This window comes from Cryptomeria japonica, chromosome 1 (genome assembly GCF_030272615.1).
Source record: "Cryptomeria japonica chromosome 1, Sugi_1.0, whole genome shotgun sequence".
NCBI lineage: Eukaryota > Viridiplantae > Streptophyta > Pinopsida > Cupressales > Cupressaceae > Cryptomeria > Cryptomeria japonica.
In genome coordinates this window covers 39808382-39880470 of record NC_081405.1, presented here as the reverse complement: position 1 = coordinate 39880470, position 72089 = coordinate 39808382, and the positions used below count along the sequence as shown (strand labels likewise).

Genomic DNA, 72089 nt, shown 5'->3' with positions numbered 1-72089 from the left:
CCTATCTACCCCGGGAATGTGCGAAGTCTCTGTAAATGGTGGAGAGCGCGTGATGGGTTATCAACTTCTTGAAGCGCCAAAGAATGAACGTTGGAGAACGTCTTGAGATCTGTTCAAGACTGTTGCATTCAATACAGTGTGATTAATGGTCAAGATTGAACCGACTAAATTGTTAAACCTAAATGTTTAGGGTTTAGAGTTTATGCTACCGACCTATTTGTTTCCTATATGGTCAATGATGTTTTTCATTTTGAGGTTGTTGGAAAATGTTATGTGTGTATCCAAGTGAAGAGATACTTGATTCTTGCCAGACCGAAGAAGTGCGTGGATACCTGCAGAGTGTGATTGCAGAAGCAAAAGAGCTCAAGAGGATCCGCCTTGGCATTGTGTGTTGTTATTAGATCACTGTATTACCTGTTGACTTCTAACCATTTCATCAGTTGGAAAATCCCTTAATCGGGTAGCTTTAATAGGCTTTTGTGTAAATCCTTTAACAGGGTGACTCAATTCAATGAGTTCTTCAAATTCTCTTGCGAGGTAACCTTTAACAGGGTTCTAACCTTTAACCGGGTATTTAGCCATCCCTTAACCGGGTGATCCCTAGCAGGATCGGTTCCTAGCATAACCTATTGTAAAATTCTTTAACCGGACTAGGCTCCTAATAGAGCGGACTTTAGAAGAGTTCAAAGAACAACTCATGGGTATTCATCCCCACCGTGGTTTTTCCCAGTTGGGTTTCCACGTGAAAAATTACTGTGTCATGTGTGATGCTTTAATATTTTATGTCAAGTGGTAAAGCATGTTGAATCAATAGTTATTTTATTTCTGATGATATATTACTTGTTTATGCATATGGGTGAAGTGGAAATGAGATATTAGATTGTGTGGAGATCTAAGTGTTACTGGTTTATGTCTTTCACATCCTCACTATGCTTTACCGATAGTGCCCTGATTTAGACCGGTGTTACTGTTTACGAGTTAAGTGTAGTCTTTGCAGTCAAACTGGTTTAGAGTAAGTTTTTGTCTGTACTGATTCACCCCCCCCCCTCTCAGTACCGGTTTGGTACTAACTGTTCATCATTATTCATCATCATCCTCATCCTCATCCTTGTCCTCCTATCTCTTAGGTACAGGAATACCTGGATCTATCAGTGGTATTAGACGATGCTATGCAAACCATCTATCGTAACTCTTTGTCGTCCCTGCATCTCCAACATTTGACTCCCAATCCCATTGTTTGGGCAGTAACCATGCAAAATCAACATAAGTAATATGAGGTTGTATCGTCTTGTCCCACTTTCTCATCTCTCTCGATGATCGGGCAAAGTATGCATTCCTTGTAGGAACATCTAGCTGCTCTCCAAACTGTCATCTGACTCTTAGGTAGATGCATCTCTATCACCCTTTGACAGTTCACTGATTGCCCTACTAAGTACCTCTCTTGTCTGCATAATGGTAGATGTTCCTCATCCTCTGGCCATCCAAAGCAATCCTTGTAAGGTCTCCATGTAAACTCTCCCAATTTGTCTATCTCGTGACATAAATATAATGTGTACTCGTATGGAGACAGACTCAATGCGCCTCTATAGCAGTATACATATGACCACCTCGATAACACCTGTCTGTTCGCAATAAGCATGAATATGGTTATGTGCTCAAATGCCCATACCTTGGTGCAGGAGCACCTAGAGTCTAGTTACCATGTCAATTAGGTGTTTGAGTCTTAGTAGTTAGGGGTCATGTGATTTTGATTCAATAAGGTCTATTGAGACCATTTGTAATGTTATTTCATGTTTTTTGGTGGGTATGTCAAATTTGGAGTCATAATTTGCAAGTTTGTAAAGTTGTTCTAAAGTTGTCAATGTTTTCATCGGGATAGTTTACTCCATCGGGATTGGAAAATATTGTTTAGTCGACTTTTGATGGCTATGCTAATAGACATCCAAATTCCTTGTTCGGTATAGCTATACTGAAATAGGGACATCGGGGTAAGTTTACTCTATCATAATTGCATAGAATGGTTACTCTACTTTTATTAGTTATTCTGATGGGTGATCAAGACCTCGGTTCAGTGTTGTTATTCTGACATCGGTGTTCAACATTGATTTGTCAGTTTCGGATTGTTATTCCAATGTTAGTGTTTAAATTTGATTTTTCAAGATTTGGGAGTTGAACAATCATACAGCCCAAAGGTCTGTTGTGACCCCAGGAAAGTGCAAATTTTGGTATAAATTATATAAGCCAATGGTTGGGAACAGATTTTGAAATGTGAATTCTGAAAATTTGAGTTTCTAAAATTTGATTTTGCAACATATTTTCAAAATTTTGAAATCATTGGCATCGTTTTGGAAGTCCAATTTGTGCGAATTACTCTGTTTTTTTGTACTTATATGTTGTTGTATGGATTCAAGTTGTCTGGGTGAGCACATGTGGGTATAGAGTAGTGTAACAACTTTCGTTTACCGATGATTTGAAGTTTTGAACTATTAGAAGGAGAAAGATACTACATATCTTCTCGGGGTTACCCGATTAGTTAGGGTAACTAGGGTTTTAACAACAATTCGACCAATTCTCCCTCCCTATCTTGCATTATACCTGTTGTAATGTCACCCCGCGACTCAATGTCTGCATGCCCTGATAGGCTATTTGATGTAACTGAAAGTATAACATCATGAGCATGCATGGTCACCATGCATACACAGTGCTCTCTATACACATCCTCTCTAGCACTTGTCCCCATCTTATAGGGAACCCATGTCCTCGTATGTCTGGTTCCAAAAAACATGTTATAACCATTTCCAGGATTACGTATCGCTTGTCGAATTCTACTACCATCACCTCCCATCGAATCTCTCACTCTGACACATCTAGGTCCTCTGGCTCAAACTCAAACAACATGCACACTGCACCTATCCCTGTAGCTGGATCATATATCACTCTCTCCCCTAGATCAAAATGAGAAGGACATGTCATACATCCTCTAGAGTGACCATCACCTCACCGATCAAGAGATGGAATGATGATGTCTCTGAATGCTGTCACTCTACTAACGTGGTCAATAGTCCTATATTTTCCCTAATCTCAGGCATGTAGGTGATTTAATCCAAACTAAGTGCCATCAACATGTCTCTATCTTTGGCCCTAAGTCTCTGTCGTAACTCGAAGTAGTCTTCCCTATTCTCTCGCGTGATCAATGGGGGATGGTGTATGTGTGTCAATAATGGGGCATTACTTTGTCAGTTTTTAGGGTTTCTTACTAAGGTTTGCATTTTATCATTTTGTGTAGAAATTAAGTGGATTCATGTCTTAATTTATCTTCGCGGGTCCTCTCTGCCCTAAGACCCTCTATTGGCTTCATCGATAAGCTTTTTGCTTGCGCCCCTCGCCCGGAACCTATCCCAAGGCACAATTGCACTTGTGCCTCAAGTTCCCGCACCTGTGTTCCAACTCACAAGCACAAAAAACCCTTGCATAGGTGCAAAACCCACCCACACAGGTGCAATTCATCCCCCGATCCCTGAAACATCCCCCGCAATGTCATAGAAATGCGTGCAATTAACCAAAAGTAAAACATGGATTTTTTAGGCACTTATCGGTGCTCTTGCGTCGTTCGGTCATCTGTAGTTGCGTACACATTCTCTGAGGTGATCTTCCACTAGAATTCTCATCATTTTTCTGCAATCGCCTTTGTCTAGAGCTCAAAATTTGCCTAGTGTGTGAGTGAAAATGACCCATTTTCACCCCTTCCACCTCTTTTTATAGCCTTTGCAAGTGTCTATATGGATGTGCACTTACCTCCTATTGCATTGGTCACAATATTTTGTGCCTTGTAACGCTTGTATCTTGTGCATTTGATCTCCGATTTCTAGTCTGTTCAAATTAGTGGCTTTTTGTTGTCATTATCGATCAATTGGCCTCTTTTTTGGATTTTTTCGGCCAATTTCTCGAGGGTTCATACATATATCCTTGTCATCATTTGTGATTAGCCTTAGTTTTATGCTTTAATTTGCATGCATTTTGCTATCTTTTAGGACTTTTATATTTGCTGATGGACTTTATATCATGCTTTAACCGACCTTATGGACCTATTTTGACAATCATGACACCTTTAGTTTAAGACCTTTATTTTGACAAAACCATGAACTTTATGAATGCAAGTATAAGTATTTACTATTTTTGTGTGATTGATGAATGTGTGCAATGGATGATCGTGAAATGTGGATGGAACATTTGCTTGCTCTAATATTTGTGTTGTAGCTATGTGGAAACATTCTTTGAAATGAAACAAGGCTTCATTTATAGCAACATGGTAATGTGGGCAAAGACTGGACAACAAGGTGAGAAGAGGTCAAGGATCGTTGTAACTCAGGCACTAGTTGTCCAAGCTCATTAAGGAATCCGCAAAACAGTCATGATTCATTAAAAAATTTTGTTGATGGTTATGATGGATGTTAGAGATTATATAGGGAAGATCTACAGATGTTCAAGAATGGGACAAAGTCCTAATTGTCTTAGTTTTCCTAAATTTCACAGTTTAAATAAAAGCTTCCACCTAGATATTGGGAAGAGGAGCGACTCTTATGGGAATTGTTAGTAAGTAAGGATGGATGCTATAAATCCTTCCTGTGTTCCTTAGATAGATAGTTACTATTTTTCTTATCAAGCAATGTTATATTGTTCACTTGATTTCTGAATAAAGAGCATATCTACTTTTTGAACAAGTTTATGATGTTCTAATATGGTTATGCAAGCTCAATAAGTTAGTTTATGTTGTAAATTTCATTCCAAAAGACGCACCCAAGGGGGCCCACTTAGCGAGGATTTTGTCTGGTTATCTTTTATGCATTTTGTCTTTCAAGTTATTTAATTTTGTTCTATTGAATTGCTCGTTGTCTGCTCCAACAACCATAGTCTGTTACCTTGTGTCTATTCCTGCAGCCATGACATAACAGAATAGTTGTTTTTGTATAAGTTAGAAGAATTTACATTTTAATAGTAGAAGTTGGTATGATCTTCCTGAGTTATTATTTTAAAAATAATTTCCTTTCCTATGAAGATTTATTTATCATTTCCATTCGCTTAGAATAGGATAGATTTGTTCCTAGACACTCTTGGTGCATATATCTTGCAACCCCATTTCAAGTTGTAAGTCCTCGGATTGACAGATAAATCAGTTAGGGTAATGGGGTTTGGATAGCTACTCAATTAGGAACTTGTGTCTCTAAGTTAAGTACTAAGTTGTGTATAACATCCATTGTTTTGTACCAATAATTTGGGGCATTATTCTTGATTGTTCTTTGAAACAACGCTCAAAATCACATTGTCTCAAAGAGGGGCAAAATGTAGGTGTCTAAAAATGGTCAACGCTTGCGGTGTCATACTTTAACATTTCTGTGTGACCTTATTTTAGGGTTTTCGCATCTTATTAACATTTTTTCTATGTTGCACACTTGGTCTTTATCATTTGTCACCATCTTGTCATTCTTCTGTACTTATTTCCCCTTCAATTGTGTTTTTGGCATTTGCAATTAGGTCTTGTCAATATCATTATTAAATTGCAATCTTCGGTCGTGATCATCTTATCATGTCAATTAGACATTGTCAATCCTAATCAGTGTCAAATTAGGGGTTTGTCCTCGATCTTTGTCATTATCAATTATTCTTGATCAATTTCAATCATTTTGGATCTTCTCTTTTAATTGTCAATCATCAGTCAATCTTGCCAATTTGCGATCAATTTGTCATCGAACTTTGTCAATCTCAGTATTATGTCAACCTTCATCAAGTCGACCTTTTATCAATCGTTGATTGATTCGTCATCGTTTCTCATCAATTTTGGATCGATTAGTCATTAATACTCGCCATTTGTCATCTATCAATTTGGTCCTTTTGTCAATCTTGATCAATTTTTCATTGATCTTCATTAGTCAATCAATGTCGACTTCTTGTCATTATCAAATCTTGGTCTTTTTGTCACTTCGATTGCAATCTTTATCTTTTATTGGCTTTAATTTTGTCATGACCTAATTCAATTTCTAATTTAGCTTATAGGGTTTAATGATTTAATGATTTAATCCTATTAGCATCTCCTTTAGGTTAAGTGAATTATTTCATCTTTCCCAAGTCCTTCATGTCACAATTAAATACTTCATTTAATTGGCTAATTAGTCTTTTGTGAGTTAATCAATAAATGAGAATTTATTAATTAATGTCACCTAATTCTTAATTTTTCCCAATTTCCTAATTTCCCCTTTTCCACCTAATTTCTAATTTTCTAATTTCAAAATCTCACTAATTATTCCCTCCTAACTTTTACCACTAATTTCTCTTCTTTTTGTGCTTCCCTTTTGTCATAATTTATGAAGCTATTTTCATGGCCATTTTGAAGCTATTTTTTCTCCAGTTTGTCATTCAATCAGTAAGCAAAATTTGTGGGTAATTTGTCATAATTTGGAGGTTTAATTCTCTCTCAATATGTAATTAATTTTGCATAGCAATTTGTCATGTTTGCACATGGAAACTTGTCAATCAATTTGTCATAATCATGCCAATTCGTGGAGCACTTGCCCTTTTTCGAATTTGGAAACTTTCTGCCTATAAAGTGGTCTCTTTTCTCATTCAATCCTAACCATGCTTCGAGTATCCTTATGCTGTCCAATTTGCTATCATTTTGTCATCAACTTACTTTCATTTGCACTTGCATTTGTAGGTGAAATCCATAAAATCTCATTTGAAGGTGAAAGAAGAACAATGGAATCACATGGAGGAGATTCTGCATTATGGTTTGCATTTGGTTTATTTTAAATCTTGTCTTCATGCTTTCATTGATTGAATTGGGAGTGTTTTTCATAGCTTGTTAGCTTTTGTGGTTAGCTAATGTTATGTTATGAATCCTTTATTAGAATTCTTGGTTACAAATATACATATGTATATGTATATACATATACATATGTGTAAAGGGGAAAAATTGATTTGGCAATTTGCAACATAGAAGGGAGAAATCACCAAATCAATTTCGCTTGAAACCTTTACATTCAAAAGTGGGAAGGGAAACCAGTAGATTCAGTCACAAATCAGATTAAGGACTGAATACTGAATGGATTGATTAATTTTTAAATGTTTTTCCTCTATTTTGTAAGTTGAAATGCTAAATTAAGATAAAGTGTTGAAAAATGAAGGTAAAACTAAGAAAACAGCGAGCTACAGATCTGAGTAGTATAAGCCGAGCCAGATCTGATCTTCGGAAAAGCTCCTAAAAATCTAGGACCACGATGCATCACAATGGTCCTCCGACCTTTTCGCACATCGAAGGGGGATGATTTGTCTCTATGAATAAAGCTTATTTTGAAGAGTACAACTATGTACTTGTTTTCTACACACATAAAAGAAGGGGAAAAAGGTTGGGAATAGGGGCTTGCCTTAGGTCAAACCCTAGTTTTGGAATTAACCGTGAAATTTAAATAAAGATAATTGAAATGACTATAAGGAAATATTCTCCTTTTGAGGGAGTTGTTGAATTATGATTGAAAATTGAATGATGGTGCCTCCTTGTGAAGTTTTGCTTGCCTCCACATGGAATTAGGGTTTCATGAAACAGGATGTGAATCTCCACTTCAATGCTTGGATCTTGATTTATTGCTACTCCAAGGCTTGAAGGAAGACTAAAAATGCTCAAATGCTCTTGAATGCTTGATCTCATGTGTGTACTTAACACTTCTTGATTCATCGTGATCCTTAAATGAAAGGGGAAATCCTCTTTATATACTTGCCCATCAGGAAAACTAATTAATTTTCCAACAGGAGTCGACGCAGAGAGGAGAATCCTGCCCAAATTTGAAATGCTGCACTAGGTTTTGAGGGACCCCAAATTAGAGTGGACTATGACATGGTACCATGGGTCCTATCCTATTTTGGGGTAGGCTTAAGGTGCTTGGTAAGGTGTATTTTGAGTTTTATGGCATTTTGTGATGTGTATGAGCATAATCGGGTCTTCAATCAGGGCAAGGGGCGCAAACACTAAGATTAAGACCCAAATGCGGTCAAAATTGCAAAGGGGTGCAATTTTAGGATGCTATAGTGTGTGTGTGTGTGTGTATAAATGTATATATGCATGTATCTATATGTATATGTGTGTATATATGTATATATGTGCGTATATATATATATATATATATATATATATATATATATATATACAATATATATATATCTGTGTGTGTGTACATATATATGTATATGTGTGTATATATGTGCGTGTATATATATATATAGATGTATATGTATATATAATATATATGTATACACACACACACAAGAGAGAGAGAGAGAGAGAGAGAGAGAGAGAGAGAGAGAGAGAGAGAGAGAGAGAGAGGTGGGCTATATTGAATTGGCAGTTCACCATAAGTGGTATATATGTAACTAGGAATTCGAATAAAGGATCAAAAGCACATAATTAGGCAGCCACAAACCTAATTGCAAATGAAATCCAATCCTAATTCAATCAATAGAAGAATGGAAAATAAAACATAAAAAATGCAAACCATCGAAAACATGGATGTCTCCTCCATTGACCTCCATTGTTCTTCTTTCTCCTTCAAATGGATATATGTGGCTCTCACCTACAAGGCAAGTTTATTTAAAGCAAGACGATGAGATGATAGCAAAATGATTTAGGCAACGTAAAGATACTTGAAGCGTGGTTGTTAAAAATGAGCAATGAGAGCTCAATTTATAAAAAAATTGGGGATTGATTGAATGACTAAGATTGAATAAAATCAACAAACAAGATAGAGTGCACAACAGAGCTACCATTTGGGGAAGGATGAAGATAGAGGAAAGCAAATGGGAAGATATTATGAGAATAAATAATAAAATTATTAATTATCTTCTCATAAATACCAAATTAGCAAGTTGAAAAGATAAGGGAGATAGAAATTAGAAAGTGGAAGAGATAAGTGTTGGCTTGATGATGATTGTAATGTATTCATCATTTGTTGTCATTGATGAAACATTCTCACACACACATATGATTATATTGACTACCGGTGTAACTTCAATTGTTTACTCTGTCAACCGATATGTTAGAGGTTATACTAAGAGGTTTATCTCTAACCGGTACTTTATGTCAACTGATATGTGCATAAGAGACAGTATGTGATTATACTAAGTTGGCATCAAGATGAAGATCAAGATGGAGATCAAGCAGAGATTTAAGGACAATGGTTCATATGTTTTATTCAAACCAATATTTGGTAATTTTGTGATGAGTTACCACATTTCATGATGAGTTACTTGCACTGACTGTTTGGCGGCAATTTTGTGATGAGTTATGATTGCTTGTTCAGATACACTGCACCTAGGAAATTATGTTATGATTTCTTAAGGTCGACATGAAATTATAAGGTTTATGTAGCGTCATAAAATTGCGACACTTGCAATTTCGACTGCATTTGGGTCTTCGCGATGGCGGCGCAACGTTGAACCTGAATGGAGACCCCGAAACCTGTTTATGACATCAAAAACTGCATCTTTCTGCACCTTGGCCTGATCCTCCTTGCACCCTGCTGTCCCGGGAGGTGGGACCATGGTGCCCAACGCCCTGGTCCCTGGCCCTATTTTGGGCCCGGTCTCTTGTTGGGCATCGGGTCTTCAAGTTTGCAATTTGGAAAATAATGCTCCTAGGTCGGCCTAAGGTCGGAAAAATCAGTCTCCTAACCCTAATTGACAAGTATATAAACTACATTTCCCCTCCTGGAAAAAAAAGAGGGAAAAACATATGTGTAAAAGAGGAAAAACATATGTGTGCAAGAGGCAGAAGCGATATTCGAACATTCAAACATTCAAGCATTCAAGCATTCCTTCAAGCAATTGAGCATTCTAAGTCTCCATTCAAGGCTAGGTGTTGCATTCAAGACAAGGATTCAACCATTGAAGAGGAGATCACATACAACATACAACATCATTACACCTTCGCATGTAAGAATACAAACATTCTTACAACAAGGTATCAGTACTTGATTACAAACATTTACATTTACAACATTCTCATTTCTTGGTTAATTCCAAAACCGGGGTTTGACCTAAAGGCAAACCCCTAATCCCTAACCCCCCAATCGTCCTCTCTTTTCTATGTGTAGGTTGCAGGTACGCAGCTGTAATTGAAGATCTGGAATCCTTGTGTAGAGACGAACAGATCCCCTTTTGTTTCGCGAATTTTTCGGAGGACCGTGTGCACTCCAGGCACCATCGTCCCGTCAACTTTTGCTCAAACTTGCAGGACAGCATCATCTCGACATTTTACTGCTAAATTCAGGTCTGTAGCTTCATCCTGTGTCCCAATCTCCGTCTACAAGCGAATCTTTCTTACTTTTACATACACTCCTAGTTCAATCCTTCTATCTACATTCTTTACAAAAGAGGGTATCCTTGCTGTCTCAACCCTTGAAACTCATTTAGAATCCAGTCTTGCATTGTGTGGGATTGGATCTTGTGGGTTTCAACCCCTCTTTTGAATGTAAAGTCTCTCCTAAGTGAAAACCGTCAATCCTAGTGACCTCCTTTCTCTCTCCATGGAGTGGGGGAACACCTAGGGTTCGATTTTCCTCTTTACATTTTGGTGAACCCGATGTGAACATCCTAACTCTGATTATTCATGGTTAGATCTGAAAAAAATTTGTTTCCTTAATTACATTTTCATGTTTGATCTTTTGCAAATTTTAGAGGTTAATTGCATAAAAAAACCCTAAATTTGCTTTTTAGTAATTGAGCTTGTGAAATGTTTAATTATTAATTTGCCCTTCTATTGCAAATTGTCAATTCATATTTGTGCTTTAATTCTGAAAATTAAGTGGTTAAGTGTCAAAACCCTAATTTCTAAAACCCTCTTGATTCAACCTTTGACTGATGATTTCACTGATCAAAACACCTCCAAATCGGCTGTAACTTTGGATTCCGCAACAAAATCATAATATCTCTCATCCCTGAAAATTTTGAAAAAAGTTGCGAGGACCGTGTGCACCCTGAGCGCCATCGTCCCCGACATTTTTTCTGAAATTTCGGGAGCTAGATCTTACTGTATTTTTTTGCTAAAATCCAGAATCTTGGCTGATTTCATCAATTCTAACCCTTTCAAAATTAAAGTCAAAGTTGGTCTAGTGATTGCTTGGATTAAGGCTTATAATCATTCAAAAATTGTTGAAATTGAAATTTTGTGTTAAAATTGTGTTTCTTACAGTCCTAAATTTGAAAAGTGTGTTGGCATTCATTCGAAGTTTCAGTGCTTTATTCAAATTCTTGCAATTTGTGACTTTTGAAATTAAGTGTTTTGCAAACAACTTTGATTTCCGCTTTCAAATTTGAATTTTGCATGAAATTGAGTCATTTTTTAAAATTTCAAAGCTTGCATTGCTTTCAGTATTCCCTCTAAAACCATAAAATTCCAAATTTCAGTTTCCCTCTCTTTTTCAAAATTCAAATTTTATATTTTTCAACAATCTTGGTAGGGTTCAATTTTGAGATTGCAACTTTAATTTGGCCTATCTACAGATCGTAAAATCACTCAAATTTTTCAGATTAGCTTTAAAATCATCATAACTTTCATCCCTGAAAATTTCAAAAAATGTTGCGAGGACCGTGTGCACTCCGTTCGCCACGGTCCCCGACATTTTTTCTGAAACTTTGGGAGATTGTCATGATTGCATTTAATAGCTTAAATCCAGGAGATTGGCTAATTTTATTGAAATTTGCTACCTCTAAATTCGAAAATAAATTCAAAATTCAAGTTTTCAATTTTCAAGATAACAATTAAAATTAAGTGCTACCCCCTTGGCCCTAATTTTCAATTGTGCCTACCTTTCTTGGAAGTTGTGCATGAGTTTTACAACAATAAGCCCTACTTACACTATTCCCGTTAGACGAAGCCTTGGAATTAAGTCTTTCCAAGGTTTAATTACCGAGGAGATGGAACCTAATTTGAATGGCCTTTTTAACGAGGACATGGGAAATTCCTCTAATCCTCTTAATGATGAAGAAGCTCTCCATGAGGTTTCTGTAGAACAACTTTCGAAATTGGATAACCAATTTGATGATTTTCAGCAATGGATGTCTCAAGAATACCCCAATAGTCAAGCTCTTTCATTAATTAAGGGTCTAAAATGTATGGTTCAAAGTGATAAGAATGGATTTGATATTTTATGTAGTATTGCACACATCGTGGATTCGAATGTGATGCCTATGAAGAGTTGTGCCGAAACTTTAGGTTATACACAACCTCCTACTCAAGTCAATCATTCTACCCCTTTGACAACTTCTATTGCTAGTATACCTACTTTTACATCAAACATAATGACTACTTCAATACAAAACATTCCACCTATGATCACCAGTCAAGGGGGCAATCCCTCTTCTTCAATCAACCCTCTTCCTTCATTCAATCCGACTTCTTCATTCATTCCTTCAATGAGTGTCCCTATTACATCTCCACAAATGAACATGACGCAAGGGGGCAATTCATTTAACCATTCCATTCCTCCTTGTAGTGTTCCTTCTTTCCAATCATCTCCTATGACTAACTATCATAGTGTCCTACCACCTTACTCTCAATCAATACCTTCATTCAATAACATAATACCTCCATCACAATCTTCGACTGAAGCGACCATTAACAATCTTGCACAAACTGTCTCTTCTTTACAGCAACAAATTGCCTCTATGAATCAATCTAAGTTTAGTGTGCCCACATTTGATGTTGCGAGCCCACTTTCTCTTGACATTGTTCAAGCTATCCCCCCTAAGCATGTTGAAATCCCGCAGTTGGAGCTTTATAATGGTAAAGGTGATCCTCTAACACATGTTAAGACCTTTCAAACAATATGTACTGATTTTGCTCATGACCAAAGGTTGCTTGCAAAACTGTTTACTAGAACATCAAGAGATAAGGCTCTACAATGGTATTGCTCGTTGCCTTCCTATTCTATTACTTCTTTCCAACAACTTGCAAATGCTTTTATTCAACAATTTCAAAACAATATAAGTCCTAAAGTTACTTTGATTGATTTAATGCATTGTAAACAAGGTGTTAAAGAAAAAGTGACTGATTTCATTGGTAGATATAAGCATTTGTGTGCTCAAATTTCTTTTCCAGTACCTGATGATGATATTCAAAGAATCTTTATTTCTAATTTACAAAAAGATATTAGAGAAAAACTTATGTTTGCTGAGTTTACTTCTTTCCAACAGTTGTGTGCAACTCTTCATAATTATCAACTGACTGTGAGTCAAATGGAACAAGCAAATCCTATGCTCCGAGTGATAAGGGTGATAGTAGTCAACAACCATTTGGGAAGTTTAAACCGAACAGAGAGTTCATTAAGTTCAATGAAAACATCATCAACAACAATGTGAATGCAGCATCAGGTGTGCCTCCTATTTCTAAGTTTTTCAACAAAGAAAGAAAGTTTATTCCTTTGAATGAATCATTGCATAGTATTATGAATAAGTTATTGGAACAAAATGTTCTTACCCTCCCTCCTATAAAGCAAATAGATCCTGCAAATATTAATTCACCCTATTTTGATAACAAATCTTTTTGTCAATTTCATCGTCAACCTGGGCATGATACTGAAAAATGTTTTGCTTTAAAGGGTAAAATTCAAGATTTGATTGATAATAATACTATCTCTGTTTCAGGTGTGAATGATAAAGGCAACACATCTGTAGCCCTTCCTAACCAAAATCTTAAGATTTTTACTGATCCATTACCTTCTCATACCTCTAATGTGATTGAGACTAATGATTCCTCTTTCTCACCTGATGGTCTTGTGTCTATGACTCCGAATGTGATTAACTTTGTAGAGCAGCAGAAAATCCCTAAAGAGCCTTCCATCACATTTGATTCCAGTGAAACTATTAGGGCACCTGATGGTCCTTTATATATAGTTGCAAAAGTCAAAAATACACCTTGCCGTGGAGTGCTTATTGATCCTTCTTGTATGGTTAATGTCATTACTGAAGAATTTCTTTTTACTTTGCAATTGAATCAAGTGATCTATGACAAAACAAATGTGGTTGTGAAATTATTTGATGCATTTTCTTCTCCTGCAATTGGTTCTATTACATTACCTATTGAGGTCCATAACAAATCCCTTAATGTGAGCTTTGCTATTATTCCATCATCCGAACAATTTCGTGTGAAGCTAGGCTATCCTTGGCTATCTTCCATGAAAGCTATTGCTTCTCCTATTCACAAGTGTTTGAAATTTCCCCATAACGGTGAAGTTGTTACTGTCAATCATAGTCTCTTTAAACCAGCTGAAAGAACTTCTAGCGTTCCTATTGATTATTTTTGGCCTAAACAATTTCAATCTCTTCCACCGCGAAGTGATCATCTTTTCAAATCTTATCAAAAGTGGAAAAAAGATATGATCCTATCTCTAAGTGAACCTAGAATACCCAAACTTGATATTCCTATCATTCTTGAGAAGGAATTTCTTCCTTTGAAAGATAAAACTAATGTCTTTCCTCAAGAAGATTCCCAACCCATCCCTATGGATGTGACTATGCCTATGTCTAATAAACTTTCTAAAGGTAGACCTATACTTCCTCGTCATGATGGACTTGGTCTCCTTCCTAAACCAGATATTCCTCCTTTATATGGAGCAGTTCCTCCTCCTTCCTCTTATAGAGAGAAGAGACCTTCCTCTTCTCCTATTATTCAACCTAAGAGACCACAACCTAAACACCCAAGTGATAAGGATGAGAACATTCCTCCTCCTCAATCTTCTCAACTTCCTACTAAGACTAGACGAAATTGTTCTGTGCGTGAACGTCGACGAAAGCATCGTCTTAGAGCTCGTGCAGCTGTTTCCCAAACTTTGCAATCCCCAAAAACACCTTCAGCTAGCATTATTCCATCTTCTCCTCAACCAAAAATTGAGCCAAAATCTCCTAAACATAAGATGCATGATGGTTTTGATCCTGTGCGAGTTAAAGATCCTATTTTTATAAATCTTGATGATGATATAGATGAAAATGTTATTCATGATGAAAATGTTACTCCTCTTTCTTCTGATAGTGAATATGAATATGTTGATATCGATAACCATTTATCTAACGAATTTTCTAAAGCACTTATCCTGGCTCCTAGACAAGAACAATATGGATTGGAACATGAACATAGCCCTTGTTTGGATCTTGTGATAGCTCCATCTGCTGTGTTGGATGTTCCTCCTCTAGCATGTTTCCTGCCTTCCCGAAATATTGATCAGCAAGATCGGGGGGTGGATGACGTGCTAGACTAGTTCATTAGCATAGCAGACTCTCTCCTCCTTTCTTGATCTCTTTTGCTACTTCTTCTATGTGTTATTCTCATTCTTCTATTTGTTGTCCTTAGTGTTGTCTACTTGAGGATGATGCAAAGCATTGAGATCTCTTTTGGTCTCTCTCATGTTGACTCAAAAGACACATGTGTTCCCTTCTTCTAGGTGACGTTCCTTGATTGGGGAATGAAGAGCAATTATGCATACATACATATGATATACATGAATTATCATACAACATACTGACCCCAAGGAAAGTGAAGTCACCTCGTGCTTTGTGTTTTGTGTCTATTATCCTTGGATTTACCTCACACTTGGGGGCTAAATCTTTGTGATGGCATGCTCCTTTCCCTTCTCATTTCTTATGTGTATCACTACCTTAAAGTAATCACCCCCGATGAGGCGTGTGCGATCGCTTTAACGTAGGGGGCATACACTCCGTTCATATCTCTTCAAGATACTTAAAAAATTCTTGGCGAACTTAGCTTTGCCTTGAAAATTTTTGGTATTTTTTTGCATGACTCATAGTGAGGGAACCTTACTACTGATAGTCATGGTTCTCCCTCGTGATCTTCCTTTTTACTTTGTCAATCGAAGTCGTAAGATCCTTAGTCCACTGGGGGCTTGGTGTATCTTGCCTCCTTGACGTGGTGAAAGTCTTTAAATGTTGTTTCCTTGTACTTTACCGGAAGTATGGGCGTATACTCCTGCTAAAGTGGGGGCTAAATGTAGCATCGTAAAATTGCGACACTTGCAATTTCAATTGCATTTGGGTCTTCACGATGGCGGCGCAACGTTGAACCTGAATGGAAACCCCGAAACCTGTTTACGACATCAAAAACTGCATCTTTCTGCACCTTGGCCTAATCCTCCTTGCACCCTACTGTCCCTGGAGGTGGGACCATGGCGCCCAGCGCCTTGGTCCTTTAGGACCATGGCGCCTGGTGCCTTGGACCCTCAGGACCATGGCACCCAGCACCCTGGTCCCTGGCCCTATTTTGGGCCCGGTCTCTTGTTGGGCATCGGGTCTTCAAGTTTGCAATTTGGAAAATAATGCTCCTAGGTCGGCCTAAGGTTTGAAAAATCAGTCTCCTAACCCTAATTGACAAGTATATAAACTACATTTCCCCTCCCGGAAAAAAAGAGGGAAAAACATATGTGTAAAAGAGGAAAAACATATGTGTGCAAGAGGCGGAAGCAATATTCGAACATTCAAACATTCAAGCATTCAAGCATTCCTTCAAGCAATTGAGCATTATAAGTCTCCATTCAAGGCTAGGTGTTGCATTCAAGACAAGGATTCAACCATTGAAGAGGAGATCACTTACAACATACAACATACAACATACAACATACAACATCATTACACCTTCGCATGTAAGAATACAAACATTCATACAACAAGGTATCAGTACTTGATTACAAACATTTACATTTACAGCATTCTCATTTCTTGGTTAATTCCAAAACCGGGGTTTGACCTAAAGGCAAACCCCTAATCCTTAACCCCCCAATCATCCTCTCTTTTCTGTGTGTAGGTTGCAGGTACGCGGCTGTAATTGAAGATCTGGAATTCTTGTGCAGAGACGAACAGATCCCCCTTTGTTTCGCGGATTTTTCGGAGGACCGTGTGCACTCCAGGCGCCATCGTCCCGTCAATTTTCACTCAAACTTGCAAGACAACATCGTCTCAACATTTTACTGCTAAATTCAGGTCTGTAGCTTCATCCCATGTCCCAATCTCCGTCTACAAGTGAATCTTTCTTACTTTTGCATACACTCCTAGTTCAATCCTTCTATCTACATTCTTTACAAAAGAGGGTATCCTTGTTGTCTCAACCCTTGAAACTCATTTAGAATCCAGTCTTGCATTGTGTGGGATTGGATCTTGTGGGTTTCAACCCCTCTTTTGAATGTAAAGTCTCTCCTAAGTGAAAACCGTCAATCCTAGTGACCTCCTTTCTCTCTCCATGGAGTGGGGGAACACCTAGGGTTCAATTTTCCGCTTTACAGTTTATATATTGACATCGCAATGAATTATTTGATACAGCGAAAAGTGTTATGTTATGTGTGAAAGAAAAAAGAGTTAAGTTGCAGAGTATGCAAAAGAGCAGTGTTGAATATGTTTAGAAGGATCTGATTAAGCAAGTATTGTGCTACTCAGATCAAATCAAACCATTCTTGTTGTTTTCTAACCATTACAACATAATCAAATCCCCTAACCGGGTAAGCTCTAATAAGCTTCAACGTATAAATCCTTTAACAGGGTGATCCATTAGTTTGGATTCAAAAATCTTCCAGCGAGGTTACTCCTAACAGAGTACTACCTTTAATAGGGTATAAGCTTCTAATAAAGCTTTGGGATCTCTAACAAGATTCGCTCCTAGTAGAGCACTTTGTAGACCTTAACCGATCAGTTATCTATTATTGCATATAGTTAACTTGTGAGTTCCATCTCACCGTGGTTTTTACCTATTTGGGTTTTCCACGTACAAACACTTGTATTATGGTGGATGCTTTACTTATTGTGGATGTTGTTATATCATTTTGGATTGCATGCATTGTGTTTAAAAGCTTTGTTAAGTTCATCTACCAGTTAGTGTTTGAAGTAGTTTTATTTTTGGTGTCACTGATTCACCCCCCTCTCTCAATGCTTTTCAAGTCCATCAATTGGTATCAGAGCTTAACTTCTTTGAAGCCTAATCGCTTAGAAGGGAGCCTTGAAACCACCATGGGGGACATGAGCTACTTCGAGATGGCTAGAGAGCTAGAAGCTAGCAGAAATGAACTTGAAACCCTTAGGTCAAACTGAAAGCTTCACAAGTCAAAAGGAGAGAGCTAACTGAATAACTATTAGAGATATTTGATAATAGTTCTTCAGATGAAGCCAATATTGATGCTTTAACAAAGGAAGTTGAAAAGTTAAATGGTGATAAATTGAATCTAAGGAGAGAGCTAGAAGATCTCACTATCCGCATGAGTCAGGAACTGGAATATAAAAGAGTTGTTGAAGATCTTATCAAGGAAAGAGATCAAGAGATTACAAAGATCAAACGAGAAAGTGTCACTATGCATGAGCATTTGATTGTTGAAAGAGAAGAAAAGGAGAACCTGCAGCTAGATCTTGAACTGGCATCATCTCTGAGAGAGAACCTATCAAAGCATAATGAAGATCTCACCAAACAACTTACTGAAGCCAATGAGAAATTGGAGAAGTTCAGCAGAAGTTCTACCATGCTGGAAGAACAAATTCAATCACAAAAAATGAAGGGTGATATATCTGGAATTGGTTTTCACACAACTGAAAAGGGTGAATCCTCCGGTACAAAGAGCAACAATCCTAAGAACAAATCTGCTCCTAAGATCAATAAGCCTACTGGTAAGAAGGTCTTTAAACCCATTTGTTTTGTTTGCCATAAACCTGGTCACACTACAAATGTTTGTAGAGACAAACCTAACAGAAATGCAAGCTACAATACTAATGCTAGGTATGTGTCCAAGAAATTTGAAGGTCATTGTTTCACATGTGGAATGTATGGACATAGATTTGTTGAGTGCAGATATGGAGCAAACAATCTTGTACCACACATGCATCCAAGACCAAATGGTGACCGGATGAGGAACTTTGACAATAGGGTAAACCTGAACTGGCAAAGACCCTACGACAACCGGTTTAGTCCATTTGAGATGGAAAAGGTAACAAATGTTATTTGCACCATCTGTAATAACTTTGGTCATGTGGCTATGAACTGCAGAAGAAGAACAGGAAGAGGAAATGCAGGACCTTGGAGATCATCTGGTATGGCCTGTTATCATTGTAACAAACTGGGGAACTTAGCAAAACTCTGTAGATCCAGAAATAGCAAACCGGTCAGTTCTTCTAAGGATTAGAAAGGAAAGCAAAAAATTAATGTTGAAGAAACCAAAGAGGAAATGAATCGGATTTGGAAGAAGAAAAGTGATGACTCACTTTGAGAAGAATCTGTTCCTTCACCCAGTGAAGAGAACCCCGCACCGGTGACTTAAGCCTTTTTGATATGGCTAAGGGGAGCTTAACCGTTAAAATACCTTCGGACCCCTTGTGAAAAATGAGCGGGAAAATAATTTTGAAACATGAAATTTTGGTAACTTTTTATCAATATGTTATCAACTGGTTTTCCCCTTAAGCGGTGAAATTAGGGTTTGTAATCCTAACGGGCGAGCGTTTAATGTAGTAGGTAAAAAGGATAAAAGCAAGTTTTACTTTGTCATTTTTACCCTAATGCATTCAAGAAAGAAATTTGGAGCGCTTACTGAGTTGAGAAAGATTGTTTTGCTGTTAATTGTCGAATTGTTTCGTGATTTGTGAAATTAAGTTGAATTGAAGGTTGTAGAAGGTCGAACTGGTGTGCACTTGGGCATTTCAACCGGTAAACGGGGCAACGTGCATGAAACAAGGTATTGCTTTGAACATACTACTTTGAATATTGTTCATCTGAAATGGCATCAACTTCAAAGACTGTAGAGAGGTTAATGATTACTTCTGAGCCTATGGAAGCTCTAAAGGCAGAATAGATTGTGTCATCTAATGCATTGTCACAAGTTCTGAGTGGAGTTTTGGTCAAAGGTGATTTGTCTAGTTAATTGACTGCAAGATAGAAGATCTAGGATCTCTATACATTTACACATAGTTGAAATCACTTTGTGATGAGAACGATAAGATTAAGACAAAGTATGCTAGGGTTTTTGAAAAGGGTTTTCATAATGCTGCTTATTTTCTTGAAGATTTCGAAGAAGCGCATATCAGAATCATTTTGACTTGAGTTCATGGAGAAAACACGTATTTAGAAAGAACTCACACAATTACAAAGGAAGCCATTTAGACTGTGACTGGCTATTTCTCAACCGGTGAAGTACCTGAGTTAAGGAGAATTTCTAAGGATACTATCTTCAACTTAACCGGTTCTACATCTGATGGGCATGCTTTTTCCATTAACAACATTAAAGACCCTACAGTAAAACTAGCAGCAATGGTAATAGGCTACCGAGTATTTTACTCCAGTAGAATTAACAATGTCCCTTCAACAACAGTTCATACAGCTCACATAATGATTGTTGATAATGCAAATTATGATCTCTGTGAAGCTATCAGGAGTCAATTGTTTTTGAATTTGCAATCTATCAAGAAGGATATCAGTTTGAAATTCAAGTTTGGTCAGCTATTAGTTGGACTATTCTTTTATTTTCAAAACTTTCTACCAGGAATTGGAGAGACATTGAGTGGTCAAAGGACTCACCAGCCTTGACACAAATTAAGAACAACATCAAGGCTATAAAGAATACTTTTCTTGCTGCCATGAATAAGTATTTTAACGAGTTTCAAAAGAAAATGAGCATGAGAATGAGACTACCAGAAGAAGTGGTAAAGCACTTTGAAAATGATATAATCTTCACTGTTGCCACTGATTTTTGCCTGATGCAAGCAATTGAGACAAGAGAGGAGGAAATGGAAGACATGAGTAATGAAGTAAACTATGATCTACTAGTTGGTTACGCTAATAACCTATTAGCATCACCTAAAGACAAAAAGAACGCAAAATTGGACATTGTGGCAGTCCAAGATGCACCTGCACAAACCAGTACTGCACCTGTTAAAAGTGCAAGAGGAAATAATAAAAAATCTGATGAAGCATCTCCAACAATAAAGAGTACTAGGGTTACCCAGAGTGTCCTAACCAAAAAGGAACCAGAACCCAAAGTATATATTAAGAAGGAGACAAAGAAGAGAGGCAAAAAATTAATTTTGCAACCAGAGTCCGAGAGAACAGATTCTGAAGAAGAACCAAAGAAGGCAAAAACAACCGACACAATATCCAAGAAGGTTAAGGAAGTGCTAAAGGAAACTGTTCCTATTGATATAGCATCTTTTAAGCCAGAAACCCATTTTGAAAGAACAATGAAGACACTAAGCATGAATAGGTTTGACAATGTAAAAGAGCATTTTGATTCCTTCACTGAAAATGAGAAAGAGCAAGTGATTCAACAAGTAATCACTCATCTGTGTCATTACAATAGATATCCACATGAACTGGAAAAGGATATCTCAAATTATTTGTACACTATTCTTTTGAATAAATGGGAGGAAGCTATTAAATTAGAAAAATAAATCATTGATGAGGTATTTGTACAATATTTCTCTGATTTTTCTAAAGATGATATTAGTGCCTTAGTTGTTCGATACAAATATCAGTTTACATTCAAAGCAAGAAGACGAAAGTTACTCAGTGGAAAGAAGGCAATTGTTGAAACCGAGACCCATCAAATAGCCCGTGAAATCAGAAAAATGGAAGAACTCATCCAATCCTCTATGAATGAGGATAATGTTGCTGATGATGTTAATCGATCGGAAATGGATGAAGAAGAGATTATTCAACCCGATGAGGTCTATACTCTCAAGAAAAAGGATGAATCCATTATTCATGTTGTTGATGATGTTCAAGACATAATTGATCTATCCGGAGATAACACTGCACCAAATATGGAGCCTCTTGCAAATGCTAATGTATAGGTTACCTTAGTGGAGCAACCGATAACTCAACTAAAAGCGGACAATCCACCGACAAAAGAACAACTAGAGAAACCCCAATATCCATCGGTCATTCAAGTTATTTAGAAGGAGCCTACAGAAATTGTTGTCACATAGTCCTTTGAAAAGGAAACAAAGAAGAATACATAGAAAGCAATCATTAAGGTTGTATCCTCTGAACCAGCAAAGCAAAAACAACTTGATGAAGATGATGATGATTCTCTAAGTATCTCAGGACTTATTGATATGAACAATTTGAGTGCATTAGAAATGATGAAGATTGCAAATTTCATGCAATCTAGAGCGCATAAGAAGAGATTGAAAGAGCAAAGGGTTGAAGCTGAAACAATTCAGACTGCAGTAGATATTTTATATGGTCTGCTACCGGAAACATCTACAACACATCTATCTACACCCATTAAAAAACTTGGTCAGTTAGTTGCAGATGCATATGATCAAATCAAGTCACTAGAAGGTGCTGCTCAACTATATGTTGAAAAGAGTCACAAGAAGAAATATGGAGAAAAATTGGCAAAGGATATTGATAGTGGCAAAATGGCTTTATCACACAATAAAAGTATGTTGAATAAAGCTATTGAAACAAGAGGAAATTATCTTGCTTCTACCTCCAATGTTACTTTCTTTTATTCTGATATTTCAAAAAGTCAAATTGAAACAGAGCAAGAACTTGAAAGGATATGCAAGGCATATGTCCCACTCTAGGACTCTATACTTGCCTTTAACAAATATGTAGATGATTTGCATAACATACTAGACATCTATGATAATGAGAAGGCAAAGAGACTCCAATCTCTTAAAGAACTCAAAAGTTAGCTCACATCACAGGTAGACATGCTTCAGAGAGCCCACTCCAATGCAAAAGCTATTCTTGCAACCCCTGAAACCTGCACACTGGACTCAATGGAAGAATTTCATTCACAGCTGATGTCTACATTTGAGTATACTAGGAACATATTGGAATAATGGGAAAATGCTTTGTCACGGATGAAGAAGAGCTACAATGATATTTTTATGAGATTAGCTAATGCATGATCTTTTAAGTTATTGTTGTATATGCTGAACACTTTGATACAAATTTTCTCTCTCTCTCTCTCTCTATATATATATATATTTTACTTTTTCAATTTGGCATTGTTGTCAAAGGGGGAGTAGAAATATGTATGTGTGTTTTTGAAAATTTTGTATAATGTATGCATTAAGGGGGAGCATGAGTAAATGTGTAAATTTGTTGTGTATGCACACTTAGTGGTATTACTGTAAAATTTTCTAAGTGTTGCCATCAATGCCAAAGGGGGAGATTGTTGGCTTGATGATGATTGTAATGTATTCATCATTTGTTGTCATTGATGAAACACTCACACACACACACACACATATATGATTATATTGACTACCGGTATAACTTCAATTGTTTACTCTATCAATCAGTATGTTAGAGGTTATATTAAGAGGTTTATCTCTGACCGATACTTTGTGTCAACTGGTATGTGCATAAGAGATAGTCTGTGATTATACTAAGTCGACATCAAGATGGAGATCAAGCAGAGATTTAAGGACAACAGTTCATATGTTTTATCCAAACCGGTATTTGGTTGTTCCAACAGGTATTTGGTAATTTTGTGACGAGTTACCACATTTCGTGATGAGTTACTTGCACCGATTGCTTGGCGGTAATTTTTGTGATGAGTTATGATCACTTGTCCAGATACACTGCACCTAGGAAATTGTGTTATGATTTATTAAGGCCAACGTGAAATCATAACGTTTATATATTGACATCATAATGAATTATTTGATATAGTGAAAAGTGTTATGTTATGCGCGAAAGGAAAAAGAGTTAAGTTGCAAAGTATGCAGAAGAGCAATGTTGAATATGTTTAGAAGGATTTGATTAAGCAAGTATTGTGCTACTCAGAACAGATCAAACCATTCTTGTTGTTTTCTAACCATTACAGCAGAATCAAATCCCCTAACCGGGTAAGCTCTAGTAAGCTTCAATGTATAAATTCTTTAACAAGGCGATCCATTAGTTTGGATTCAGAAATCCTGCACCGAGGTTATTTCTAACAGGGTACTACCTTTAACAGGTTATAAGCTTCTAATCAAGCTTTGAGATCTCTAACAAGATTCGCTCCTAGTAGAGCACTTTGTAGACCTTAACCGGTCAGTTATCTATTATTGCAGATAGTTAACTTGTGAGTTCCATCTCATCGTGGTTTTACCCATTTGTGTTTTTCACGTACAAACACTTGTGTTATGGTGGATGCTTTACTTTTTGTGGATGATGTTATATCATTTTGGATTGCATGCATTGTGTTTAAAAGCTTTGTTAAGTTCATCTACCGGTTAGTGTTTGAAGTAGTTTTATTTTTGGTGTCACTGATTCACCCCCCCCCTCTCAGTGCTTTTCAAGTCCATCAATAAGTGGGGTCATAAATGAATAAATAAAATTTATTTATTTAACCCACACATGACAATTAATAAATTAAAAATTTATTTAATTTGAATAATCTGGAGAAGGGGATTAAATAATTAAAATTATTTTAATCATAGAAGAATAATTAGCTTAGAATAAAGGGACCAAATTATTTAATCAAAGAAGAATAGTTAGGATTAACCGATTAAGATCAAGACTAATTGATTAGAAAGAGAGAATGATGAATATTAATTAAATAATGAAGATTATTTAATTAATGGTTTAGAAGAACAATCTTAATTATTTAATTATAGGAAACTAGAAGAAGAATATTAGTACTAATTAAATAATTAAAATTATTTAATCAATTTAGAAAAAGGTTCAGTGAAAAGTATTGTCGAAGACTTAGGACAATTTTGTGTGTCTACAATATACATAGAACTTTAACAATTATTTTTCAATTGATTTCAAAATGGATATTTTGACCTTAATGGCTATATATATTGCAATGAAAAATAACTCACAAAACCAAAAAAGCTAATTCAAAGCCAAATTAAATAAACATTTAATAGAGGATTACTAACGAACTGAGGTTGGAAACAACCTCACCTGCCATGGCCAACAATATTTTTTCCCTTTATGTTGAATGTATTGGAAACCATAGCAAAACAAAACAATGCATCACCCTCTCCATCGACAAAGCCAAACTCGTTTCTTGTTGCATGATGATGTGGATGAAAGAAAGAAATAAAGATTTGACTATCATGCTATTTGATGATGTGAAAGAAAAAAAGAAAGAAAGATTCGAAAGATTCTTTTATAGTGCATGATACCAAATTTGTAAATGAATCTACAGATAACTTATAGCAATACGAGACTAGCCCATAGTTTTCATGGAGGCACTTAACTATGCTATAGACGAGGCATACATACTTTACCCCCATGTGAGATTTGAACTTGTGGCCTCTCTTTCAAGAGCACAAGTTCTCTACCATTATGCCAACTCCATAACCTACACCACCATAACCCCCTCTCCCCTACTTGAATTCGTAACCAAAATTTTCAATTGGGATATTGTGGAAAAATTGGTTTTCTTTGAAAAAAAAGGAAAGAAATAAAAATAAAACCAACATAGCATATACCGGGTACCAAAATGATATTCCAAAAAGCTAACAACCACATAATGAGGTTACAGAGGACCAAAAACATACCATTGCAAATGCCAAAACACTCCAACATACGTGTACCCTATTCACTAACGAGCGAGAGATGATATGTTATTGCACAATAAAATGTGCTTTAAATCACTTGTACTTACATGACAATGAACATGTAAGCGAGGAACACGTGTCCACTGTCGATCCATGACACATGGGAGATTGTTGGAGGACACATGTAGAAGATGGAGCAAGGGTTCCATTTGACTATTATAACCCATGATGATAGATGTGAGACTATCTCATATTCTTTGCGGGAGACACCTAATGGTACTACAAACAAGACATGCATACCTTACCCCCTTGTGAGATTTGAACTTAAGATTTCATTTTCAAGGACACAAGTTCTCCACCATTATGACAACTCCATAACCTGCACATTTCAATTGAAATATTGTGGAGAAATAATTTTTCTTTGAAAAAGAACTTAAAAAAACAAAAACAAAACCACCATAAGCACATACCAGGTACTAAAACGATATTCCAAAAAGCTTATTCGCCAAACCTATTAATTCGAAGGGATGAAGTCCACACGCTCGTCATCCCCTGTTACAGCATTTCTTGAAGGCCGTCAACATATTAAACATTATCTTGTGAGGAATAAAATTTGATAAAAACTTTTGTCACGGCTACCAACTGAAAATTAATACATTATGTCCGCACACCGTATAATTCATAATACAATAACCCTAAACGTCAGCAGCATCGGGTGAGGGTGGTCCCGGATTCGTAACGTAACAATTAATCAGATTTTATAATAGTTCAGTCAGTCTTTATAAACCTATTTCTGCCTAACAAATCTGAGCTGAAGGTTCATCTTATTGTTATATTTTTCTCTTGTGAGGTTCTGACATCGATCCCTGCTAACACCATGGCCCGTAAATTTTTCGTCGGTGGCAACTGGAAATGCGTAAGTTAGCCTTGAAATCTGCACTGGCTTTCCTTTTTAGGTATTTAGCTTAATATACTAAAATGCGTGGAGATTTTATGTCTGAGATCTGAGCTTGTCAAGTCTGTGAGAGCTTCTGCTTTGGTTGGTAATTGTGGATCAACAATCCGTAAAATCTATATTTAGCTTACGAAAATACCCGCAAGTGGATTAGTATTACAGTGTGACAATATCAGGCTTTAGTAAAATGGGCGCACATGGATTAGTATTACAGTGTGAGGATATCAGGCATTTATTCACAGAAAATGCACTGTAAATATGTTTGATGAAGCGGACGGGTAAATTATCCATCAGATTATATTTGTCACTCGTTTTATTGTTGTTGTTTTTTGGTTTTTATTGAAATTTCAAGGGTTCAGAAGTTTTCAGGGCGTGGACATCGGAGTTGAATGTAAGAAGAGTAATTTGAATCCTGTTTTTATAGAGAGGGCTTTCGTATTATGATACTCTTTGTTAAAATCAAGTCCTTAGCTGTGCAAGGAAAACGATTATTTTAATGAGCTACCCGGATCTAAAGTTATACTAATGCTACTTAATATATCGGTATCATTTTGAATGCTCTAATTTATTTTTTATTAACTTATTAATATAAAGAAAGAATTGGTACAGGTAATAATTTATAATTAATAAAAATGTCTTTACACAGTGGTATCCAGATATATGGTATTATTTCTGACTGAAAATCTAAAATCTCTATGAAATAAAATTATTATTCACGAGTGTGTGACTTTTTAATTGGGTGACATTATTGTAATGGCATCCATCTTATATGTAGGTTATTCGAAAGAGCATTTAGATTTAACATATAAATATGTGTCCTGATCAGCCAAAAATCTCTCAGCTTTCTTTCAATTTTTGTTTTCTCTTTATATTGAATCCTTTGATGGTAAAATAACCATTTTTGTGTCTAGGGAATAGGCTTAATAAATATTATTGCTCAGATATTTTGAAACGTGCTTTTAAGTCTTTGATCTTTGTCTCTGCAGCACAAGGCTTCGATCTTCTCATGTTGTTTTGCTTGTTTAGATTTGTGATTCTATAGTTTTGTGGTGAGCAAAAATGTTTATTTAATGTCAAACATCTTGATCTAATCTATTGATCTCAAAGTTTGAGTAAATTTAGCAACGTTTTGCAGTATATTAGTTCTGCGGCGCATCCAATTTTCTGCTCCGTGAGAGATGATTAGGAATCCTCATTAAAAGGCACCACAAAAGAAATTGGAGACAAAGGGCATGGAAAATAGTACTGGCATTTCATGAAACTACCTGATGTTTACAAAAGGAAGCTAGTCTGATTTTTTAAATTATTTTCCCCCTGAAATATCAAGTGGTAAAACTATTTTTGCTTCTCACATCCAAATCCTTGATTTAATAGAATGCATCTTAAGCTTCCATTACAAATTTAAAATAATTGTCATCAAAGATTGGTGGAAGGTGTGCTTACCACCCCTGTTGCATTGCATACTTGTGGCTTTTGGCGACCTTGAAAATTATTATAGGGATATTCTTTCATGTCCTTTTTAACTTCTGAATAATGACACTATATGTGTGCATTGTAGACACCATCAACTTTTAATCTTTGTCTTGTCAGATGTCAGTAAACTGAAAAATGGATTATACGGGATATTTTAAAAAACTTAGAGGCCTTACCGACATTCTTTGCAGTATGAGAGCACCAACTTTTGGTATGCTGATGTCATTCAGCTTGTGCAATTATGTTCAATGTGGCTAACTGTGCAAGAGTACCTTTTCACGTCCATGTGAACATTGTTACTGAATGATTTTTGAGGGAATTACGGAATTCATATAAATGTGTTCCTTTCTGATTGTTTGCTAGTAATATTGAATGCTTTATATATTGGAGCAAGGGGTTGGGCTTAATACAAACTTAAGAATTCTCATTAAATTATTTTCGACTACAGAATCTGTTATTTCAGCTGTTTGACGGATAGTTGAAAAACTTCGATTCCTGAGAATTGCTTGCCCTTTTAAAGAATCATTTTCTTAGACAGAAGTTGTTTGATCTGTTTTACATTTCACAATGATGTATATGCTTCCAAAGGTCTCCCAAAACTGAATAGTTAACTATTTCAAAATTTTAGAACATGCATTATTCTGATGACGCACTTCTGGGATGTATTTTGCCAGTTTAAAATTGCCTATGTATATATATATATATTCAACTATAAAATATAAAAATGTAATTGGATTCTGAAGATATGCAATTAATTGTGTAGCTACCACGTATACCTTTAATCTAGCATATAAATTCTTCAGAGCATTGTCGAGTAAGCTCTATTACAAATAAATTAATAATCCATTTTCCCAGTTTCCAAATAAGAAAGATACTGGAGCAAAGTCACTTGGACCACGGCTCACAATTTCTTAATTAAAGCATTTGGATTCATCTTTGGATACGCTGAATATTGAATAAATGTAAATAGTTAAGTACAAAAGCTCATAGTTTGTTTAGAGAATTATTTTCTTTGAATTTAAACTTTATACACTTGAAGTGCAAAGCCTTCTTTAGGAGAGGGCTTAATTACAATGGAAATTCTTATTTTTCTTTTTCACTCCCATTTTATTATTTTACAAAGAACAAGAGAAAGCTGACTTTCTGTTTTTGAATCGACCTTTTAGAATGGAACATTGGAGGAAGTGAAGAAACTTGTGAGCACGCTAAATGCAGCAGAAGTGCCATCTGAAGATGTTGTTGGTAAGAAAATGATTTATAAATCCATCTAGGTTATAAATACAAGTATGAAATTAATTGACAAAGGTTGACAAAGAGTCATGTTATAGACAGTTAGGGTTTTCACCTAATAAAGCCAGCAAAATGAAGCAAGATTTGAATGTGCCCATCTGTAGAAATTTACCAGATCTTTTGAAAGACTATGCATTTAAATTATTTAAGCATTGCACTTTTTAATTTTTGAATGCTTGAAGTTGGTCATCAATGGTATACCCTTTCCATGCTTTAATTGTGCAAATGCCTGCAACGTCATTTAAAGCATATATATCTCCCGTCTTTGGGGAAATATTTAAATCGTTTTTACAAGGTAATGCCTTGTAACAAATATCCTGTAATTAGTTGATTCATTAAATGTATTAGAAAAGTGGTTTAATTCAATCAATTGGGAAGCTTCAATGCACATGTTGGCATTTGACATAATCCAGTAGTTTTGTCAATCATTCAGATTTGCTGCTGGTTATTGGATTTACACACCTAAACAATACAGGACAAGCAGAAGATCAGTAGGATATTGTTCAGTATTACTATTCTCTATCCTGTTGATATTTGTTAAGATCACTCTAACACAATGGGATCCTATTAGGTTTAGGGAAAAATATGTAGTTTCTAATGTACTTTGATAGTCTGTTTAAACAGTTGCCATAATTATATATTAGATTACTTCTCTAATATTTTGGAGATCAAAATGATTTATCTGCCATGATTGATGCCAGTGATTTCTGCTGACTGGGCTTGGTTTTTGCAGAGGTTGTTGTTAGTCCTCCATTTGTGTTTCTTGCACTGGTGAAGAGCTTATTACGCTCCGATTTCGCTGTTTCTGCACAAAATTGTTGGGTGAGGAAAGGTGGCGCTTTTACTGGCGAGATCAGGTGGAATTTCGATTTTTTTCTCTATCATATAGTCGCTGAAAAATGTAAACTGCATTTATGTATCGTTTATTTTCTTGAACTTGATTCATGAGAATGGATTATGGTAAATACTGAATGTATAGCAGATTCAAAATGCACCTTTAAGGTCTGAATTTTGGTATAAGCATTTGAGCTTTAGCAGCTAGGGTATGAAGAAAATGATTTCAATTATCTAAATGACAAGGATCAAGCAATAGGATTAAAACTTAAAAGACAGAACATGTTGGAGCATCTTTGCTGTGCATTGTAATATTTTTTTGGGCCAAATTCATCATGCTAATGCCAAGGATATCCTTAACTGGTGTTGACAATTTGAGATTGCCATCAAATCAAGTAGATTTTTGGATAGCTCATATGCAGACTCTTAGGTTGCCATTGCAGAGCAAGAAGATTCGTAGCTGGCAAAGTGCTTTTGTAGGTTGGTCATATGATTTGCATCAATGCTAGACTGCTGTGATAGTTGGATGCCACAAGCACAAATACTCAAGAGAAGCAACAAAATACTTAATATCATTTCATTCTAAATTGCAACGATCTTCCATCAATCTTAATAATTTTTGCTTTCCTACCTGTTGTGACCTTTTCACACATTGCCCCATTGCAAATTGGGACCCCCTTCTTTTTAGGCCCTTCCGGTCTTTTGGCTTTGTTTTTTGGGTCTTTTCACGACAGTCTTGTCAGTCTCTCTGCTTTGCAAGTGTTTGGGGGTCATATTGATTAAATCTGCTTTTTGTTTAAGCGAATTTGGTGAAGTCTAGGGCCTGTTTCATCAATTTTAGGGTTTGTGCCTTCAGTCCTAGATTTTAGGGGGTTTCTTTTAGGGTTTTGGAAAAACTGAACTTAGAACTGGAATTGTGACCCTTCAAGGAACCTCCTAGTAAAATTTGAGCGAATTCTGAGCGCTTACTATTTTTAGTAAGTTTCACTGCCTCCCGGATTGGTCTAATTTTGCCAAAAATCAAACTTACTATTTTTAGTAAGTGCTTTCCTGACCTATTTTGTCCAAACCCTAACATTTTGAAACACTTATTATTTGGGAAAATCTATTTTTGGTAGGATCTTCACAGGAAAACACTAAAAGCTGAATATCTCTGAAGACGTTGAAGATTGAACGTTCCTGAAGACCATTTCTAAATCTGGAAGAGTCAGAAGGCAGACAAGTTGGATCAAAAAAATGGTTAAGTATGGAACTCCTATTCCAGAAGAAGAAAGCATGCAAAATCATATGTCTGGAAATTCACATCAATCCACCAATGTCATCCTGATCCGGAAATGGCCTGAAAGTTTGAAAATTTGAAATATCTTCCAAAATCCAGAATTTGCATTATGATTCCTAGGGACCTAAAACCACTCTCAAACATCCTAACAATATATATGAAATATAACTTAAAGTATAAGAAAGGAAAAAGACATATTGAAGATGCCACTTATACTTAAATGTTATATCAAAATCACGAAATTCCTTACTAGTGCGGAATCATTGCCTAAGTCCAGGGATCAAGGATGAATGCTTCAAGATGAGAATTTTATCCATCAAAGTCAAAATCCTATGCCCAGTTAGGAAAATTGAAATTTCTTCCAAGGCTTGGAAGTGATGAATTCCACCATGAAGAGTGAATTCCATGCTCAGGATTGAAAACTCAAAAAAATTGGCTAAGGCATGAAGAATTTCCTTCCTCAGGGGTAAGGAACAAATTTCTTTCCAAAGGAGAATTTCTTCACAACATGAATTCCACGTTCCACGCCTAAGTTTGAAAGTTCGAGAAGGAAATTTCCAAGGCAAAGGGAGAATTTCGAGGGTCAAGGAGGAATGGAAATGCAGGAAATCCCCTCCGGAATAATTTTGAAAAATCCTATTTTTAGACACCAAATCTCGTCAGAATTCGAAAATTTTTGCAGATTTGGACTCATGAGGGAATTCTCTCTCTCCTGGACTCGGGTCCTAAATTTTAGGAAAGTTCCTAAAAAATAGGAGGTGGTTGAAAAGTGTTGAAAATCTCCTCCAGAGAAAGGAAAGTTTGAGAAACTTGAAGAAAATTCTTCATGGATCAAATTCTTCTCTCCTGAAGTTTTCTCTCTCCAGGGTTTTTCTCGCCAAGTGGCAGCGGAGTCAACGGACGCTGAATTAATGAAGCATCTCTTTGCATGCAACCGTCACATTTATGGCATTATGGCAGATTCCTTCTGCATGCAGCCGTCACGTTTAGGAGATGATGGTGCATTTATGGCATCATGGGCGATTTTTGCATGAGGATGCCATTTTTGGCAGGAATTCAATTAATTGTAATGGGATGGAATTAATTGTATATGGGCACAATGGGCATTTATTGTTGATTCCCACCTTGTTGCATCATGTGTGGGGAATCTTTTAGGGAGAAATCCTAATTAGGGTTTTGCATGTAATCATGGCCTGAGGCCTATATAAAGGGGTGACCCCTTCATTTGGAAAGGAGGAGAGATTATTATCTGAGATTGTTGCATCAGGATTGTTGAAGTAGCCAACTTAATACATTGTTCGATTTTGATGGTGTATTCTTGTTCTATTTTAGCAATTTGCATGGTCTTGCTCTCTTCAGTTAGATTAGATTTGTTTACATGTTGTTAGGAGAACCGGATTTGATAGGAGTACTCGTTGCAGAATCCGAGCTCATACTTTTGGTGTGCAGCTGATTGTTGTATATCTTGCAAAGTTAGCCTGAGCCTTTTGTTATGTGTGTACGCTTAACTACGATCATCAGGGAAGATTGTTCGATCTGATGGTCCATATTGGTGATTTGAAAAACCTCTACACACCCTTTGAAGATTGCACCACCTTCGCGCAGTTGTGCTCTGCTAGCGAAGCGAAGCGTGGTTTGATTTTGCATGAGTGATCCCGTCTCTTGTTCTTAGGATTAGATTAGCTTTAGCATAGTTCTCTCTACCCTACTCTCATTTACTTTCTGCATAATTCGAAAATCAAAATTCAAAACTAGGGCTTTCATTGTAAATCATCCATATAGAAATCCTTGAGCTTGCACGAGTTTACCATCTTCTTCAATTGAACACACGTAAGGCCCCTTGGGTTAACAACAAACCCATCAAACAACTGAGTCGCGTCCACACACTGGAGGAACCTTGGAATTAGCCGTTTGAACTTTATGCAATCTTAGCATACGGACTAATTTTGATCAAGAGAGGGTAAGGTGACCGTTGGTAACTTTATTCCGTGTTCGACGCTGTCAAAAAAACACGTCAACACTACCTAGAATACACAGAAATACAATGGGATCTACATATCATGATAAAAAACTCTTTTGTAGACAACAGATGATTTTCTATGACTCAGGACCTCGAGAGTGTTCACTGTTCAAGATTTAGCACTTACCAGATTCCTGCGGGGTTTTCTAAAAATGAAAACAAGTGTTTTTTTATAAAAAGTACAAAGATTACATCAAGTGCTACAACAGTAGAGACAAAGACTTTGAGAAGAGAAATCTACTAGGAAAAAGAGAGTATTTTCTAAGAATGACTGTAGCAGATGGCCAACAAAACAACCACCTAATTGGGCAAAACACGCAAAATTGCACTATCAAGGAAGTTACATCTGAACAGACAATGTCAATAAATTTGCAAAAGAAGATCCAAATTGTTTCCCTGATTTTCTTTTCAATTTAAGAGCCAAATCCATGGTAGCTTGTTTTTTCGGCAGTGATATTCTTGGTTGCCATGTTAGTTCCAACCTCTACATTTTTCTTCCTTAAGTGACTGAAGATGGGAAGCAAGAACAACTTTTTCATCCAACACATTTTCTTAGTCAATGACAGGAATTTGATGCTATTTGAAAGGGAAGGGTGATATCAACTTATTTTCAAGATCCTCTTTAGAAGGGGCCACCTCTTCGGTCTCCTTAGCATGCTTCATATGCCACAGGATCCTGTTGGGATGAGGCAAAGAAGGGGTTAGAAGAAGAGAGATCCCTGCTAGTAGAACTTGAAGTTTCTTTTGAATTTTTAGGGGCAGTCCCTTTGAAAATGTCCATGCTCATGACAGATATAATGCACTCATAGTTTATCTTCTGGTTGAATACTAACTTGTTCATTTGCAAAATAATGGCCTTGAGAAGACAATTCAGAAGATCTACATCCACACAAACAAGCAACAGAGTGGTTCTTTTCTTTGGCCTCAACTTACATCTTGAATGTCCCAATAACATTTCCTATTGTCTTTAAGGCCTCTTGAGTCCCATATGTAATGGGAGGATTGGGAGTATTACACAGATCAGCACCCTTGAAGGTGTTTCTTCTATGTTACCCCGCATTTTGGGGATGGGGTAGAGTGAGGACAGGGGGATGCGTTTCAGGGACGGGCAGGGGACAGCTATTAAAAAATAGGGAAAATTCAAAAAATAGAGAAATTTTCAGATATTCATAATGATAGCATTGATAAGACATCGTATACGATAAAAGTTAAAATATAATATTGGAGTTCTATTGATATTTTCACTGCATTCATTGATGAAAGTCACAATGACAAAACAATAAAATTTTTTTGGGGTAAGTTAGAAAGTATGGGGTATTTCATAGGAATCAGAAATTTGCAAAATGGAGTTTAGTGCACAGTGCACATACAGATGGACAAACAAACACAGAAACAAAAGACATGCAAACACACACACACACAGACTCACCCACCCACACACTGATGAAAAGACACATTTGGCACTCACACAAATATGACATAGACACAAACAGAAACTCAATACTCAATCACACACAAAGAGACACAGAGATAGTGTACACGCATGCACATGTACACACAGACATAGAGTCACACAACATGCACACAAACAACCACTAGATGCACACATTCTGATAGATAGACTCAAACCTAGAAAAATAGGCAGACAGAGAACACACACTTTGATACCTGCAAATACCCCTGTGCACACAAACACAGACGGATACTCAAAACAGACACAAAAAAAAAAGGAAAAAAAATTCACTTTCTGCTGTTTTCTTAAAAGAACTTTATAACTGCTGTGCCAGGGACGGCTAGCCATCCCTGGGATGGTCAGGGAATGCCTAGGCATCTCCTGCCCATCTTGGGATGGCTAGCCGTTCCCAAGCATTTCCAGGAGTTTTTCAGGCGTACTGGAAACATAACTGAATGTTTTGGTGGTTTTGGGGATGGCTGGGGACGTTTCCAAGGCGTCCCCATGCCCCCTGGACGTTTCCACTCTGGGACGGCACTTTTTTTGTCAAGTATGCGTCCCCAGGTTACATAGTGTTTCTTCCATTGGATCAAAGTTTGGAATCCGGTTATTCAGGTACTGCCCGCAAGAGCCCATAATGGCATTAAACCAAGCCATTATGAAAAATCAAAATTTTTCTTCTTTATTAGAGAAGGAAGCTAGTAAAAAATATCTCACACATTGTAGCAGTGGTTTCTTAATTGAAGTATACTAGACATTAAATCAGTTTTATATCTTATAAACGTTCTAACTTAGGATTTTTACTGTCTTCCATGGGTATGCATCCCTGGCTTCAGTGGTGTTTCTGATATGGGAGGAAGGTAGTGTATGTCTCATGGCTGTCCCCAATTTTTTTCAGAATTGCAGAACATCCTTGACACAGTACGATACATCAGGAAATGTCTGAGAGATGTTTGGCTGCCCATATGTCACTTGACCGTCTTGGGGATGCTAGGTATGCTGGATGGTAAAATCACAATTTCACCTGCTTTTAAAAAAAAATACATGCCTTCTCGTTTTCACAAGTGGCACCAGCTTCTGAAACAGCAAGTTATATACATTGTAATTCTTGCTCAAATATGGAGTGAGCTCTAGTGAATCAGTATTATCCCACATTGAAAATATGGCCTAATCTATTTCAATCTGCGACAGGTAGTGGGCAGACGGACTAGTATAGTAATATGGGCCCAGGATGTGTATGTGGAAATAAACAAACTTGAAATGAAAAAAGAAAAATTTATATAGAAATAACAGTTTCAAAGGGGCTAGGGGGTCCCACAGGCCCTCCTCACCTCTTATAGAACCCATAAGGCTTGAAAATATAAAACATAATCATTTATTGTGTTTGCCTGCCACTGCTTAGCTGAGAAATTATGTTCATGACTGAAGGAAAAGCAAATTTATAAGACATTTTGTCTGCTGAATGAATTTTACACTAAACAGTACTATCTTAATTAAATCTATTAGATCAATTCAATGAAAAATTGGTCATCTCTCTGCTAGAATTGGATTGCATTTCATGAACACAGTGTGAGTCAGAACTTCTTTATCAATTTTACTACTAATTTTTTTGTCATTCATAAAATGGTTTATTGCAATGCTAGAATTGGATTGCATTTCATGAACACAGTGTGAGTCAGAACTTCTTTATCGATTTTACTACTAATGAGAAAATGCACGCAGTTTTCAGTTAGCTGTTGTCTTTGTTTTCTCTGGCAGAAATCTGTTTGCGTCTGCCAGTAATGTCTATTTCATCACTCTTCTTTTTTTTTTAAAGTGCCGTGTAAATTTTTTAACGTGACGGTGATGTTGGCACAACACGCCCTTTGGTACCATGTGAAATGCTTTTGACCCGGATCTATGAACTGGTGAGGTCACAAACGTGGGGCCTCATCCGCATGTAACAATGCCGAGTCTCAAACCTGTGAGCACATTGGATCAGTGAAGGCACAAGCCTGTGTTCACAATGGCCCAGCCGGGGTTTGAACCTTGGTGGTCACGACAACACCACCACCACTTAACCAATACACTATGGGAAGAACCTCACTCCTCTTCTTGATATAGACTGTCATGTTCCTAAATTTTGAGATCTTCTCATCAGTAGCATTTCTTAATATGTATTGCATTGTTCATGTTAATGAATTGACATTTTTGCTGTTATTGGGGGTAATGGACTGTGATATCCAAAATGGAGGAGCGTGTTTAGAATGTTAGAGCTGAGATAAATATTGCTAGTGATATAGTCTCATGGACTTAAATTTTATGTGTTGTTATATTGTCAATGCAGTGCAGAGATGCTGGTCAACTTAAACATTCCATGGGTTATTCTCGGCCATTCAGAAAGAAGGCTTATACTGAAAGAAGTGAATGAGGTATACCATTGCATTTGCATATTGATAATTGTTAGACATATTCATGGATGTTTTCGCTATTGCCAAGACATCATCATTTGTCTATAGAGGCATAATAAATGAAATTGCCATTATTGGTTTGATGACTTGTTTTTCATCTTTATATTTTTTAGGATGGCAGTGAGTTTATAATAATTCCATCTTTTGGTTTGTTTCTCCTTGTATGAATTGAATACCAATCTTATAGGTCGTACATGCTATTCTACCTGTCTGTATTGTTAGTTGTGGGTTATTATATAGATATTAAGGTATGTCTATTATTTTTCTGCTGCGTGTCTTGATCTTGTTGTATGGATTTGTAGTTTGTTGCAGATAAAGTAACCTATGCCCTTGGTCAAGGTTTGAAGGTGATAGCTTGTGTTGGAGAGACTCTTGAGCAGCGAGAAGCTGGAGATACAATGAATGTAGTCTCTGAACAAACCAAAGCAATAGCAGGTTGGTGTATGATGCATTTTTTGTGTACTTGTAATCCTGACAGGGTTTGATGGGTAAAGTGAATATGAAATTAATCTGTGACAGAAGACTGGGATGAAACATAAGTATTCTAGAAATAAATATGTGCTTCGGCTCAATCAAAACATGCCTTTACGAAGCAGACTAGACCTTATCACTTACAGCTGAAGCATTAATCTGAACAATCTAATCCCTAAACCACAGGTTTGGGAACAAGTCATCCATAGATGCGAAAACTGAGCAAGATAGAACCAACTAGACTTGACAAGCATTTTATAAATGAAATAGGCCATTCAAAAAATACTTATCATACCACAAGAAGTTATACCACAAATAACAGAAAAAAGCTGAAAGTTAAAGATAGATTTCCTGATATCAATCTTTATCTGTGCTTTATCTGATGTAGTAGATACTCCATCCATTACTATGGTGGATTGGATAAAATTAGAGACCAGTCCAATATTTCTCAATGTCTGTCATCTTCTCCTGGAGGTCATGTGGCTTTTGTTCAGCATGTAAACTTTGCGTTCTTGAGAGCACTGGCTAAGTTTCAGACTATACTGTCGGAGATTGATTGTTTGATGTTTCCTACTTACAAACAGATCAATCAAGTCCCAAGTCTTATTCTGCTGCAATGTGGCCATCTCCTCTTTCATGACATTTCTCCAAAACATGTTCTTCTTAGAAGATAGAGCTTCTCCTATAGGCCTTGGTTCATCATTAATGCAAAGTTAGAGCAAAAACATATTGGAAGTATAGTGGACAATGTCTTTTCGGAACTTTTTTTGGTCTAGTATACCTTTTCATAGCTATCACTGGTGGAGATCTTGCTGCATCTGTGTCCTGTTCTTCTATATTTTCCATTTCCCCACATTATTGTGTCCACTTTTTTGTTCATGAATAGATGCATTTTTGTTGCTCAATTTTGTGGGTTGGAAGTGCATCCTATTTGCTCTCCTATAAATTTGTTTGTACCTCCTAGAAGAAAACTCAAAGTTCTTCAATATGGCATCCCTTGAATAAAGAACCTTTTGGGTCACTGGATTCCAAAGCCTGTGGCATTTCACATTCTCACCATAGCTAATGAAAACATACTTTTAGCTTTGAAGTCCAACTGACAGTAGTTCTTTTTTGGCACATTGTAATGTCCCCTACCAGGAGGCTGCGAATTCCTGTAACTTAACAATAGTTCTGATCTGATGTGGTCAATGATCATGTCCCTGGATGCTTTTGACTCTTTTCCTTCATATCTCTCAATGTGAGGGAGAGGTCACACCTCTTCATTATGGGTGTCCTTTGGCAAGAGACACACTTTCACCATTAGCACCCTTTGAAAGAGTGCAACTCTTCATTATTCCTGCCTTTTGAAGTGACACAACCTTTCATAATCAGATCTGCACTTTCTGATTTTCAAATTCTTTCCCCCCAAAATGAGGTTCTCTTCTCCCTTTTATATCCCATGTTTGAGGGAGTCACAACTTTTCCTTCCATGTCTTTTGACCATTTATTAAATTAATAAAATCTTAATTATATTATTTTATGTTTTAATTTTAATTTTATTTTTATTCTTTTCTATTTTAATATTATTATTATTTATTATTAAATTCTATTCCAAAGTGGGGACATTACACACAGGAACAAATATCTCACAACTAAATATTCTTAAGTGTGTTAGAACAAGCTTCACATCTGACCACATCTCAAGTGGTGTCTTCTCTTTAGGAGGCCCATTTCTTAGGTATGCCAAAAACTCTTGCTCTAGACCAGAACTGCTCAACAGGCTTTTGAATCGATCCAACAAGGTTCTATGTAACCATCAGCCCTCCATACTATTGTGGTGTGTAGGGTGTTGTCCTTTGCTAACAATACCAGTGTGCTTGCAAAATGCCCCAAACTCCTCAGAGAAAAACTTCTCACAATTGTTTGACCTTATCACTTTAATTTACTTACCAGTCAGATTTTTAACAAGTGCTTTAAACTTCTTAAACCTGTAAAACACCTTAGTTTTTGTCCTAAGAAAATACACCTAAACATTTCTAGAATAATCATCAGTGAAATAGACATAGTACTAGGACTTAGCAATTGAGTGTATTCTGACAAGACCAAAGACATCACTGTAAGTCACTTACAGTATTTCCCTCGCTCTAATGCTTCTTGAAGCAAATGACACCCCTATTTTGCTTCAAACACACAACAAAAATCAAATCCAACAGAACAATTTGAAAGACCTTCCATCATATTTTTACTTAATAAGTTTTTTTAGTCTTTTTCTCCACATCAGCCAATTAGTGATGCCACAACAAACTTGATTTAGGTTCACTAACCTACACAATGTTGATGCCTCTAGCCTATAAAGAGTCCCATGGCTTACACCTTTAGCCAACACCAAATTGGTGCTAGCCAACCCACACTTTTTTTCAGAAAATGTGACATGTACACCAAAGTCAATCATCTTAGAGAAAGAAATTAAATTTCTAGAGAAACTCGGTGCATGCTTACCATCATAGAGTGTTCTCACTCTCCCATCCATGAAAGACAATTTGACCTTCCTTCGACCAATTATTCAAAGAGAGCTATTATCACCAAGGAAAATTTGGTCTCCATCATACTCTTGGAATCATATTATCGCTCCTTATGAGGGAGGTATCTTGGTATGATACCCCTAAGTCAATTAATCAAGAGTCATCACTAATAATATTAATAGATACAAATGCATCTCTAGCATCCTCATTAGCATCAAAGAATCTATTAGTGGAATTGTCCTCCTACTTGGACTTGGACTTCATCTTTATGTGACCTCTCTTGCTACAATTACAACACTTTACCTTAAGATTACTAGGAGACTTAGATTTATCCTTCTTTTTGAACATTTTATCCCCATTCCATTACTTACTCCTCCTATCCTTAGATCTACCCCTTACAATCAAGGTCATTAGAGGAATCACCCAGGGATCTTCTTGTGATTGATTCACTTAACAAAGCCTCAATTAATTATTCTAGTTTGGGTGAAGAACAGTTACTAATGATTGTAATAATCAAAATTTCCATGAATTAGGTAAGGAACATAATAGTAAATTGTGCTTATTCTTTTCTTTTATCTGGGATCCTATTGATGCTAGCTGACTCGGAATCAAATTGAAGGTCGAGATAATCATTGACTGGACCTTCTTTTATCTTCAAGGAACATAATTTCATTTTCAAGAAAGAGTTTGTTTACAAGACTACTTGACTGATATAGGGTTCTTATCTTTGTCCTCTATAAAAATGTAAAAGGGTCTTTCGACACTTCGTTAACACAAAATCTAAAATATATAGATGAATAATACTCCCAACTTTTTTATCCAAATTACTCAAATCTTCATTAGATATACTTATAGGTTTTACTAAAGAAGATACTGTTGTCCATTGATTTTTCTCTACCAAGAGGTCTTCAACTTTCAACTTTTATAATTCAAAGTTCTGACCATTGAATTTTTCAATTTTAGACTTGATGTGCTTGCCATGAATCTAATAATACATATGCTCTGTATTCTGACAAGTTTTGTCAAGGGCTCCCACTAGAACTAGTTATTCGTGCATGCTAGTGTTTCACAACAATTGAGGGTTACAAATTAGGTTATGACTCTAAATGATGTGGTCCTTGCCTATACAACATGCTTTAATACCAAATGTTGTGAATTTAATCCCTGTTATAGGCAATTGATAGACTATTGGAACACTTTAAGATTATGTGATCAAATTTAAGTTATGTTATACAATTTAATTTAACATTGAAGGAAGCACATGAAATATTATGCAAACTATAAATATATGAGATATATTTATATGGGATTACTTAAACAAAAACTGATTAGCAAAAGGATAGTAACAAGTGAATACATAGGTAAAGGATAGTCTCTCTTGTAGATTATCTCAACTCTCAACCTCTCAATAAGTTAAGAACACCTTCAATGTCAACATCCAACTGAACCTCATTCCATCAGTACAAGCAAGTAGATATAGCTGCCAAGACATTCCCATGGAACTTCGATTGTCTCAACTCTCAAGTATCTAACTGCCACATAGAAAATCAGCAATCGGACAACCATAACATGATACACCATATCACAAATTACATGAAATATGACTTCTCCACACGGGAAATCACTACATATATTAAGTTGCTATTGCTCACACTTGGTCAAAGTCTGTTGACTATTTTAATTTGAATTGCATACATTTTCCTGCACTACAACCAAACTATCCATGGCTTGTGGTAGTAGAGAAAAACGCTTGAGTGCTCCTAGTTGCTTGTGATATCTTTGAGTATCCCTTAGAACATCTCCATGCTTCTAGCTGTCATTGCATGTACTCCAAGAATGTTACATATTGACTTGCATTCTGCATTGTTATATGCATTCTAGAAACTAACCCAGATAGGTATGTAGTTGTGTGTTCTCCAAATGATTTGCGGTTGGAATTGTAACAACGCTAGACCTGGACAAGCCTCCATGTTAAGTTTCAACATCTAAAACTCACCGCAACTTTTCACAGCTCACCACAACTAATCTTGTAGCTATATTTACTAGGCTGCAAATAAACACTGTCAATAGGAACTAGAACAAGTTCAACTTCTCTCACCAGGAACCACATCAATAGTTCTTTGTAGGTGAATAGCACACCGATAGTTCCAACATCATGATCATTCAACTTAGAAGATAGTTTGATACAACTATGTTTCTACACAAAGCTCATGATATGACAACTTTTTTGACAACATAGTTCATGTCCTCAACAAACTTTGAAGACCATTTGACTTTAATTGACATATTCAACCTTAACCATGTCACTACTGAAACTCCCATTGAAAGTGATTTGAAGCTTCCATGATGGTATGATTCATATGCTCAACACCCTAAGGACAATCCACACACAACTCCATGCGATTGAGTTGTGCATAGAGTTGTATTCTTTGTAGCTAAACCACGGTCCTTACAAAAGTTTCTAAGCTTTTTAGAGATCAAGTTAAATCTGACATGTTTTTGTTTCCCATATTTAAAATGTTCATGGAAATCCAAATCCAAATGAGAGTCTTCAAGCCCCTAAACTAGTTCCTTCAACTTTGAGGCCCTAATACTTTTTTCACCTAAATCCTAGTATTTTATGCCACAATTTCAAAGGTATTGCAGTGACAATAGCTTGGAAATTTTTATTGGTGAAAATTTGAAATGTTAGTCCAGAAAGTTGAGGTATCTCTTGAATACCTCTAATTTCTCTTTGCCAACAACCCCTTTTGAGTCATTTCAAGGGTCTTCAGGGTGACATCTTGTTTTCTCTTCTTCTTGAAACCATGAGGTATTGTGGAGACACTTTGAGCCATGGAGGAAACACATCTACCATACATTGTGTCAAGAAGTTATGCCTCCATGGCTCAAAGTGCCTCCACAATGTATGGTAAGGGAGCTCATCAATCTAAATATGCATTCCTTTATCTGCAAGAGGCATCACCATGGTCATAGCTTTTCTCCTTTGTTAGTAACTTAGAGTCCCTTCCCTTCAAGGTGTCATAGTGGCAATAACTTGAGGCAAAACTTTGGCACCACCTTGACTCTCCACCCTTTGAGGTATTGTGGGGTTGATGGCTCAAGATGTCTTATAAGCAACAATTTTATCCTTGCCCAAAGCATCATGGCCTGGCGATAGGTTGTGTCCTTAACAAGACAACTTTTTTTCTTCTTTCTTTCGAAGGTGTTGTCTTGGTGACAGCTTGAGGGTTTCCTAGGGCAAATTTTTGGTCTACATGCCGTCCAAGATATCACTAAGGTGATAGCTTGAGGCATCCCTCAAGCAAACTTGTTTCTCCTTACAGAAGGTGTTGCCTTTGTGATTCTTTGCCTGTGCCATTCCTTTTGGTGAGCTTCCGCACTAGCCATGCATTGTGGAGACACTTTGAGCCATGGAGTAAACACATCTACCATACACTGTACTAGCACAGAGTTTGAACAAGGTCCCATACTGAATCCCCTTTGCTAACTCCAAATTTTGTCTCACCCTTTTGCAGCCCTCTTTGGAGAAAATAGCATGCACCTCCGCATCATTCATTTTACTCACTGAAACCAGGTTCCTTGCTGAATTCGGGATGTGAAACATTGTAGATAAGAGTTTTCACTTTTCCATTCAAAAATGACCTTTCCTTGGTCAATAAATTTGTGAGACATATTGTCACCCAAGTAGATTTCGCTTCCATTATACTTCCAATATACATTGAACCACTCTCTTTGGAGAGTCATATAAAAAGAGCTCCAGAATCAATAAGCCTTGCATCATCACATGCATGAGTTTCAGAAGATGTTAAAAGCACTTCTCTAGATTTTTCATTGGAGATTCTTGAATCAGAAACATCATCAGACCTGTTTTTTACCTTCTTGACTTTATATGACCAAATTTTCTGCAACCCCAACATCTAATCTTTGGATTTATTAGGAATCATTCTAGATGGTTTTTGTCCAAAAATTGTAGCCCAAAGATCTGTCAATAGGGAAATTTTTTCTTTGACCTTCCAAAGCTCAATATTCTGTCCATTAAATTTTTCTACATCCATCCTCTTAGATGTGCTTGCCATTTAATCTGTATGTACAGATTTTTATGCACAGCTCCTTCTGGAAGTAGAATTTAGTACCCGAAGAGTGTCCCATCTTTAAGAGATCAATCTTAATCAAAGTTTTGATATCGAATGTAAAGCAAATTTCAGGAATTCATTTTACAAAACTAGACATCAACTGCAGAAACCCTTAGTCAAAATAAACTTAATTATCAATGGGAACTTAAAATATAGAGTATAAATGTCAACAAATCTCAAAGAATATTAATAATGAACAGAAAATATAAAATAGCAAAGAGACTTAACTTAAAAATTTTTCATAGGAGCATTTATGTAAACAGCTGTCTTTGCAACCCTGGACTTCAACAACACCTCCCTTATGACTTGAAAAGAAAAATCGTTTGGATAGACCCTGGACAGCTCCTCCTTTTGGGTATGATAAGTTGAACACAGATGGTGCCTGAAGGGGCAATCCGGGTCAGGCTAGTATGGGAGGCATTGGTAGATATTCATATAATCTGTAGCCTTCTTCTTTCCTGAAAATTGGGACATACAACCAATAATCTAGCGGAGATCAAAGTTGCTTATAAAGGAATGCAATAGGCTCTCAAAACTGGTTGGCAAAAGCTTCAAATTGCATCTGACTCAAAGGTACTAATCAGCTTTGGCAAATAGCAAGAGAGTTGGGGAAGATTCAAAGCCTGTAGGACAAGTTTCAGGTGGTGCAATTCAGCCATGTTACTAGAGAACACAATAAAGTAGCAAATGGGCTAGCCAATGCACTCTTGACAACTCCAACCTTATTTGTCATGTTTGTCCACTCAAGGGTAGTCGACCAAGCTTCAAGATGATTTGAGGAAGATCCTAGATTTTGATTTGTCCCAATGAATTTTACTGTGTATCCTTCTCTCTATATTTCCTAGTCTTGGACTAATAGCTTTCAGGCTTGGCACAGTTGAATATGTACACTTTGATATTCATCTAATATGATGTTCTTAAAAAAAACCAGCCTTCAAATATGTGTCACTCACTATATTAGCTCAATAAAGAGATTACAAAGACAGATACTTTTACATGCAACCTCAAACGCTCAATTCCTTGCTTTTGAAGGAGTTCAGGCAATCTCAGCAGCATTGGCTTACACAAAGTCTTTTTTCGCTTTTTTGTCAATGCCAACACAGGACATATAGACTAAGGAGCATCGAGATGGAATACAGTATATAGTATATACACTCATCAACAGCCAAAGAGGGAGTTCAAGTAATGATTCTTCTTTTTCAAGAATCATTCCAACTTACATGTAACTCCTTTTTTTTCATCATGCTCTTACAAAGTATCATACAAGGCATACCTAACGTTCTGGATGGTAAGCTTTTTCATCCAAGGAATCTCATGGATTACTCCAAGGGTGGTGCCCCTTTTAGTGAGGAGCCAAAATCTACAACACAATATAAATATTAAAATGCTACATGGCTTTCAAGGTGTGGTGTACAACACACCTTACCAAATATCCTAACATTTATTGGGCACACTGGTTGCTTCTAAAATCAGTTAGCTGAACTGTTTTAAGAAACATGAATTGCCTTGTTCTTTTCCCTTCCAATCAGTTTTGCGATTTACATTTCAAGAAATCAAGTAAACTAATGCTAAACAAGCTATGATTACTGGCATTTCCACTCTATTGTTGTATGCAAGATGTGCAAATATAGATTTTAATTTTCTAAGCTTGGGTCTTGTATTGAATTGATTATTATATTTGGCATAAGAGACTATACTCCTTTTGTAGATCATTTAACTTGCATTTTAAGATGCATGTTTATTGGTCACTTTGACTTCCTATTTGCTACTTTCTTTATTTGATCTACTTGGGAGCAATTCCACGATCATTGTCGTAATTGGTGATTCAAGTAAAACCTTATATGTCATCTGTTGAGTCTTCAAATGAAGTATCATATGAAATAAGTGCAAATATTGCACTTTCTTTTCCAATTTATATTGATTTCTGTTTTATGCATTGGAGCAAGATATCATGTAAATGAGATAAAACTTAGTTAAATTGGCCAGCTCAAATGCACAGTTTGTGATGATTGCATGGCTCTGACTGTAAGCTTTCTAGAGCTTCTTGGTTGTTTTTGATTTGGTGCATTTCCCCTTTTTGGGGTAACCATTGGGTTAGTTGCCACAACGGAAGGCTATCTTCCTGCCAAATTCATCTTGGATTTGCATTCAGTGTTGTCAGTTGGGGTATGCCACACCCAGTGTTTTAGATGTGGTATTTTTTCTAATTATAAAATCTTATTGTGTCACCCGTGGTTGGAATTGTCTTCTACTTTGCAAGCCCATTTGCTTTACAGCTTGAGCTCTCATCCCATTCAACATGGTTTGAAATTTTGAATTGCTTATTTTAAAGATTTTATCATTCAAAAGTTAATTTGTCGTTGTTCAGCTTATCATCCGTTTTGTCTCTGATATTATTAGTGTGCTTTGTGAGTGGTTTCTCATCTTGTTGCTAATAAATTATAGGAATATAATTGTGCAGAGAAGGTGAAAGACTGGAGTAATATTGTTGTGGCATATGAGCCTGTTTGGGCCATTGGCACTGGAAGAGTCGCAACCCCAGCCCAGGCTCAGGAGGTAAAACCTTCATATCCCAAATGCTTATTATGGCAGTGGTTACAAATTGTGATTAGTTAACTTGCAAGAACATCGTATAATGTTGAAATAAGAAGACTAAAATTCAATTTCAATACCTCTAATCCTCTCACTGTATGAGATTAACATGATAGGTATGGTTGTCTCTAACTTATAGGGTTTTACAGCAGCATATATACAAATATTGCTGAAGAGACATTTTGAAGTAGCAGAGAAAGTAGTAAATCTTATTGGTATGTTGAAACTTAAATGAGCTCCATTGTCTGTAATGTCTGGGAATCATTTGTAAGTGAATCAACACTGATGTCTATTATTGTCATCTGAAATCTCTAAGCCGAGGAGTTGGGAAATGCATCTAAAGGAAAATCGATAATTCCATGAATTTTGCAATGGTGTATTCCAAACAATACTTAGTTCTCATAATTCCCTTATGGCTAGATTATAACCTAAAAACTATTCCTCAAAAGAAAAACATTCAAATTTCAAAGCAGGTAACCGTAAAATTACTAAATAATGTGGCATTTATCATCCCATGGTCAGGAGAGCACACTTTAGACTATTACAGAATTTGATCATAGGGATTATTTCTACTTAGGACTCTCTCTTACTAGCTGCTGCCCTGGAGGTTCCTGTACCCCTACTGTTACAGCTCTGGTACAAGTGCCTCCCAGGTATCTCCCTTGTTATGTTATCCCTTATCTTGATTGGGAATGTGTCAGTTATGGTAGTCCTGCATACTGGGACATACCCAGGCAGGACTTGATTGCCCAATGACACACATAATAAAAACATATAAAACAAGATTAAAGACATAACCAGGAAAAAAACACAATTAATTAATTTAAATTTGTATGCATGAGCTGCATGTTGGAGCTATAATGGGAGCAGCTGTGCCACTAATTCTACTACATCTGGTTAGAATGAGCTAATTTCTGATTTAGAGTGTTCTCAATGAAAAGCTATATGATCATTTATGATTTTATCCATGTAATCCTTGAGTTTGACTGTCACCACTGACCATTTTGGTGTTATGAACAGATAACATAAAACTATATGATATGATACATGTCTTATTTGATATCTTGAATTATGCATTCTTGGTAATGCTTGTTTATTTTATGCATTTAACGTTAACATTATGGAGATTAAGAAACTTCTAGAAAAACTGTTAAGGAGATTTTTGTATCCATGTTCCAGATCATACTTCGTGATCTATCATGAAGATAACATAAATGAGTTGAGGATTACAAGATATAATATTCAATATATAATAATGCCAAAGAAGATTGCCAAGAGGATTGCAGATTTAGCCTTTTTGTTCCTTATTTGGTGCCATGAGCACTATGTATTGAAAGCTATATCTTGCAATTCTCAACTTATTTCAATTATTCAATGTAGCCTTAGGATGTGTCCCTTGGGCATCTACTTAGATGCCCCCTCATATAGGGGACATCTTGGGGACAAAATGTCTCCTCCCCATGCCACATTTCTTTTTTGGAGACATCCCTCCAAATTGGGGGATATCCCCCTATTGTGAACTCAAGCGGTCCTTGTGAAATATATAGGTTCAAAGTCAAACACAAAGGTTCTGAAATTCAATCTCTATCCAATAAACCAATCAAAGGATGAGATACAAGGCTTGGACAACATACAATATTAAAATATGAAACTTATATGCAAATCTGAAAATTAAGTTGTCTTAATATGGAAATAACATGATTAGATCTTTTCTTCTTTATTATGCTAAAAATCAGCCTTAATATCATGCTTATTAACACCACCTTATGTGAACTTATTACAACAATAAAATAAGAATATCATCACCATAAGATAGCAGCAAAGAGGCATGAATCAGCAACACAAGAACATCACCTAACACAGGATTTGTGTGGAGAAACCCTTGGGGGAAAAAATCTCCACCAAGAAGAGAGGTCAAGTATGCATTATCAACAAATAAATGTTATTACAATACATTCACTTCCATTTTCATCTTTTCTTCCAACATGGCAGCACCTGTGTACTTGTGAACAATCTCCTTGTGCCTACCATTTGTCCTTGGTCCTACCATTTTTCCCTGTTCCTTCAAAGTAACTATATAGTTAACTGTTCCTCATAAATTATACATCCAAGGAGTTGAATTTATAGAATGGCAAGAGCTCCAAAACCACCAAACAAGGTGTCCAAAGAAGGCTATTCATTCCAAACGATACCGATCCTTAGATTACCTCCATGGAAGTCAAAAAGACATTGATTTTGGCTCCAATACTTTCCCTCCAACTTGGGTGCCCAATCTTGCAAGATAAACATTACATTAAATGATGGAATACCAAGAGAGACATGTTGCCTCTTCCAAGTGTCCACTCGGAGCCCAAAGGTCACTCATTTGTCCATTTCCCTTGTCATTAATTATCCCATTTTAGGTGTCGATGTGGGAAAAACAGTATTAATTATTTGTGTTCACAACCCACCTTTACTGGTGCTAGTGGATTTTGTTGATGCATTTTTTAGACACCTCTCTTACAAAATAAAATACCAAAGTATTTTACCCTCTCTTGATCAAAATCACCTCGGATGCTAAATATATGATCAACCAAGACGACTCCAAGGTTCCTATTGCAGGTCTTGACGTGTGGGTAAGCTCAATGGTCGATGTGATATCGCTGGAATCACAAGGGGACATACGTTGCATACGAATGCTTGAATGTTTGAACGTTGCTGAAACATGATCATCTGATATTGCAATCTTGTGATGTTTTCTCTCTTAAACTAACTTGAATTGAAAAAAAGGACAAAAGTAGGAAGGGTTTAGGAAGACTAATCTACTCCTAGGAATGTAAGAAGTAGTGAATGATTTGGTGAGACTCAACTAGGCTTTGCTTTGACATCAATGAACAACTCCGCAAAGCTAGTGCAATCTTCTAAGGTAAATATATGATGTTCAAATTGCCACCAACAATATAGACACCATCAAGGCAATGCATATCAATGTGTGAATAGCAATTGAAGTTAAGCTTGAATAAGGATTCTAGTTGACCACCCAAGGCTAGTTTACAATCAGCAAACTGCTAGTAGTATGGATATGTGAATTTCACCATTAATCACCTACTAAATCTTCCATTCATCTAATCAACATTAAAGCAAATGAGAAGTAGAAACCATGCAACTTGCTGAAACAACTCATTTCACCATATCTTCAATGAAAAGAGTATATTCATTTACAAGTCTTAGCAACAATTTCTTCTTCTCCTACTCTACTTTAACTTCTAACTTCTAATCTATCTATTCTCCTAATTTCTAGCTCTTCAACTATTAACCCTTTACAAATGAGAGCACTGAGCCTTATATAGAGGTCCCATTACAATGAATGGCTCAGATTGATTCAAGATCAATGGCCAAGATTACAAGATAAAACCCTAATTAGGGTTTGTTACAACCACCATTACATTGGCCAATGAGAGACGAGGATAGGTAAGATAAATAATATTTGATGTAGCGTCATGTGTCACTTGTTCCATCCTTGAACAAATGCTGACTTGGTACCTTTTAATTGAATGAATGGTGATTTGGATGCCACCTCAACATGCCTTGTAGACTTAATCAATTTGCCTTGAACATTCTTCATGATGTTTGGAATTCCTTGTGATCATTTCTTGGATTTGTCTTTTCTCATTTGTTTACCATCATAGTGAAGTTTTCCTTTCCTCACGCTTGAGCTAGTCTTTTTTCCAAATCGTGCCTTTATCTTTTCTTGAATTTGAACCTTGATTCCTCCTCATAGCATTGTTTGAGTTTCTTCATTCTTGCATTTCACTTGCTTGTCATCTTGGAGCTGATCCTTCATCATTTGTTGCTTTGAAGTGTTGAGCCCTTGGTATACCTGCAAGCTGGATCCTTTGTCACCTCAAGCCTTGATCATCATGCTTCCCTTGTAGCAGACCTGCGAAACAAACAAATATTGAATCAAACACCTATGGGATAAACTTTGTTTCAATCTTGGTGGGAAATCAATCCTTGTAGGGACTAATTCAGTCCTTGAAATTTATCACTATCTTCATGATCATTTTTCATGATGGAAATTCGAAGGTCATAGGGACTCTTGCTCATAGCAAATTTTACTTCATTTTGATGCCTTACCCTTGGAGTGGAGAATCGATGGGTATAGGGACAAAATCAGTCCTTAGTAAATTTTACCTTGTAATGCTTTCCATACCCTTGGGTGGAAAAATCGAACCTCATAGGGACTTTTGGCTCCCAACTTTTGTCCCAGCTCGTGATGGATAATTTGAACAATTAATTTTCCAGAATTAACTTAGGTTCTGATTTCAATTGATTTTTAGCTTGCTAAAATCAGAAAATTGGAACTATGCAACACCGATTCTGGAAAATGTGAAGGTCTCAATCTAAATTTGGAAATTTTGCCTTACGGAAACTTGATTTTTTAGACTTAAGAAAGGTCTGATTTTAACGTGTAAGTCTGAATGTGATGTCCCTTTTTTGACTCCCTTGGAAAATTAGGACAATTTCCTAGATCCTTCTTCTTGCTTTATCAAGATCCATGCAAAGATCCAATAATGGAAGATATACCAAATACCATGTCTGGTACAAGCAATAAATTATGTTATTGATATGTATTTCTGGCAGCGGTGCGCTTTGCAAATATGAATACAACTTTGTGCGATATGCTACTATCTCAGATTTTGACCTCTAAGCTTGCAAAAGCAGTTATGGATATGATGCCTAAATGTACCTTTTAGTATAAACAATCACGACATGTATTGCTCCTTCTTGACTGTAACGTCTGATTTGCAAAATCTATCAATTGGAACAGATTATAATCTGAACACCCCTCGCTGGTGATATATTTTCCCCTCTGATGATGTCTTATCTATGTGCACTTAACTGGGCTGTTTGAGATCTTCTGTATAATTACCAACATCAGCAAATAGGAATGTATTTATATGAAGTCTAATGTCAACCTGAAGTAGTGCATGGAAAGATCTTCTCCACTTTCTGGGACTCTCGCCACGATATTCTAATGATCAAATATTTCCACCATATTATGCCTAATCCTCCGCCTTGTCTGAATAAGGATCAGCACCAGCTTATAGGAATGTGGTTTGCTGATGTATAAGAGTGCAGAATGACCTTTGCAATTTTCAGTGAACTCTGGCACGATGATTTAATGGACGGACTTATCTGGTGTTACACCTATAAGGTTATAGTTCATAGAACAATCCAATAATGGCCGTAGATGAGATCTGAGACTATTCCATACCCCTCCTGGAATGAACATTCATCCTTCTAAATACCTTATGGACTGAATGGACATACCTTTCCCTTAGACGAATCTCTTCATGAATAATTGTTTATTATCTTAATCGCTGTTAAATACTGTCTTAACAAGATTACTTTCATACTCTCCATCTTCATCATCCACGATAATACAAGTATCGAGTACAAGAGTGTCGCTGTCTGTAACTCAATAATAATTCTGATTCATTGCTCATTACACTGTTTGTCATGGCCACATCTCCTAACCCGTCGAATAGCTGCAATATACTCCTGTCTGCAATCATCGCAATTCCACTACGAATGGTGGGCACGGGAAGTGTTTGAATGGGTGTAAGACAATTCGCAGTCTTCCCGTGTATTGAAGACTACATTCTATGGTTCCTTGTTTCTTTTATACATGTATGCAAAGGCAGACAAATTTGACATGTGTCAGATTTGGTCTGCCACTAGGTGTTTATTAATAGTTATTTAATAGTAATTGATATTGACTGCAAACCAATATTTTATTTAATAACTTATTATTATAAAGATAAATGGTTATTAATAATTTATTATAAAGGTAAATGGTTATTCATAATAGGTTACTACAGAAATTAATGGATGATTATTCAATACCAAATAAGTGTATTGATATTTAATTTACTTTAATTTTTATGTTTATTCTTTTGTATTTTAATTTTTATTATCATTATTATTATTAAATTATATTTCAACGTGGGGACATCACACTGAAAATGCCCTTCCAAACTCAGAACATGAATGATATTGCAACCCAGTTCGCTGTTCAAATCTGATTTTTGAGTCTCAAAGGTCTGAAAATATGTCTGAAAATCATGCCTTATCAGCTGAATGTCATCCTTTCACCTGGGCGATTCATGTTGCTGATGTAATCTTTGTTCGCTGGGCTGGAAATGGTGCATTTTCCCTTTGGGATGCTAGCTGGTAATTTTGTTCTCAGCTGAGCTCAAAACGTTTTTAATGGTGGTACAAAATCATCCTCGATGATGGTGCCACATGATCTTCAATGGTGGCGCACTCTCCCTTAGGCGATATCAATCTCCTTCACCCTCCAGCCGACTTGGAATTGGATCAGCAACTCAATGATATTTTAATGCTTGCTGGCCTGTGTTTATTCAGCTCTTCACCTCTTGCTTTCACTATATAGTGCATGTGTGATAAATAACAAAGTTACCTCAGAAAAGGGGGAAAAATGATATGCATTGGGACATTTAAACTTAGCTTTATTTTCCTCCTTGTCTGTCCACGAAATGGAATGGTGGAAAATCACTCTTCATGCGGACTGATTTTCCTTCAAATCGTATTCATTTTGCATTAAGAAACTCATTCAATCATGCAAGGGGGAAAATCGATAGCCATTGGGACTTTGTTTTTTACCATAAATTCACTTTTCCTTTCATATTTCCTCTTAAGTGGAAATCCTTTAGTCATCGGGACTGATTGTCCTTAAGAATCTCAAGTTATTTTTGATCTCCAGCCCCTTGGTGGAAAATCGATGGTCATCTGGACACTTAAAGTTGTTCAAATCCTTGCAAATCAGCCTCAAGTGGAAAATCGACCTCCATCAGGACTCAACATTGATGTTGTTTTTGCATCATTTAATCATTTTCCCTTCAAGTGGAAAATTGATCCTCATTAGGACTCGTGATTTTCATCTTACCTTGGTCACTTTTCCCTCAAGTGGAAAAATGTGGGTCATCAGTGCTCACTTTCCTTACACATTTTCACTTTTGTAGGCCCAATGGAAAAACAACCTCCATCGGGACTCATCATGTCCTTTGTTTTGCCTCGTGTGGAAATTCTCTAGTCATCGAGACTTTTCACAATATCACTTTCATTTGCTTGTAAACTTAGTCTTGGAGTGGAAATTTGACCTCCATCAGGACTTTTCTTGTCCTAACATTAAATTGGTACCTTGATGCCCAAAATGGAGTGGACAAATGCTCTCCATCGAGACTTTATGCATTTTCATCTTGATTGCATAGTGGAGAAACGCATTCCATCGGGACTTTGCCAATTTTCATGCTTTCTAATCCCATACTTAATCAATTTCATCAATTTATGTAGTGGAAATTCTATTTCTATTGGGACTTAATAAATTTTCCCAAATTTTCAATGGTGGAAAATAGAATTCCATCAGCACTTTGTGCATTTTTAGGTTCATTTCACCTCTTGGGAGTGGAAAACAACTCCTATAGGGACTTTTAGCATTTTCACCCATTTTTACATCTTTTTCCAAAAATTTAAATCTTTTTGCTCATTCCATTTAAGGCAAAACATAAACTTGTCATTCCAAAGGACAAACTAACTGACTTAGGCAACTTCAACACACTTGTAACTAGACAATTTTCTCATTTCTGACAATATCCCTCTCTTTTGATCTTGACACACTAGACTATTCCCCTCTCATGAACAAAGGTTAAAACTAGGAAACTACTACTAAACTAAGACAACCTAAGCAAACACCTACCCTAAAAAGTGAAAAAAGTGGGGGTCCCCATTTGCAATGGGGCAATGTGTGAAAACGTCACAACAGAACCCATCACCCCTCATGAATGTATTACAAATAATAGTGAGAATAAATATTTCCAAATGTTTTCCCAATACACCTTAGATGCCCTAGGACACTTTCCAAGGATGTTGGAACCATGCAACATGACATAGAATTTACAGGGTAGATGGCACCTTAATCCTGACAGTCCTTGACCCCCCTTTGACAACTGCACTTATTGGGCTAATCTCTACATATCACAGACATTAATGCAAAATAAAAATAGCTTAAAAAGAAAACCTAGGGCCTTCATGGGAGAGTCCACGAGGCCTCCCAAGATAAAGATTTGTACTTTGAACATCCAAAAAACCTAGTCCATTTTCACTTTATCGTTTCATTAATTGCACTTTGCATTTTTGCAATTTACTTTTGCAACTAAGAAGAAGATGAGAAATAGAGAATAAAGCAGGAAGGTATATGAAGGACTCAATCCATCCATTTATTTTAAAATTTCTTTGCTTTTGAATATATAAGTGAAATAGGTTTTGAAGGGCCTTGGAACCCATTGCAACCAGCTAAGAAACGACAAGATTATAGCAAAACAATAACAAAGAAATCATAAAGCAATGATCCCAACCCACCCAATGAATAGAAACGAGAAATGAGCAAAAACAAAATAGAACACTTGGACATTAAAGCTTCTTCATTATCTCTGTTCCCTTGAGCTCTTGTTGGTAGAAGTTTTCATGCAGCTGCGTGAAGTCATGGACATCTCTTTTCCCCTCCTAGGATTTCTTCTTATGGGTCTTGGCCCTAGCACTGTTACCCACATTGACATTCTTACCACGTACACATTGAACATTGAGTCCTCCTGTCGTTTCTTTTAGTTTCTTAGTGAGGATTTTAATCTTCATGGCATTGTTTTGAATGATACACTTGCTGTCTTGAATCACTTTGTGAGGGTCTGGGAACAACGCCCCCAGTGGGGTTGAGGGGCAGTCCCCCTTGTGGGGTCCAAGGGCAGCACCTCCAGGGTCGCGATATAGGGCATGGTCAAGGGGCAGATACCCTGCCACCAAGACCAAATTAAGGCCTTAGAAACCACACAAATCTTCACTGTATGCCATTTTTCACAATTTTATCACTTGTGAGCAAAATTAGGTGTTTGGTGCTTTTCTTGTTTATAAAAGTTTTTAAAATCATATAAATTTTTTAATATTAGATGAAAAAAACAAAGTTATACTCATTTAGGTGAGTTTTTCATGAAAAATCATGAGTTTTTATCAAAAATTGCTGCGAGTTTTCCAAAAAGGTGCTAGTAGCTTTTGGTTTGCAAGTACTCTGCAACTTTTTCAACTATGTTTCATTGGATGATGAATTTTTGAGCTTGTTGCTCAAACCAGCAATGTGTATCTATTCTCGGCATTGCCATTGTGTCCTTTGATGGTAGGTTGGTTCTTGCCACTTACTTTAAGCTCTTTTGATTTTAGGTTGGGCACACATTGTAGGATACATTTCAGTTTAGTAGTTCCAGTTACAATTGGTTTTTGAGATGTTCATTGGATGATGAATTTTTGAGCTTGTTTTTGATTAAGAAAGCAGCAAGAACAAAGGTGAAGAGAGACGACATAACAGGGGAACAATCCCCGAAGAAACACAGTTGGACAGGCCAAAAAAAATACCTGTCAAACCAGCAACAACCCAGAACCCAGGAACGTGTAACCTTTTTTGGCATTGCCATTTGTCCTCTGATGTTAGATTGCTTCTTGCCACTTACCTCTTTTAAATTTTTAAATATTATTTTTACTAGGTGCCAGAACATCCCTAATTTCTATGAAAGTTTTTCCTGTCCCGAAACCCCATTCTCTCATTGCCTTTTCCCCTCCTGGAAACAATGATGTTATCTTGATGATGGATCACAGCAGGTTATCTGAAACATTGATATAAAATCTCCACAGTTTTTTCTTAAGACTTTATGTTCTTAGTTCTAATTTCAGTGACTCTGAAAACCTTACAATCTAATCAGTGTTGTGGATTTTTTGTTTTTACTTTTTATATTTTAATTTTATTTATTTTCAATGGACATACACAATTTATATCGAACCTTTCCTCAAAGAAATTGTGCATCTCCGCACTCTTCATCATACTAGCACCAGTACCCTGGTTACTGAGCTAAGGATTTATGGCATCATTTTCTATGGTGCTTTCTAATTCCCATATGTAATTTTCTATAATGTTTGTAAGTGATTTTGCATGTGTTATGTGCATTATTGGATGAAAAGAGGCGGTGAGAATATGGATTACATTATTATATTTGGTTCTTTGGCTTCTTTCTGTCCGGACAGAATGAAAATTTAATCTATTTTTTGCTTCGTTTCATTCATATGTTTTGTAAACCTTATTCAATCTTACTTTTCTTGACATAATGCTATTCAATACTTCTGCTCAGGTTCACTCAGAATTAAGGAATTGGCTTAAAGTAAATGTTAGTCCTGAAGTAGCAGAATCAACCCGGATTATCTATGGGGGTAAGTTGTGTTCTCTCACTATTTGTTTCCTTGAAATTTGAAAGATTCTTTCTTATCATCACCATCATCTTCTTTTTTGTCAAAAATGGAAAAAGGAAACTTGATCCTCTTCGCCATTGTAGGATGATATGTTTTTGCATACATTATGCAGAATGCATTTCGTACAATGCTAGTCTGCTGCTTGTTTTGCTGGAATAAATACAGTGCTGTTTGTCTTGTAACTCACAGGTTCTGTGAATGCTGGAAATTGTGTTGAGCTGGCACAACAGCCTGATGTTGATGGATTTCTTGTTGGAGGAGCTTCTCTGAAGGTTAGCTGCTTACTGTTAGTTTTCTTTCTATCTTTGATAAGCCAAGGTGATATTCGAATCCTTCAAGTTTGCACACTTTTTATTCTGACTAGTTTGACTGTCCATTTTTTCTGCAGGCTGAATTTGTGGATATCATTAAGTCAGCAACTACCAAGCAAGGCTAAGTTTTAGGGCAAGCTATATATATTTTTCACATTCAGTATGTTAGTAGCAGTCTATCATTGTAAGACATAATATTTGTCATAAAGTTAGACGCTAAGGGCATATGCCACACGATTCTGTTCTTATGATGTGGCAAATAATGTAAAGGGTCTATTTTGTATGGGCCCCATACATGCTATCTCTTGCAATGCAGTTTCCAATGTATGCTCTCATTTTTGTCAATGTTTTGCCTGAAGTAACAAAAACATTACACGGTGAGTAGATGTTTTCAACTTCTCATTCATGGAGAATCAAAGTAACTAGAGGAAAAGATTATTTATTTCAAGGTCCCGACTTTTGTTGCAATCAATTATGTAAGGCACTAGGTAAAAGTATACACTTGGAAAAACTGATTACCCTTGTAAAAAAGTAAAATGTCTTATATTTTTAGAATTTGAATTTTCATCCTAGTAGTATTTCAGAGAAACTCTTCTGTAATATCCAGAGACAATTGTTACTCGAGTGTTTTCATTTTGGAGTAAGACAATCCATTAAGGATGGCATTCATAACTTTTATGTGAGTTTAAAACTTGGCAAGTCATTTGTGAAATGTTTGTTTTCAAGAGATTTTGATGCAACCAAATCACATTTAAATCAACATTCTCAACCTTACTGTTGTCACCATGTTTTGGATTGATCAAATTATATATAGAACAATTTAAGTTTGCCTTTAAATCCTAGGCAAAAGTACATCATTGTGACCAGTTGGCTGCTTATTCTTACCAGCCACCTTGAAACTTCTAAATTGGGAAGGTTATAGTATAATCAAAATAGGGGTGTTTTCCTTCATTGATTGGCAACATTTATTTTTGTCTAGATTATGTAGTATGCTTATTCTTACCAGCCACCTTGAAACTTCTAAATTGGGAAGGTTATAGTATAATCAAAATAGGGGTGTTTTGCTTCATTGATTGGCAACATTTATTTTTGTCTAGATTATGTAGTATGGTGGACATCCCTTTTTGAAATTGTTTTTTCATAAAAGACATGAGTTCTTCCCAAGTGTTCACCAAATTTGATGTAACATGTCGAATTCAAGGTTCTATATAAGGGGATGTTTGGTTTTGTATTATGTGGACACCCACATCTTACTCTTAAGCATCGACATATTCAATAAAATTTTGGTTCAATATTTTCATGATCCACTCGTAAATGGTCATCAACCTCATCTTTCATTTTGCTACCTCATTGTCTTTTTAAAGGTCCATCTTCTATGATGCTACTTTGCAACTTCGCAGGGGGTCCTCTTGGTTTGTGTCTTCTCCGAGTGCCTTGGCCTTTTGACTAGTCCCTTCCTAGCAACTCAACCTCTTTGGTTGGTTGCTGCCTTAGTGGTGCTTTGCCATTTCTTTGGTTGGTGTTTTATTGGCCATGGTATTCCATTGATTGGTGTGCTCAACTTTTGGCCTTATTCTAGTAGACTTTTGGTCGTTTCTCCCGCTTTTCAACTCCTTTTTTGTTTGTTTTGATTATGCTTCATAGTTATGTTCCTTGGGGTTTCAAAATCTTGTTATTGTTCCCAATTCCTTGATCATGATGCCTCTCTTTTCTTTTGTTTGTACTTCTTTGTTGTGGTAGCTCATCTTGCTTTAGATATCATTCGTTGCTTGGCAACAAATCCCTAGATTGATTGGATCTTTGACACTAAGAGCCTACTTGTTAGCTTTGGGTTTGAGGTCCTTGTTTAATTGTGCATCTATCCTTGCCATGATCCTTCTTTTCTTTTGCTTGTCCCTTCTTTATCTCTCTTTGCCTTATTAAGTATCCTCTTGTGCACTCGTACAACTCCATGTCCTTCCTTTGTGGCTGCCACCTTTTCTTGCACTCTTCTCTTGCACACACACACACACACACACACACACACACACACACACACATATTTTCTTTTCTCGTGTTTTCCTTGTGACCTTCTTGCTCTTTTTCCTTAATGCATCTTGCTCTTTGTGTGTTTCTTCATTCCTAAGCTTTGTAGGCTTCTTCATCTCCCTACCATAGTCACTCTCAATAATGGGCCCTAATTGTACTTGGCGCTATGCCACCATTTGCTCTTTTCTGGGGCCTCCTTTGTGTGCTCTTCCTTTACTTGCAATGCTCCCCCATTTTTGATGGTCTAGTTATTGTACTATTTTGAGCACTTTATAGTTTGAGGCATTTGTCCATATGCCTCAAGATTGGCAATTTAACTAAATTGCCTTAATCCAATGATATACCAAGTTGCCTTAAGATTTGATGCATACTTCTATTTGTCTTTGCATTGGGACCATCTTCCTTTGTGTTGTGCTTCACATCTTAGCGTATGCCTTTTGTGCGCTTCATTATTTTCCTTAATTGCTCGTCCTTGGTTGTTTTTGTGTTCTTCGATGCGTGTGACTCCTTTTTTTTGATGATCCTCCTTTTTTCCTCTCCTTCCTTAGCCCTCAATTGTGGTTGAATTTATTCAACTTGAGATGCTTTTGCATCATATTCCTTAAGCAAGCAAGGAAATGAGTCAACTCATTTGCTCTTGGTTGTCCTCTACTTAGGCCTATTCCTATGGACCTCCTTGCTTTTGGTGTAGTTTTGCCATGTTGACCTTCAATCTTCTCTTGGATTGAGGCTTTTGTTTACTTTATTCCATTTCTTCCCTTGGCATGGCTACCTCAAATTGGTGATTTGATCATGAACCTTTGGCTTCTTGTCTTAATTTCTCATGTTTGATTGCCTCTAGGGTTGAGTGCATTTGTTTGGTTGCCTCTAGGTTTGTGCATTTGTTTGGTTGCCTCTAGGTTTGACACATTGTCAAATTGCCTCATTGCTTAGAGCTCTAGTTTTTGGTGCGGAGCCTAATTAATCTCCAAGTGAGAGATTGTTGATATGTGGCAAGTGATCATGCCGTGGGGGAGCTTGGGGCTCGCCCTTAAAACAAAATTTCATTTATAATTTATCATTGTGAATCTTGACTGTTTATCAGTAGGTCATAGATAACGGTGGATATTTTGTGCACTTTTGTTTGTCCTAGAAGACAACCCTATTTTCCGAAGGCATTATAGTATGATTGGATATATCACATTGTAATTTGCTCTTCACTGGATAATTGAAAATTAGTGGACATTTGTTTCTCTAGTGGATACAACCCACATTGGGTGAATCATGTTAAATCTTTGTGTTATTGTATTTTGTAATTTTTGCCTCTGTTATTTTGCATTATATTTAATATTGTTTATTGTTCTAGTCTGCCTTAAAACCCTAACATCTACTTGATTGCCATGGTCTAGCAGATTTGCCAAATTGCCTCACATTGACATTTTTATCGATGAATTGTCATAGATCTTCCTTCCATTGTGCACTCACCTCTTTGTCTCATTGGGTATCCTCTTGTGCACTTGCAACATGCCACTTTGTGTACTTCCTTTATGACCACTTTTTTTATCTTGCACTCTTTGCGTACCTCCCTTATCATTGCCTCTTTTTCTTGCACTATTCTTTTGCACATACTTTCATTTGTGACTTTTTGCTCACATCCTTTTGCTCATTCTTTTTCCATATTATGTCCTCTTTGCACGTTTCTTTGTTCTTGATCTACTTCGACTCCTTTTCCTCCCTAGCACAATCACTCCTAGTCATGCATCTGATTGTCTTTGCTACCACTCCACCTTGAGCTCTTCTTTGGGCCACCTTTGCATACTTTTCCTTTTCCTTGTGCTTCTACTATGTATACTCTCTCAATATGGCGATTTGTCAAGGTGCGTCAAGATCTAATGCTTGCTCCTATTCATCCTTGTATGGGAACCATCTTCCTTCACTTTGCTCTTTTCTCTATATTGTTCCCCCCATCCAAGTGCTTGCTTGCCATGTGCTCCATTCTTTGGCAAACACCTCCATTTGACAATCCTCCTCTTTTTGTTCTTTCTCATTTGCCCTCAATTATGGTGGACTCTATTCAACCTAGGACTCTTTTGCATTATAATGATTGTCATTTAATAGGCAAGTATGTATTTCAAGTAGTTTTTGACATTGATTTTTTTGAACATATTAAAGGCCACATCTTCATATGCTAGTTTTCAATAGGGTCATGACCATGGGTTAATGCTCCAAGTGGGTGGAGAATCAAGCATTGGAATATCATAATTTTTGAGGTTATGCTTGGAGATTGTGGCTATATTATTGTTCCTTTTACTCATTTAGAGGTTTGGAAAAACAAAATTACTTTCAAGTTGGTTCCATGTTTCTAAATTGGGTTGTCTTTAATGAAGCACTTTTGGATTGCAATTGTTTATTTGATTGGAGTTTTGATTAAGTAAAAACAAGTATTTGAAAGGTACCCGAACCTTTTACAAGCCAGGAGAACAGAAAAGCATAAAAAAGTGCCTGATCACTTCAAAAAGTCAAAATGAACCCACTGGATGGGCACAACTTAAAACATCATTACATAATTACATAAAACTCGGAACAGACAGCAACATGAAAGCAAAAGACAACAAAGAGACAGAACCAAGGACAACAACTGGAACTAAATACTATTCAGGATCTCCTCAGCGTGAACAACCATTTGTTTCATGTTGTTTGTTGAGATCTTCATATCCTCCAGCTCACGACCTTATTCTTTGTGTTGGCTCTGGTCCTCCTTTCATGACCCTTCTCGTTCACCTGCTCTTTATCACCTTCCTTCTCTGCATTGTTTTCGTACCTGTTGATAAAGATGTTCATGTTGTCCACCGAAGATTTAAGAATTTGGAAATTTTGATCAGCAAGCTACTTGACATTGTGCTCCAGCTTGTCAATTCTGCTACCAAAATCTTTCAATTTGTTGTCTATTTCCTTTCTATCTCCCATCTCATTGACCTTTTTCTCCGTGGCTAAGATTTTTCCAACCATACATTCAATAGCTTGTGCATTATGCAGAACGACCACTAACTCTTTAACATGCTCTGCCAAGGGCTTGTCACCAACTGTAATTCTTGCCATGGCCTGTGTATCTGTTTTCAAACTATTAATATCCTTCACCAGAGTAGTGATGGTCTCACATAAAGCCTTAATGGTATCTTTGTCACCACTATCACTTTGACCCCCTTTTTCCTCGTTATGCAGTCTAGTGGTTTTCACGGTCTCCACGGTTTCCAAATTATCCTTAACCGGGTTACCCTCCCCTTCTTTGTCCCGACTATCAATCCTCTTATTATCACCATCCTCCTCTTCAGACTCAACCAGAACATAAGTGAGATTAGAATTGCTAGCCTTTTTAGTGTTTTTTTTTCGAGCCTTCTTTCCAGAGGCTTTCCCTTTCCTCTTTTTAACAGGTTTGTCCTCAAGGGAATCAGTTTCAGAGTCTGACATTTCAGATTCCACAATAATCCTCCTCTTCTTAGCCCTAATCCTCCCTTTTTTGCTAGTTTCTTTCGACTCTCCCTCGGTCTCAGAATCAAAGTTGAAACCACTATCCTTACTTTCCGTAGTCTCATCTCTGACATTTTTGCCTTTAATAGGCTTTTCAATGCACTTCCCCTTTAGCATTTTGTAAACCAGGACCATGAGCCCCTGGTGGAGGGCATGATCGCCTTTAAGGTCCTTCTGGATCTCCTTTATAGTATGATCCATTGAACAGGCCAGGTAATAGGGAAGGCTAACCCTTTCACCATGATAAGCCCTGGTAAACCTACCGTCTAAGGTAATATATTCAATAGAAGCAAATAAGACAAACCTCCATGGCCTGCAATTTCTCTTCGGGGAGTGGTAGGAGTTGTCAATTTTGATCATCTTTCTTCTCTCACCATCCGTAACAGGAAACTTGTCTGCAACCTTATCTGATATCCCTCTGTCCCTGTAAAATTTCACACCCTTGGTAGTCATCCCCGTGGCCTCAGTGATAACCTCTTCATCTACATTCATCATATGTTATCCAATCATAACTTTTCCATTTTTCCAGTTCTTTATGAAGTAGCTGGTAATTGTGGGGTCCTTTCCATTCAGTCGTTCCATGAAAACATTGAGCCCCCCCTACTGAAGGATACTCCAGACTTCTTTGTTCTTTCTGCATTTAGAGCAGGAAACAGGTTCAAATCTCTTCTTGTTTCCTCCCATTTTTCCAGCACCTTCCTTGCAATGCCTTCTCTCGTTTCGATAACTTTTCCTCTGGTTTCTGTGGTTATTCTGTAAGAGCGCCCATAATCTGTGCCAAATAATGATGATATGACACCTATTTAATAGCTCATTATCTTCAAGCAAGCCCTGCATCGAAAAAGGCGGAAAGGTCATTAGAAATAATGATTAAAAGTACCACGTTGCCTTGTATAGCTTCGGTCCTGATTGAGCAAGGATTTCATTTCACTTGCAATCTCCTTTTCACCATAATAACTAGTGATGATGTTTTCCGATTGGCAAGCCAGGTTGGCTGCCCAATCAGCACAAGAGTTGGTCTCCCTATAAACATGTGTAAAAACACACATTTCAAACTCTTCGCTGATAATCCTTGTTGCTTTAATAGCATTACTAATCGACCATGATGGCAGGAATTTCATATTTAAACAATTGATAATGTTTAAGGAGTCTCCTTCACACCAAACTTTAGTGCATTTGGCTTCTTTGGCAAGGATAATCCCATGATAAGCCGCCATGGCTTCGGCAACATGGTTGGTCTGTTTTCCTATAGGAATACATTTTATGATTTTACATATTCCCCATTCATCTCTTAGGACCACTCCACATCCTGCAACCCTTGGGTTTCCCTTAGAGGCCCCATCAAAATTGATTTTCATCCATCCCCTAGGTGGGCTGGTCCATATCACTCCCTCTCTAGGGTTACTCTGGATACTTTCTTGAGCTTTTAATCTCCATTTTTTATAGACAAATTGATCCTCCTTAGTGTTAGGATTATCAATACCACCTATAATATTCATATTTTCCACTATGCTTCTTCTTATTTTTTCAAACACAATGTTAGCCTTAGTATACTTTTCTCTGAAAATCCTATCATTTCTCTCTTTCCATATACCCCAGCACATGTGTGGTAAAGCAATTCTCCATAGCAAGGTAGTAGTTCTGTTTTTTGAAGGATGATGCCATGACTTGAAAATCTCCTGAATCGAGTTGGGGAAGCTCCAATTGATATTGAATTGATCCAGACAACTTCCCCAAACATCAGCTGAGAAGGGGCAATGAAAGAGCATATGATTTATTGTCTCCTCATTTTGCTTACAGAGTGTACAGAAACATGGTATGCTGATACCTCTTTTTCTTATATTCTCTGTTGTTAGAATTTTGTCTTGAAGGGCTATCCAAAAGAAAATGTTGATCTTGGGGGTAAGGCCTTTCACCCATGCTTTAGCCCAGCAAGGACTTTCCATGTTATTGTACTGTTGATGATAAAGAGATGCCACAGTAAAAGTACCACTAGCAGTGAGTTTCCAAATTAACTGGTCTTCTTCTTCAATCCTCACCATTGAGTTCATGACTTTGTTCAAACTACCCAAAGACTGATCCACTTGAGATAAGTCTTTCCACTGTCCATCTTTCCAATAATCCTCCACCTTGGTTCCAAATCTTTCCTTGCATTGGTTCTGATATCTGTTCCACTCAAGGTTTTCATTTAAAGGGGTCTCCATAAGCCAAGGATCCTCCCAGAACTGAATAAGATTCCCTTTCCCCAACTTCCATTTTGTACCTTTCATAATTAAGTCTCCAGTCCTAGAGATATTTTTCCAAATATTGGATCCAATTGGGATAATCTCCGCTTTGAGGAAACTTTGAAGATTTGGACATTGGCTTTTATATTTGTTGTCCCATATTTTTTTCCACTCTCCTTGATTTCTATATCCTCTCCAAATCTGCTTAGCCATAAGGTATTCATTTATGTCTCTTATTCTTTTAAGGCCCAGACCGCCTTTATTCATAGGCTTACAGACCTTCTCCCAAGCAATTAAGTTCATTCTCTTCTTCTCCTCAACCCCTGTCCATAAAAAGGATCTCTGTATTTTTTCAATGGCCTCAGCATGCTTAGTAGGAATCCTGAACAGACTGATGGCATAGAGAGGGATACTTTGAAGAGTGGTTTTTAGCATTTGAACCTTACCTGCTTGACTAAGTAGAGCTCCCTTCCATCCAGACAACTTTTTATGGAATTTATCCACCAAGGCTCCCCAAAAGGTATCCGGAGGATCTTGATCTAAAGGGAGCCCCAAATAGGAGGCAGGCAAGCTACCAATTTGGCCACCCAAAATGTTACTAATTTTAATCCTCCTTCTCTCCGGGGTATTGATAAATTAAACAAAGCTGTTAGACCAGTTTATAAGTTGACTAGTAGCCTCTCCATAGATATCCAAAGCTTTTTTTAGTCTTCTAGTGTCCTTCACAATGGCTTTCCCATTATTATAGAATCATCAACAAACTGCTGATGAGAGCATATTTGATCTGCCGAAGAAGGTTTCAAACCACAAAACTCCCTTTTCTCAACCAATTTTCCAATACATCTCCCCAAACATTCCGCCATGATGATAAAGATCACTGGAGATAGGGGGTCCCCTTGCCTGAGACCTCTTGAGGCTTTAAAGAAAGGAGAGGGGGAGCCATTCATTAGCACATAGAAAGTGGCCCAAGAAACAAGTTGCCTGATAAGTCCAACACTCCTCGGATTAAAACCAAAAGCTGAAAGAACATCCATCATAAAATCCCAATCCACTCTATCATAGGCTTTAGAAAGGTCAAGCTTCAGAAAAAAACCTTCATTTTTAGAAAAGGCCAGAGAATGGATATTTTCATGAACAGAGATGATAGAGTTCAAAATTTGCCTTCCCGGGACAAAACCACTTTACTGAGGCGATATAATGGAAGGAAGCAAATTGAGAATTCTAGAGGTAAGGACCTTAGAGATAATCTTGTAGAGAGAGTTGCATAAGCTTATAGGTCTGAAAAGATCCATTGAATCAGCCCCCATCTTTTTGGGTATAAGAGCTATAAAAGTACCATTAACTTCTTTCAAAAGTTTTCTAGCACCAAAAAACTCTTTCACAACTCTTGTAACATCATCTCCAATAATATGCCAGTACATTTGGAAGAAGAACATGGGAAAGCCATCCGGACCTGGGGCTTTGCTACCCTCAATGGACTTAATAACTGTCAGAATTTCATCATGGGAGGGAATGGCAGTTAAACGGTCATTGTGATCTTCCCCCAGAGTGGTAGGTATACTGTCAAGAAGTTCCCTTTGGGCCTGTTTATTCAGATTCTGATCCTTAGCAAGTAGATTAGAGAAAAAATCCATTGCAGCCTTGCTCATGGAATCATCATCTTCAACACATCTGCCATTCACTTTAATGTCTAAGTGTGGACATATGGAAGTATTTAGTGTTCCTATCCCCCTCCTTTAACCAGACATTTCTCGATCTTTGTTTCCAGTAGGTTTCCTCTTTAGCTATTATTTCATGATATCTCATTAGAATAGCATCTTCAATATTTCTAGACATATAGGTATAACCATTGTGCTGTATCTCATCCTGGATCTCCTTGAGTTCTAAGAGGGTCGATGCTTTTGAGGTAAAGATGTTCCCAAAGCAGTCCTTATTCCACTTCTTGACACTATCTTTAACATTCTTCAGCTTTTTGACCACTTTATACATGGCATTGCCTTCAATACTGACCTGCCACCAGTCCTTAATCTTACTTTCCAGATCCGGGTGTCTAGTCCACATTTTTTCAAATCTATAAGGGAAATGTCTCCTTCTATTTTTTACTTCAGCCGTTAAGGTTATAGGGTAATGATCTGATCCTGCCCTTATGTGAGAAGATAAAGAACATTCATGAAGATTAAACCAGTCTAAGGAAAGTAGAGCTCTATCCAGTCTGACCTGAATCAAATTCTCACCACTTCTTCGATTGGTCCAGGTGTATTTGACTCCTTGCAACTCCAGATCATGAATGGCATTATTGTTTATAAAGTCCATTAGGTCCAATCTGCTATCCAGATTAGCATGACTCCCTCCCTTTTTCTCATTTTCCTTCAGGGGAGTGTTGAAATCTCCCATAATTATCCAGTTGTCCTCAGCAAATCTTCTTCTCAGTGCAGTAAGATATCTCCACATCTCGCTACGACCAGTCTTAGTGTTAGGAGCATAAACATTTGTTAGGACTCACGTAGTGCAATTCTTAATGTGCTTAAATTTAATACAGACCAGGTTGTTGTCCTGAATTAACACGTCTCCTTCTATATTGTTTTTGTTCCAGAATGTAACAATTCCTCCCGAGGCACCTTCTGAACTACCTCCGCTAACTCCTCCATTTTTGAAAATATTCAAACTTTCAACTTTATCTTTCACCATCTTAGTTTCTTGAATCAAAAAAATGTCAGGGTTTTTGTCTCTAATCATATTTCTAACTAAATTATGTTTGTGAGGACTATTAAGTCCCCTGATATTCCAGGAGATGATTTTCATGGATTTTTAGAAATACCTGTCTCAAAGATGGTTCTTTGGGTACCATCTGCTAAATTCCTGCTTGTTTCCAATGTTCTTTTTTTGGCATTTGAGTGTCTTCCTGGAGAAGTGTGTTGCGCTCCCACATCACCAAGCCTGCTTCTGGTGTTTCTAGGCAGCGTACTATTTACTGGGTTATTGTTATTCTTTTTCTTTTGCTTGTTCTTTCTTTTATCCTCTGCAACTTCTTCGTCCCCCTGCTTTGATTCATTCTTGCCCAGTGCCTTTTTTATGTTCTCTTCATCTCCCCATTTTGGATCTTGTTCCTCCGAATTAGCCAGCTTTCCCTTTACTGGGGTGGTTAATGAGATTTCCGATAGCCCTTGGCTCAAAATGGTATCAAGTTGGGCTTCTTGGAACCAATCTATTTCTTTATCTTGAACTTGAGATTTTGAGACAAGGTTGAAGTTATCTTCTTCCTCTTTATTATCTGTGGGATGTTTATCTGTTTTCTCTACCTCTGTCTTGTCCTCTTTCTGATCCTCTTGCTGAGTGTTGTCTTTTTCTTTGTGTACAACACCTTGTTCCAACATCTGAATCTTTGGTTCATTACCCACTTCACTAGTGATTTCTTCCTCCACCCTTACTATCTGGGACTGCTTCTCTTGATTAGGGTCATTGGAATCCCGAACTTTTAGTGGCTTGTCCACTTTTTTCCAAACCTTAGTTTGGGTATGGGGTTTATCCTCTTTAGATGGACATTTTTTAGCCCAGTGTCCGACTTTTTTACAATGATAACAGGCGAAGGGGATTGTTTCATGAACAATGTTCTGCTTCCACTTCCCCAGTTTTGATTCTATCTCTATTTCCTCTGGCAAGTTCGTGTCAGGTCCAACTCCAACACATATCCTTGCATAGATCAGCCTTCTTCTAGAAGCCATGATCTGATCAATGGCGATTAGCTCCCCAAAGGTATTGGCAATTCCTGCAAAAATGTCTTCCTCCCAGAACTCCATTGGGAGCCCAGGGAGTTTGACCCACACCGGGACTTTGGCCAAAGATTCTTTCCTTTCGCTACATTAGGGTACCACTTCTGGATGTACATGATGTATTTGCCTATTGCCCAAGACCCACTACATAGAATGTTTCTTCTATCCCCATCACAAGAAAAGGAGAAGGATAGACAACCTTTGTTCATTGCTACCACATCTACTCGACCTTTCAAGTTCCACTTTCTTTTGACAAATCCACGAAATATTTCTATGTTAGGTCTAGATCCAAAGAAATAACCAATCAAAGTGTTTTCCATTCTAGCGATGTTTTGATCAATGATTTGGTCAGGAACAACGATAGCAAACTTGCCCTGAGACACATTCAAGGAGTTTTAAACAGAAGGCGATGAGGACTTACCTTTGGGCTTGACCCCAAACAACGAGGACCACTTACGTGTCTGTCCATTGGGTCCCCCTTTAGGGTCCGTTGACAAAAGAACCTTTTCCGGATGATCTTTACCTTCCACCGTGTTCTCTAAAACACAAGTCGTTTGCTGTCCTTGGGCTCCTTCCGAGTTGCCGTCTTCTGTTTTTGAAGTTTGAACCTGCCCTTTCCCGCTCTCTAGTGCTAAATGCTCTTCACGTGGTGTTGATCCTCCCCCTGGGTCCCCCAAGTTCACGGGATCATCGGGGTCCTTACCATCTGAACCTTCTCCTTCCGCAGGAATCTCTGAATCATCTGTCGCATGCTGTCCTGATGCCGATCCAGAATTCCCGCTCGAATTTGAATCCTGGAATTTGATTGGAGTTTCTTTTAAGGTTGGATTCTATTTATTTCAAATTACCTCGAGATTTTTTTCAAGGAACTTGCATTGGTTATACATTTGATTGATATGTTAGAATGTTTGTTCTAAGCATTCCCTGAGGACCTATTCATGTAGGCATGGGTTTCAGTCAATTTGATTTTGAGACCCTTGGTTCATAATGATAGAATAAGATGATTGTCTTATTATATCTAGGAACAAAATGCAATACGGTGATGTTATTTTTTCATAATTGTCATAAGCATGAGTGTGTGTTGTTACATGTGTATTTTAATAAGGTTGTCTCATTTTCAACATTAAACCAACTACATTCTATTAATATTTATTGTTTACCATGTACATATTAACAACGTTAGGCTTAAAGTTTACTTGTGATCTCTTGTGAGTTAGGTGTGAGTTTAATATATGTATTTTTGGTCTATTTATTGGATGTTGTAAAACCATTTCCCAAAATAATTTCTATCAATACTATTAATAGCTCTTGGGAGCAGGATATCCTTGTTGAGTGTCCAAACCCTCGTCATTCTTTTTCTCATAATTTTGGCCATCTTTTACATATTTGTGCTTCCCATTTGAAAAGGGTATCTTTGATCTACAAGTATCCAAAAATCCAATTGTTGGATCCCAATTATTTTCAAAATTATTTAAAGGGGGTGATGAAAGTGCCTTAGAAATTCCTAATCAAGAAAATAAAGAATTTAGCATATACTCATTAGTTCAAAAAATAATCTTGTAGGAGAAGTTAGTTAATCTTAAGGAGATTTTAGAAGCTAATAGAGAAGATATTCTAAATATTTCCAATGATCTTCTATCCCAAGAACATGCAAATCAAGTGGTTGCCTCCAGAATCAATAAATGACTAAACAGGGTCAACAAATTGTAGAATTTACTTGGAAAACACCATTGAGGAGAATAACTATCTAGATATGTTATATAGGATATGGTGAATGAAATCTTTCGAAAAGTAGAGAAATATTCAATATAAGAAAATTACATATGAAGTGATATTTGAAAAACTTGGAATATGACTTTTCTTATCATTTATTTATTTCTCATTTTTAATCTATTTCACAAATTAAAATGGAAGAAATAAAAAATGCCTATACTCCACCTTCAAAGAGGAATAAAGAGGAAGATAAGAGTAAGAATTAAAAGACACAAGAAGAGATTGAGGTTGGCATTTAGTAAACCCTAGATAAATGTTTGAGATCAAGAGGCCTTGTTGCTCCCTTGAAGGCAAGGCAAGTTCTATCTTGGAATGTTAAGGGCATTAATGCCTCTAACAAGAGTTGCTTAATTAAGCGTCAAATTGGTTCTAACGGTTTGGACATTGTACTGCATGAGACTAAGTTTTATGATAAACATGGCATTTCAATACTTTCAAAATGGGTTAAAGGGAAACACTTGATATTTGTAGCAAAATATTTAGGGGGATTAGCCATCCCTATGAATAGTTAAAATGTATGCATTGAATCAATTTTTAGTTCTCATTAATGGATGTTCATCAAAGTTGATTTTTTTAATCAAGTTTCTAGCTTTTTAATGTTTATGGCTCCAATTCTATTGTTGATAAAAAGACGATTTGAGATTCCTCATCTACATTCCTAGTAATTTTGAAAGAAAAAAAAATTATTTTGAGTGGTGATTTTAAATGTCAATTTGAGTGTAATTTTTTTATGAATAACTCCTGATTTGGTTGTCCCCTTAAAGTGAAAAATATACTTGCTCAAGTAAAAGAAAGGATTGTAGTCTTATAGTAATAATATTGGATAGATTTTTGCTTTGAGATAATTGTCATTTTGATGACACACACTTCCGTTTGTTAATCCTCCTCTTTTCACATTCAAACTACTTTCCAATTCTTTGGGAACTAGAAGGGAAAATTCGTTGATAACTCATAAAGTATCTTTTTAAATTTGATACTATGTGGCCTCAAGACAACCCTTTCCTCACCTTGCTAAAATATTGGTGGTGATATGTTCCTTTTACCCTAGGATTGATAATATTTTGTATCTGTAAAAAGCTTCAAGTTATAAAACAAAAAATTAGAATGTGGAATGCGAATCATTTTAGGAACAACTTTGTTC

At 36.8% G+C, this 72089-nt stretch overlaps 1 protein-coding gene across 1 annotated transcript; it reads left to right on the top strand.

The window, feature by feature from the left end:
• The first annotated feature begins 26239 nt into the window (after positions 1-26239).
• LOC131027401 (triosephosphate isomerase, cytosolic) lies at positions 26240-58093 on the top strand. The gene is made up of 9 exons (XM_057957444.2): positions 26240-26443; positions 29122-29197; positions 29979-30102; positions 37158-37242; positions 37584-37716; positions 46854-46948; positions 57217-57295; positions 57524-57606; positions 57723-58093. Exons 1-9 carry the CDS (start codon positions 26405-26407, stop codon positions 57768-57770), a joined length of 762 nt encoding a protein of 253 aa, XP_057813427.1. The 5' UTR covers positions 26240-26404; the 3' UTR covers positions 57771-58093.
• Positions 58094-72089: the final 13996 nt, after the last annotated feature.

Coding starts and splice junctions, on each gene's coding strand:
- LOC131027401 (XM_057957444.2), top strand. CDS start 26,405: ATGGCCCGTAAATTTTTCGTCGGTGGCAACTGGAAATGC. Junction 57,296..57,523: donor AACCCGGATTATCTATGGGG/GTAAGTTGTGTT, acceptor TGTAACTCACAG/GTTCTGTGAATGCTGGAAAT. Junction 57,607..57,722: donor TTGGAGGAGCTTCTCTGAAG/GTTAGCTGCTTA, acceptor TTTTTTCTGCAG/GCTGAATTTGTGGATATCAT.